Source organism: Silene latifolia, chromosome 5 (genome assembly GCF_048544455.1).
Source record: "Silene latifolia isolate original U9 population chromosome 5, ASM4854445v1, whole genome shotgun sequence".
Taxonomy (NCBI): domain Eukaryota; kingdom Viridiplantae; phylum Streptophyta; class Magnoliopsida; order Caryophyllales; family Caryophyllaceae; genus Silene; species Silene latifolia.
In genome coordinates, this window is record NC_133530.1 from 28,732,326 (window position 1) to 28,801,821 (window position 69,496).

A 69,496-nucleotide genomic window follows, 5' to 3' on the forward strand; every position below is an offset into this window, starting at 1 on the left:
ACTCATAGTTTTTCTTCTTATTCTTCTTCAAGTTGTTCAACAATGGCAATTAGGTTTAGTGTAATTTGATTGATTTTGAAAGGGGTTTGATTAATTTGATGGGATCATGGAAAATTAAAGATTACTCAGATGAAGAAATCATGGAATCTTAATTAGTTATCAATCAATTTCCTCAAATTCTTGAATCACATTATATTGTTCAATTGAAAATGCGAGAAATTGAGGAAATTGATTAATTAAATTAGCTGTAATTTAGAAAAGAGGGAATTTTGAAATGTGGAGGATATATTTGAGCGAAAGGAATTGCAAATCAGATAAAACTATGAAAGAAAGAAATTAAGAAAGGAGATAGAGAAAGATAACGGAGAAAAGTGTGTGTAAGTGTGTAACGAAGCCCAAAACAGAATGCGAAATGCAGACACATAAACATAATAATAAACACAAAGCTTGTTATTATTGTTCTGATTAAAGGGGAAAGAATGGGGTTAATGAGGAAGATGAAGACTGATAAATGGAGAAATAATGAGGTAATGAAGGAGGAAGATGAAGATTCATACTTACCTACTACACCAAGTTAAAAAAAACACCAATTCTATTTATAGAGAAGAGGTATAATTGTTGGTTTTATTGATAGTTAAAATAGGGTTTAGAGTATTTTGAGAAGCAACTCGATAGTTCAGAGTATTCTCATTAAATAAACCTATAATTTGAGTGTGGTAGTTGATTATTGCATAATGTATAGTGTTCAGATTTAATTTTGCATTTAGGGTTTAGGGTTTCGTCAAGAGCAAAATTTTGGTCTAAAAGTATGGTTTTTTTTATTATCCCTTTCTTTGTGTATCTTATATTGAAAGTGTAGTAATTGATTATTACATAATCGAGAATATTAAATTGAAATTGAATTATAGAGGGCGTTATGTTTATGTGGACATTGATGATACTGATAGATGCTTACTCATAGATGTTATCAATAACTTATATGATGAGGTAGTGAAATTGAAGGTTCCTCTGCCTAATCATCCTACTCTTGCTTATAGTTTCAAATGAAATCCATAGAGTTGTTGTGTGATAAAGATCTCATAGAAATGTTCAGTAGGTTTGAGGTGATTGATATATGGATTGGATGTGGTACAACACCTTCTACTGTGTTACAATTGGCTAGAAATCTTAGGGAAGTCCAAGAGAAAGAGAAACAAATTGTTGAAATTGAGGAGATGTGGCCAAGTAATCATGGTGGTGTGGTGAAGAAATTAGATGTTTGGAGGAAGATGATGAGGTATGATGTTGCTGAACCTGTAATACCTAGCCAAAACTCCAGAATATATCCAAGAAGATCAACAAGGAATAGTGGAGAGCATGTCATGTCATCATTGAGGACTGTGATGAGTGTTGAGTTATTGCACAATGTGACCAATCCAGGGGCGGATCCAGGATTCAAATGTACGGTGGGCTAGAAAATTTACTCATTGATATTTGTTTTCTTCTAAAATGCCAGAGAAGACATGGAATTGATAATTACACTCGTTGTCGCTCTACCCTATACTTGCTATATTTTAGCGTCATTTTTCGTGATTTTTTAATAAAGAATAATTTTAAATTATGAATTATGAGATTTTATCGACATTATAGTACTTTAATATTTGTGCAATAAATAAGTTTATATAAAACTATTTTGAATAATTTTGCCGATGAACCATTAAAGATATATTCTATCGAGATTGTATTTTATATATACTGTTTGTGATATTTAAGCCAAGTCGGTATATAATCAATCTTTTGGGGAATAACACTATCACCTGAGTAATAAGCCTTGTATTTTTTAGATTTCTACATGGTATCCTTCGTTTTCTACAAACATCAATGATACCCTGAGTTTTTCAATTTGTTCATAAAATACTCAAACTAATAAATTTTTTAGTTTTTGTAACCGTTAAATTAAATAAATAAAATATGTGTAAGATTTACCAAACGCTATTTATGATAAAGGTTTGATAAAGGATCCTGCTCATTCATGTACATGATTTACTCAATCATGTACATAAATGACTATTTTACCCCTCCCATTTTACACTATTTTCAATTTTAATTTACTTAGCCTTTCAATTTTCCCCCACCAACAACCACCACCCCCTCCCCTGCTTGTCGGCTGCCAGTCTCGCCGGTCGGACCCCCATCGCTCCACCCACCCAGATCCCACCGTTCCTTTCCCACGACCCCACCGTCCCAGGCTCGCCCCACCCACCCATTCTACCGCCTCTCTCGCGTCCCTGCACAGCCAACAACCACCGTCTCCCTGGCCGCCCTTACACTTCAACCACCATACGAACCTCCCACCCTCCCCTCTCCTCCCCTACCATCCAACAACCCTTTCCAATAACTCTATAACCCTAATTTCAATAAACTCTAATTATTTCATCAACACTTTAACACTTGTTTGATTGAATTGAAAAAATTGATGCGTAATTAACGAAGTAATAGTTCTTGATCGATGTGAGAATAATGATTAATGATTTAACGATCTTTACTAATTTGGTACAAATTATATTAATTTTTGGAAGGAAGAGAGAAAGGGAGAATTAATTTTTTGTTTGAAGTAGAAGGACAATGAATGGAAAAATTATGACAAAAAGTACATGATTGAGTAAAACTCGTACATGAATGAGCAATGACGTTGATAAATTATCTCCAAAAAAAATCAATAAAAAGTGCAAAAAACCGAACATCTAGAAAAGGCATATTAGAGCATTTTGGATATTTTAAAAAGTTTTCATAAAGTTTTAGGGTATTGGATTTTCAAAAGATGAGGGGTACAAAAAAAATACGAGGGTACAACGTAGAAACATCCATTGCTAAATTATAGCGTCATGAGGAAGAGAACGAGATAGAGAAAAGGAAAAAGAAAAAAAGGGATAAAAAAGAATAAATGTGCACCCAAGATAAGTTTTTGCATGTGCTGCAGCAAGAAATAATACATGAGAAATGAAATAAGATAAGTAGTACGTACAAACAAAGTCTCTTTCACTAGGTTTCGAACTTGCGGACTAAAAATTAAATGGACAAGTATTCTACTACTAGAACAAGTGTATTTCCCTGCTTGTATTCTACACGTTATTATATTTATTTCTTTTGCAGAAAACAGGTTGGGCTCAAGCCCATATAGCCTTTGGGCTAGATCCGCCCCTGGACCAATCATAATGTATCACCTTCCCCTAATGAGGTGATATCACACATCTCAATGATCAGAAGGAGTCCCAGATTAAGATTAACACAAGGTAGTGTCATTGAAAATATAGTCACTCAAAAAACTGTCACACCTAAAACTGTCACTAAAAAAAATCATCAGTCACAAACAAGAAATCAAAAGCCACTGAAAAACAAATTCTGGAGGAACAACCACTATTTAAACTATCCAAATCAACTTCTAAACTGAAAGGTATATTTGTGCCTACAGTCCGTTTTTCTTAAGACCATTACTTTTGGTCTGAAATAAGACGGGTAACATGTCATCATTTTACAATAAAATGTTGTTATTTTTTGATAACATGTTACCATTATTGTTCACATCATTTTCAGGGTAAAAAATGACACTTCTAGTCATAACATTTTGTGAATTAATTGGTTACATTTTCTTAAAAAATGGCAACATTTTATCCGTCTGACAAATAAGACAAAAAGTGTCGGTCTGAAACAAGAATTTGTGTTGTGCCTAAGGTTAGAAGTACTGTAAGCCAAGTTGTTCCCGTAACAAAACAACAGTAAAAATATAACAGTAACAAGGTTACAGTAATGTAACACTAATACTTTAAATAGAATTTTTTAATAACTAAAAAAATATTCAACTTTTTGTAACAGAGTTGCATACTTTTTTGAGATATCTTCCTTTTCGGAATGACATTCTTTCTCAGACTTCAGCACCATCTTTGGTTGTCGCTTTTCTGTTTTTGTCCTTTTAACCGTCGTTTTATGTAATATCCCGGAAATAATAATAATAATAATAATAATAATAAAATAATACTCCCTCCAATTTGCTATTTTCTTCCCCTTTGATATGGGTACAAGGATTAAGGGTACGAGTATATATTATTAATTAACCCTTATGATATTTTTTTTATCCGTTAAATACAAAAATATAGTTAATATCGGAACCACGTATGTATGAGAGACGGACCAAAACGGATAACTATGCTACGTGTCTAACAAAAGCAGAGGGTTTGCATACTCATCAATTCCTGCATTTACGTGCACCTTTGCATGCAATTTTTTGATAAGATTGCCATGTATCTTATTGGCTAAGCTTGGACCTTCTATAAATAGCAAGCCATACGTGAAAATTTTAGAAAGCAAGTTTGGTTTACGTCATACATAAAAATAAAGACACAAGTATAAAAGTAAGAAGTGTTTTATAATATTTCGTAATACAACTTACTCCATATATAAGAATAAGGTATGATTTCGGGACCCTTCGTCGTAGAAATAAGTAATAATATTGTGATTATTGTATAGTATTATCGACCGTATAATGTTATATTATCATTAGGTTACTCACATGTTATATTAATTACCGTCTTATGAATGTATGCTGTGATAAAAGTGTTGTCGTTATAATGTACTATTGGTCAATTGTAGCATTCGGGATACGATTATTGGATTGAGACGACATTATTTTGTCCTATGTACATGGAAGGAGGGGGAGGGGGAAGTATGACCCCATATGAACGATGAGAGGAGAGGGAAGTATGACCCCATATGAACGATGAGGGGAGGGGGAAGCATGACCCCATATGAACGTTAATTATGTTATCCGGCAATGGCCGAGATGGGTCTCAGACCCGAATTTCTTATTTTATGTACATGGAGGTGGGCTTGGCCCGGAGGAGTTTCTGCTCCGTAATGTCTCTCCTTTCAATAATAGTAGACCGGTATAAGAGTGGAATAAGATCTTACATGTTGAAATGACAGGTTATGCATGTCTATTTTATGATTCAATTGTACCCATGTGACCTATCACGCAGCCTTGTAAGACATTATTAAAATATTAAAATGAAGGTAAGTAGGGCCGGTGGAGGTGACCGGAGTCATACTCAGCCTGTGGTTGGCTGATTCCGTTACTTTCATTCTTTTTCAGGTACAAGTGTCGGGGAATGACAAGTGTGAGGAATTTCAGATAGGATCAATGAACCAATAGAATGAATATGTAAAAGAGTTATTAGTTTTTATCTTTAACAGATGTATTTATCTTTATTTTTTTTGTATAAGCCTTGTATTCTCCGAAGGGGGAATACGGCGGTGACGCCCTTGTAATTCCGCTGCTGTCTTTTATTAATAAGAAGAGTTATTTTGAGCAGCCTGTCTGCTTTTCGGGGGCGTTACATTTTAGATTCGACACTTAACTCATCCGACACCTCATAATCCCCATGTGTTTCTTTGTTTCTGTCACCTTCTTTTTTGCCACTGCCTTTGTTGGTACCCTTTTTGCAGTCATTTTCTTGCTCACTTTCTTGCTAATTGCCTTTTTTTGTTGTTTCTGTCATTGCCTCCTTTGGCTCTGAAATATTCGTTACTAGCTACTTCTTTGTCAATTCAACCTTCTTTACAGGTGTTGTTGTTACCTTCTTTTTAGGCGTCCTTGCCTTCCCTACCTGTTGTTGATCACTTTTTTTCTTTTCAATTTGTTTTGTTGGTGTCTTCTCCGTGGGCACCTTCTTTTCCACTGCTTTCACAAGTGACACGTCCTTTGTTACAGTAACAACTTTTGGCAACTTTGTTGATTTTGCCATTATTGCCTTCTCGGTCTGCACCTTTAGTGGTTTCGGCAACATTTGCAACTTTCTTGTTGGCTCCTTTGCTACCTTCTCTGATGGCTCCTTTGCTGCCTTCTCGGTTGGCTCTTTTGTTGCCTTCTTGGTTGATACTTTTGACGCTTTGGGCGACATTGACAATTTTAGCATTGGCTCCTTTGGTGCCTTCTTTGTTGGCTCCTTCAGTGCCTTCTCCGTTGGCGCCTTCGGTGCCTTTTTGTTGCCGTTTGTGGTGCATTTTTAGCTTGTTGTGTTGGCGCCTTTGTTGCCTTCTCAATTTGTTCTGCAGGTGGTTTAGGTGCCTTCTCCGTTGGCACCTTTTTCGTAGGCACTTTAGTTATTTTCAATGACACCTTCTTCGTAGAAGTATGCGTTGCCTTAGGTACCTTAGATGCCTTTTCAGTAGGCACTTTGTTTGTAGGGGTCTGTGTTGCCTGACGAGCATTCTCAATAGAAGCTTTCACTACCTTCTTTGTTGTCGACTTTGACAACTTCTCTGTTTGTACCTTCTTGGTTGGTGTCTTCTCTGACGGTCCCTTCTTATGTTGGGGTTGGTGTCCTTTACAGTTAGTGCAAGGACTTATAAATCTCTAAAAGGATCAAAGGGTATACTTTTGTATCATAATCAGTTGGTCCACGTTTATCAATAACGGTTGGCTTGCTAGATAAGTTTGACGTTATTGTCATACAGATGACGGTGATCAACTGGTCCCTAAAAGTCACACCTATAGGATACGTTTGAGAGATGTGACGGTATGAAAATACAGTCATGTAGATGCCAAATTTGACTAACCAGTTAGTCTGAGTTATTTGACTAATAATTAGTCAAAAATGTGATGTTGAGATATTTTATTTAATACGGATTAAATAATAATGGCTAAGGCGAATTAAGCAGTTAATTCGTAAATTGAATATAAGCGATTTATATTTAATTAAATGTATATTGAATATAATTATACAATATCGTTTTTGTCGGACATGTATTAATGTTTCAACTAATCCGTATTATTAGTTGATGCTTTAATAACCGATAACCGATGACGATTTATAACAAAACCGCGTCATATACATTTTAGCGATTTGCGAACCAGACCATGAGCCAAAAACTAAAAGGAAGTGGAAGCCCACTTCCCTAGGTAGTCCATGGCCGGCCGAATGAGAGGAAACAAAAAGGAGACCCTCTCCTCACTTGTAACCTAATTGTCATTTGCAAAAAGAAATTAGGGTTTTGAGAAAATTGCCTCTCAAAATTCGGATCTCTCATCCAACAAAACCTCACAAAACAATCCTCTCAATATTGCAAGGCAATTAGAGGATTCATTCTAGCACAAGGGCATTTCTCGGACAATCTTGGGTGCAACAATTAGGAGGAGATCTACTTTGATCTCTCATTGCCGAATTGCACTAGGGAGGAGGTTATTACTTAATCTTTATCGTTTCATTATGTTTTTCGTTTATGACTATTAATCACGTATAAAATTTGCGTTATAATCCTTCAATTTATGGGTTTTATACGGATATTACCCCACAAGTGGTATCAGAGCGAGGCCACGTAAATTTTTCTATGTGATTTTCATCAAACGTTTTTTTTGAATCGATGTATTATTGATTAATTTTCATTCGGCACAATTTTTTTTGCCCTCGGCAATTTTTTTTAAATTGCTGCGTTTTTTTTGTTTTGTGCTTTGGGAACCGTGTCTTGTATACACGGTGTTGGTTGTTCTTTGTTTTCATTTTGATCTTTGCATATTGTATTGTAATGGATATTCATTGCAATGTGTAAAAGATCTATCAAAGTGATTGCATAAAATTTCGTGTGGCACAAATTTTTGTCTCGAAAAATTTTTGAAAACCGTGTGGCCTTATGTCACGGCCTGTTTTCTGTTTTTGCTTTAATTTGCGTGCCACACATTTTGTTAGATCGTTCGATCTCTTGTTTTCAATCGTTCTTCACATGTTGTAATTTTAACCGATAATTATTGCAATATGTTGAAGATGTAACAATTGTAGTTTGATTTCTATACGGATTAGATTAAAATTGCAATTGTGTTTTATCAAACCGTTTTGTTTTGATCTCTTGTTGCTCACGATTTTGAGCCGCACAATTTTTTTTGGCTTTTTGATGCTCTCGGCAATTTCAGCATTTAAAAAAAAAAAAAAAAAAAAAATTTCTGGGTCTTATTCACGCCAAATGATGACGAAAAAAAAAAAAAAATTGTTTTGTTTTTTTTTTCGGCCTTTTATTGCATAAAACGGTTTTATGCTCTCGCTTGATAGTGAAACGGTTCACCCACGTAAAATTAAGTTACTTTAAAACGATTTATAGTAACGGATTATCTCGGATTAAAATTAACTTGACTAAAGCGGTTTTGTCATATAATTTTAATTGTCTTTGGTGGTTTGGATAATTTTAACATAATTACGGAATTATGTCACGAATAAATTTAAATTTTAGTTGATGCATTTTAATTATCGTTAATTTGATTTTTTGAATGCTTTTAATTACGTATTTATTTATTTTTGCAAACGGTTGTAACTTAGTGTGGCCTTAGTAGAACGTGTTACCGTAATGATGGAACACGGTCTTGGTTGTATTTTGAGATCTCGTATCTCCCTTTATTTCTTTTAATTACAGTTTTTATTTAGAATGTAAATAGGTTTATATTTTGTAAATTTTAATTGTAATTTTGAGAAGACTAAAGATGGAGATCGGATGCTCACTCCCGCTACATGGACAAAGATGGAACATCAAGACAAGCTTTTCGGGTCCAACGGTGGATTCCAAAGTTGTATTATGTTCTTTTTACTAAGATAGGCCACACTAGGAATTTTTATTTACGTATTGCATTCATTTATTTATTTTATCGTAACGATAGTATGCATCATATTCCGCCTAAAAACCAAACCACCTAATATGTGCATGAAAACTGACACATATAGAGGTCACGAGTTAGTTTTCTTTGACATTCTCATGTCACACGATTTTTCAAGCCATCACCTAAATTAATTCATTCACGCAGACGCTAGTTATTCGTTCACTTATAATGAATTAAAATTAAGTTGATGGGATCTTCCTCGTATAAACAAAATTTGAGAACGGTCTTTATAGGTCAAACTCCAATGAATCCCTTCTTCGTCGGTAGGCATAATATGACCCCTTCTACGTCGGGTAAGTTGGAACCGATTGACTTATTTTATGGTGGACTACAGATAGGATTTCCAGAAATCTATCGACCAAGAGTTTTTACGGAAGAACTAGCTAAACGGTTGGCTTATCAATTTACGGAAATTGAGTCTTGGGATCACTTGTATTATTCTTGAGGGAGATCAATTATACAAGTGCAATGAGTCTACACGATTAAAATAAATTTTAATAGACTTAAATCACCTCGATGAGTTGCTTATTTCGTTTTGGTTTTTCTTTCTTTTTCAGTGTAGATCACGTTCACATAAGCGCTAATAACAATATGGTTGGTCACTTGAACGACCCAATGCCAAGTGCCACATTGGACCGTGAGTCCTGGCTTCGGATCTTCATGAATCGGATGAATCGGTCAACTCGATCAAGAATGATGGATCAAACTTCGCGGATGGGAGGCAAAGCATTACGGAATCTTTGCCGCCGCCGACGGAAGCTCAAATTTCCGCTTGAGCCCATGCCGTCAAACCCGGGTCCCACGGCGCAGCTAACGAGATCGCTACATATAACGATTTCGTCATGGAAGCGGGTGCGATTAAAAACGTACTCATTTTTGCAATGGAATCCAATTTGCAGAAACGCTTCATAGCCCAAGGTGCAAACAAGATTTTCACCACGCTCACCAAGGAATTCTCGAAAGCACCGAGAATCGTGACCTATGAGCATACCACTCGCTTCTTTGATGCGAGACTCCAGAAGGGCCAACCAGTTAGCCCACACATTCTCAGCATGATTGAGAATGTCGAGAAGCTGGAGACGCTTGATTGTAAGATCAGCGAGAACATTGTTATTGACCGCATGCTTCACTCACTCCACGATGGTTTTTCGCAATTTAGAGCGAATTATTATATGAATGATTTGAAGAAAAGTCCCCATGAACTGCACTCCCTTCTCGTACAGACCGAGAAGGACATGAAGTTCAGTGGGAGCATGAAACAGGATGTTCTCGTTGTGTCAAACAAGGGCAAGGGTAAGGGCAAAGTTCAGCCGGGGCCTAGCGAAGAGGCAAACCGAAGTTTAAGAAGTCGGGTTCAGGTAAGAGTGGGCTTGGTGAGTCGAGCACCTCATCGGGCGCGACAAAGAGCAAGAATGAAAACATGGAATGCCATCATTGCCACAAGATCGGGCATTAGAGGCGTACATGTCTGTTTATCATGAGGACTTAAAGGCGGGTCGTGTTAAACTTTGTTGGTATGTCTTCTCTCTCTTCTACTTTTATTCATATGATTGAGATTAACCACGCAAGTTACGGAACTTGGGTACTAGATACTGGTTGTGGTTCTCATCTCTGTAATCATGTGCAGGGGCTCCGAAACATCGAACCCCTCGTAAAGGGTGAGGTGGACTGCGTGTCGGGAATGGAGCACGAGTGGTCGCCGTCTCAAGGGGAACATATGTGATCCACTTCCTAGCGGATTTTGAGTTATTTTTATATAATGCTATTATGTACCCAGTCTTTCCAAAAACATTATTTCGGTTTCGCACTTGACAAACTTGGATTTTCATTTGTAATTGAGAATAATACTTGCATTTTCTCTTTACACGATATGATTTATGGCAAGGCAGTCTCCATGAACGGAATTTATGTTTTAGATCAGACCACCGAAATATTACACGTAATGAATAAAAAGTTAAAGGTTGGTGACAAAGATCAAACGTATCTATGGCATTGCCGTATGGGACACATTAATGAGAACGCGTAAAACGACTCATTAAAAATGGAGCTATCTCGGCCTTTGATTTTCAATCATTTGGCACGTGTGAATCATGTCTAATCGGTAAGATGACTCGGATTTCCTTCAAAGGTGTTGAAATGCGCGCTGCTGACCTATTAGGACTCATACACACGGATGTATGTGGTCCTATGTCAATCACCGCACGAGAAGGATATAGGTATTTCATCACTTTCACGGACGATTTAAGTAGATATGGCTATGTCTACTTAATGAAGCACAAAAGTGAATCCTTTGAGAAATTCAAGGAATACCGAAATAGGGTACAGAACCTATTAGGTAGAAAGATTAAAACACTGCGTTCGGATCGTGGTGGCGAGTATCTTTCTCACGAGTTTGATCAACACCTAAAGGACTGTGGGATTGCCCTACAGTTAACTCCACCTGGAACACCTCAATTGAATGGTGTGTCCGAACGGAGAAATCGAACACTACTTGATATGGTTCGATCCATGATGAGTCACACCGTGTTGCCTGACTCATTGTGGGGTTATGCTCTTCTGTCAGCTGCTCTAATACTTAACCGAAGTCCGTCTAAATTTGTTGTGGGACTCCATATGAACTATGGTAGGGAACGGTCCCTAACTTGTCCTTTATACGGGTTTGGGGCTGCGAGGCTTATGTCAAGTGGAGACACGAGGATAAGCTCGGCCCACGATCGGTCAAGACATACTTTATAGGTTATCCTAAAGGAACACTTGGTCATTACTTCTATTCGCCAACCGAACAACGTGTTTTTGTTGCGGCTAGTGCGACATTCTTAGAGAAGGAATTTCTCGAGAATGCAAAGAGTGATAGAACCTTCGACTTGTCGGAGATTCCAGAACCAAATACCGAGCAACTATTGGAGGAACCTATTCCTTCAATCCCTGCATGTGAATATTCCGAGGAACCTAGGAGGTCGGGAAGAGTCTCTATTCCTCCAGACAGATACATTGGTATGGTCGAGGAACATGACATAGATGACGTTCTACTCCTAACGAGTAGTGAACCCGCAACCTATAAAGGTGCCATGACTAGTTCCGACTCAAAGCTATGGCTTGAGGCCATGCAATCCGAGATGGACTCTATGTATGAGAACAACGTATGGGATCTTATTGACTTACCTGCTAAGGTTCGTCCCCTTCAATGCAAATGGCTTTACAAGATAAAGCATTCTGTGGAAGGTCAACAAGATATCTATAAAGCACGACTAGTTGCTAAAGGTTTCACCCAAGTGCCAGGTTTGCACTACGATGAAATTTTCGCACCCGTAGTGATCGCCGCTTTTCATGACTATGAAATTTGGCAAATGGATGTGAAAACCGCCTTCTTAAACGGCTTTTTGGAGGAAGAGTTGTACATGGTACAACCCGAAGGTTTCATCGATCCTCAACATCCTAAGAAAGTATGCAAGCTTAAGCGTTCCATATATGGACTTAAGCAAGCATCTCGGAGTTGGAATCATCGCTTCGACCAAGTGATTAAAGAAAATGGATTTACTCGATCGGTCGAGGAACCATGCCTTTATATCAAGTCGAGTGGGAGTAAGATTGTCTTCCTAATATTGTATGTCGATGACATACTCCTGATTGGGAATGACATACCTCTCTTAACTTCGGTGAAAGTATGGTTGAAAAACCATTTCCAGATGAAAGATCTGGGTGAGGCACAAAGAATTCTAGGCATCCGTATCTATCGAGATAGATCACGACGGATGTTATCTCTCAGTCAGGAGTCTTACATAGACAAAGTCCTAGAGAGATTCAGCATGACTAACTCCAAGAAAGGGTTTCTTCATATGGCTCCAGGGGTGCATTTGAGCAAGTCTCAGGCACCAGAGACACCGGAAGAGAAAGAGCGCATGACACGGATTCCTTATGCTTCGGCTATAGGATCAATCATGTATGCCATGACATGCACACGTCCGGACGTGGCATATGCATTGAGTATGACAAGTCGATTCCAACAGCATCCAGGTGAATCACATTGGCTGGCTGTCAAGAACATTCTTAAGTACCTACGGAGGACTAAAGATTGGGCATTGACTTATGGAGGCGAACAAAAGCTATGCGCAAACGATTCTGCAGATTCTAGCTTCCAAACGGATCGTGATGACTCGAAATCTCAGTCTGGATTCGTTTTTACTCTTAATGGCGCCGCAGATCGGTGGAAGAGTTCCAAACAAAGTTACAAACAGATTCTACGACCGGAGTCCGAGTACTATGCCGCGTCCTGAAGCTACAAAGGAAGCGATATGGATGCGTCAATTCTTACATGGACTATCCGTAGTGCCTAGTTCGAATGACCCGATAACCATCTATTGCGACAATAGTGGTGCCATCTTCCAAGCTAAGGAGCCAAAGTCTAGCAACAAGTCTAGACATGTACAACGGAAAGCTCATCTAATCCGAGATTACGTGGAGCAAAAGGAAGTAGTGATAGAAAAGATTGCTACAGATGACAACATAGCAGATCCTCTCACTAAACCATTACGACAAGATAAGCATGAAGGGCATGTTAATTCCATGGGAATTAAACGTGTTCCTAAGTTGTAGTACTCTTTTATGGATTAGATTCATCCTCTTTTGTACTCCATACGACATCATCGTTTTGATATTTTATATATTTTGTTTTTCATGTGGTTTTGTACGACATTTTTGAACACCACAAAGTGAACTGAACAAACATTATATTTTATGGTCCTTAATTACCCACGTGAGCTGATAACTCAAGGTAATTATTTTGTGACGTTGGTTGATGGTGGGTTCAACGAGCCATAAGTCAACAAAGTTGTGACCAATCACGGAGGCGATTTATACGGATATCTCGTAGGACACAATTGTGACATCAACGTGGAGTCCTAAATGTTTTACAACATTCGGTGCCCGGTCGTGGATAGGACCTCCATGGTGATCCTAATAGTCGATTCTTTTGACTATCGACTGTCTCTTGAGACTAAGGCAGATTTTGGGTGACTTTGGTTTCTTTCTCACGGTCATCCGTAACAGGGGGCCAAGTACATTGTTTCTGGGTCATTTCATGATGTGCTTAGATCGGAAGGAGTTCGAGTTGAAGGAAATATTCAGCCTTTATCGTGCTCGATATTTCTCGGGGCCACTCGAGGAGTCAGAATCGAAATGCATGGCCATGCTCGGATACGGATTCGTTTTATCAGTTAAGTTACTCTCTAGTCGGGGAAACCACTCTAGATACAGATCGATTGTAAAATACGACCTTTGCGGATCCGGATCTGCAAATTGTTTTACATTGAGTGGGAGAAATTTTAAATGAATATGAGAATCGGTTATCGCACATACACTTGTACGGACAAGTGGGAGTTTGTTGAGCCGTGTCCTCCGTTAGTGCGGATAACGTCATTGCACATACACTTGTACGGACAAGTGGGAGCTTGTTGGGTTGGTGTCCTTTACGATTAGTGCAAGGACTTATAAATCTCTAAAAGGATCAAAGGGTATACTTTTGTATCATAATCCGTTGGTCCACGTTTATCAATAACGGTTGGCTTGCTAGATAAGTTTGACGTTATTGTCATACAGATGGCGGTGATCAACTGGTCCCTAAAAGTCACACCTATAGGATACGTTTGAGAGATGTGACGGTATGAAAATACAGTCATGTAGATGCCAAATTTGACTAACCAGTTAGTCTGAGTTATTTGACTAATAATTAGTCAAAAATGTGATGTTGAGATATTTTATTTAATACGGATTAAATAATAATGGCTAAGGCGAATTAAGCAGTTAATTCGTAAATTGAATATAAGCGATTTATATTTAATTAAATGTATATTGAATATAATTATACAATATCGTTTTTGTCGGACATGTATTAATGTTTCAACTAATCCGTATTATTAGTTGATGCTTTAATAACCGATAACCGATGACGATTTATAACAAAACCGCGTCATATACATTTTAGCGATTTGCGAACCAGACCATGAGCCAAAAACTAAAAGGAAGTGGAAGCCCACTTCCCTAGGTAGTCCATGGCCGGCCGAATGAGAGGAAACAAAAAGGAGACCCTCTCCTCACTTGTAACCTAATTGTCATTTGCAAAAAGAAATTAGGGTTTTGAGAAAATTGCCTCTCAAAATTCGGATCTCTCATCCAACAAAACCTCACAAAACAATCCTCTCAATATTGCAAGGCAATTAGAGGATTCATTCTAGCACAAGGGCATTTCTCGGACAATCTTGGGTGCAACAATTAGGAGGAGATCTACTTTGATCTCTCATTGCCGAATTGCACTAGGACCGGAGGTTATTACTTAATCTTTATCGTTTCATTATGTTTTTCGTTTATGACTATTAATCACGTATAAAATTTGCGTTATAATCCTTCAATTTATGGGTTTTATACGGATATTACCCCACATCTTAGTCTTCTTTGTAATAACTGACTCCTCGGGCAACTCTCCTTTCTTGACATTATTTTTTCAAAATTTAAAATTAAAATAACAGTAACAACTATAATAGCGAAAAGGGATAATGTTGGTTAAGTCTGAGAAAGAATGTCAACAAGAAAAAGAAGATAGCTAAAAAAAAATACAACTCTGTTATAGTAACGTCAAATACTTTTTGGATATCAAAAAATTATGTTTAAAGTACTAATATTACAGTAACACTGTAACAGTAACATTGTTATTCTCTTTAAGCTATGCTGATAATATAGAGTTTTACGATAACCTTGTTATTGTTACATTGTTACTGCTGTTTAGTTAAGAAATATCGTTACTCGATTTACAAAAACATTGTTATTCTTTTTAAGCTATGGTGCTAACACAGTTTCAGAAAGAATGATTAAAATACTCAGTTTCTTAATATTATTACTAACCAAAAGTTTTGGCGAAAACTAAAGACAGAACTCAATAGCAAGCAAAACAAAAACGAACATTAATTACTCATTTTCTAAAAAATCATTAACCCTAATGTTTAGGCGAGAACTAGAACATGAGGTCGGAATACTTTCAACAATGGAAGACTAAACTCGTTTCTAGAGTGGCCGAAAATGTCAAATAAAGTCATTTCTAGAATGGATGAATGTCAAAGGTTGCCTGATGTTTAATACTTCCTCCGTTCGGTTGAATTTCATACGTTTCCGTTATCAACTGTATAAAATTTAACCAAATGGTCCGGAATGGAGGGAGTGTGTGTTTCCAGCTCCAAGGGTAATTATTTTCCTTGCAGATTTATATGCGCTAGCTGTTGATATTTATTTTTGGCCTATTGATACATACGGACCAACGAAGTACTTTTTTTTTGGTACATTTAGCTTCAATCTGAATGCATGGATATCAATTTGTTAATCATGTCTAGGTATTGCTTCTTGTAAAAAGCCTTCATCAAGCTATTTGACTTCTTAATGCGGCCGTCACAAAAATCAATAACTTTTAATTCGTACAACGGTGTGGTTGACAATCTCTTCGATGATGAACGGAGAGAAATCGGCTTTGTGATTCGATAAGACTTACCTGAGATCTGAAAGTGATGAAACTGTCTTACCCGATCATGACCTGTAACTAAAATTGATCCAACCTGACCCCGACCCGATTCGTTGATTGACTAAATGAGAATGTTGACCTACTTGGGGTGACCTGACCCAAAACCACTTGACTTGTAAATGACCCAATCCAAAATGATACGAAGTGAACTACAATTATATGAAACGGTTCATTGGTTGCTGCAACTAGGGGTGTTAACGAGACGAGCCGAGCCCGAGCTTGGGCTTGGGCTTGCTCGGCTTCTTCTCAAGAACCAAAACTCGAGCTCAAGCCGCGATTTGAGTTTACCCTAACTTGAAAAAAATGTGCTCGTTATCAAGCTCGCGAGCTCGAGCTCAAATCGAGCCTATATAATTGTTAATTTTTTGATTTTTTTCTTCCGATATTTTCAATAACAAGGCTAGAAGCGTATGTAAAAATATTTGGCAAATCAGTGAGACGTTTGATATGTGTGAATACAAAAATATAATCATGATAAAATATCTTTATAAAATTTAAGCAATATCTTATCTAATCACACAAGTTCGAGCCGCTCACAAGCCTTTCGAGTCGAACCAACGTTTGCTCGACTTGACTCGTTAAACTCTCGAGCAGAGCCCGAGCCGAACTTTGACCGAGCCGATCTCGCATTGCTCGTGAGTTGTGTCGTCTCATTATTACCCCTAGTTGTAACGTGCAAGTAGGGATGACAATGGGTAGGATATGGATGGGGTGGAGCCATATCCATATCCATTTAATTTATGGCCATCCATATCCCACTCTCATCTATTTAATATTTTTCATCCATCCATATCCATATCCACCGGGTTAAGCGGGTGGAACGGGTACCCGTTGGATATTTTCACAGCTTATAAAATTTAAAGATAATATATCGTAAAAAAATTGTGGCGATAAAATTAAAAGGCATACATAATTCAAGTGACAATATGTGTTAGCAAATAGCAACCCAGTATATATCCAACAACAAAGTATCTTTGCAAAACAAGTGACCATCCAAATACGCCACGCCAACTACAAAGAAACCACCGCCAACGCATTATACTATTGATTAAACTAACAAAAGTAAGTTATTTTGATTAGTGAAAATAACAATATCCACATAAAAACAAGTTTTACTTTTCCTAAATAACAGTATGATATTAAAATTAAGTAAAATTTATGATAAAAAAAATATACTTTTGAAGGGAAATCATTAATTACCTAAATAATTATTAACTTAATAAAAAACTAATTATAAATATTAATTTCGGATATCCACAGGGTGGTTTAGCGGGTGAGAGACGATAATCCATATCCCACCCTAAATTCACCCATATCCATATCCTACCCTAAATTCGAAAAAAATTCGTCATCCATATCCCACCCATTTAATTTCGGGTGGATGGATATGCACAGGGTAAGGGTGAGACTGTCATCCCTACTTGCAAGTTACAATGCTCCATAATAAATAATTAATTTTAAGACAATTTTTGTTTATCACATTAATACTACTTAAAGTGTTTTAATATTGACTCGACCCAAAATAACCCATACCCGAAAACTACCTGATTCGAAAGAGCTCAAACTCTGAATGAACCGACAACTTAATATCAGAAACTAACTCGAAACCTAAAATAACCCGACCCAATCTAAAATGGGTGACTAATCCGAATTAACCCGACTCAAATAACCATTTGTGATTTGCCACCTCTAGTCCGACGTTTGTGCTTGAGAGGGGAAAAGAGACGTACCAACATCAAAACCGCGCTAAAACATTTAAACGCTCCTCACAATTCTCAATTCCATAAGAAAAATACCCAAATTCCTGAAATCAATCAACCCTAATTTCGTCTCACTCTCTTTTCAATTTCAATTAAAGTTAATTAAACTTGTTTATAATAATAGAGATGAATGTGACCGTTGCAAAGAAGAAGGCATCTGCGAATGTGAAAGCTAAGGTAATTTCGTCTCTTTTTCGTATTCTTCCTTTTCGTTTTAATTTTCAATTAAGGTTGTAAAATTGTAAAGATTTCTGGGTTTAATCTGATCTTTGAGCTTAATTCGTGGTGGGTATCTTTTGAATTTGATTTCTGGGTTGATGTTGTTATTTTATTAGGAAATATTTGATCTTTTTGATGAGTTGTTGCGGATTTAGGGTTTTATTGATTGATGTGATTGAATTTGGTGGTAGCCTATTGATTTGATGTAAGAAGGTGAATTTATTATAATACTAATAAATCTTGATCCATCCAGATGAATGTGAAGGTTGTTCGGAAACCCCTTGGGGATCTGACCAACACAGTAAGGCCACGCGCTCTTGAAAAGCCGTCTAAGAAGAATTCTGTACGAGAGAATTACGATTGGGTCAAGGAGGAAGGATTCCTTCACAATCATGATAAATGTATCGAGTGTGCCAATGCGACTATGTTCAAGGACATACTTCCACAATGTTGTTCCCCGCCTGTCAAGTTGATTCGTATGGAACTTGACGAGTTTCTGACTCCTGTAAAACTTGTCGAGTTTGACATTGACTTATTTGCGGGATGTTCATGTTCCCCGGCAAGGCCTCCAACACCTGGGTCTCCACTTTTGGATATAGACCCATATTGGTTTACAGTTTGGGATGATATGCCACCTTTCGAGCTGCAAAAGGATTTGTAGTTGTTTGTTTATCAGTCCTAGACCAATCCAAGATCCTCTGCTGCCCAGGTACATGTTATCAGAAAAGATTTGATCGATCTTTGCGTCAGTTTGGCTGCTGTGTTTAATTTGCCGTTGTTTTAATTGCTAATTTTGTCATATTGTCTTGTACAAGTCATCTTTTGGTATTTTAAATTCAATTGTACGAGTATCATTCAAGAATGGTTACGGACTTATTGAGTATTGAACTTAGAATTTATTTTTGATTTTGACACAAAAACGAGATGAATTAGTGAGATTTAACAAGTTGGACCTAAAATTAAGAAATAACATGTTTTACATAAGATGGAAATGAAAGAAATTACTAAAGACGCTCAAATAAAGAAATGTAAGGAAATGATGAATGTAACCTCGAGAAAGAAAAATGAAATTGTTAAAGCCCCTGGTCCGTCAGCGACAACAATAATGCAACCGTTAGATTCGTTTGCATGCAGTCAAATTTAATGTTTGACGAACAATACGATGTAGTTTATTTGATTTTTTCGCATGTTGATTAATATACATACTCCTACTCACTCAGCTACTCTACTTGTTAATAATATACTAGTATGATGAATTGTGTTAGTTGATGAAGACGACAACGAGAATCCTTGGTTTCGGAACATACAAATCTGGTTTAATGGAAGTATAGAGACTTTATAGGATTTAGAAGAGTCATTTTAGTTTCTTTACATGTTATTTTACTGTCAACAGCCTGTGGATAACAACCCCTAGGATGTGATTATAGAATTGGCATCTAAATAATGTGGTATGGCAATCTGAAAATTGTTAATTTAACAACCCTGATACCATATGAGCTGACCTGGTCAGCTTTAATCAATAGAAAGACTCTTTAATCAAAGTCCATGCGACATAGGCGTGGCAAATGGGTCAACTGGGTTGGCTTCGGGCCAGCTATTTCGAGTTTTTAAGAACTCGGGTCAAATTAGATCCAGTTGGGTCAGTTCAGGTCCAGTCAAATTCGGGCATGTTATATTGTTATTATCGAGTTATTAAGGGATAATGACAAATTGACAATGTAGAACTAAGTCGTGTCAATTAGGGGTACGACGGGTGAAGCTTGGGTGTGGAGTTGAGTGTCCGACACGTTTTGGCACGTGTCCCATGAGTGTCGGTGTCGGATAGGGGTACACTGGTTAAGAGGAGTGTCCGTGCTATCTAGGGTTTAACCAGCAGACATGATATTTTTGGGAGTAGTTAGTCTTTTATAAGACCATTTTAGGTCAATATTAACAAGAGAAGCTGAATGCCCCTCTGAAACCTGCTCTTGTAAGCGTCCTCGGACTGCAGCATTACTTCCTTCTCGTTTGACAGATCCTTTTTGCGGCTGAAGCCATCTGCAGGCGAGTTTCACATACTTCACCTAATGCACCCCTACGCGTGGCAGAAGACTTGCTATCTCGAAATCTAGAGGATATGTAGAATTAAGACAATTATACTTTCTTGTTTTGCCGTGGTTAGTTGGTTGTCATGAGTTACATCACCACTGTGTTTATCTGGTAGAATGCATACCCATTGAAGTGCTGAATATTGATTATAAACGTAACATAGAGTGCTCCTTTTCCTTTGTCTCTAGATTTGATGTTGCCAGACATATTTTTTGTTCATTCAGCATTTGTATCAATGCTACCCCATATCTTCAGATGGCAGCTCATGAAACCATTTCTTTTTATCAGTATGTGAATAGCGGGAGAGGGAAGCACGATCTGGATTCTTGAGCAGAACATCTATGTCTGGTCATTCAAGAGTTCCGCTTTAAATTGATCGAACAGAGGCATGTGGTTATCGAGCCCTTTCTTCCACATTGATCAACCAGCCCGCAGATCAAAGCTGCCTAACGCAGATCGTTTGAGGTCATGCTTTCTGTTAATGCTTTGCAAGGCCTAGGACAGTTTTATTTTTATTTTATTTTTTTACAGATTCTTGATTCTTCTAGTGAAAGTCATCCTCAGGCTCTGCAAAATGATGGTTCGAAAGGTGGTCTAATAATCAATATGTTATATGTAACATCTACATATCTTTTACTGGTATGCAAATAATGGACATGATTTCCATCGTCAGAGTTCTATTCCTGATTCATTACCTTATGAGTTCACTGGTTTACGGGACTAAATTTTCGGGATTTCTGGGATGTTTAAGCAGAAAAACTCGCCATTGCGATTTGCGGGTAACGGCTGCAGTGTGCAAAACATCATCGGCAACGCAGTAAACCTGTCTGAGAAGAACAGTCCTGATGCTCTGTGATTGGGATAGACTTTCCCAAGTGTCCTGCCTTTTCACACCTGAGCACTGTGCAATAGAATCCCCCATCTCTATCTAGTTTGAATGGAACAGTAGAGAGATGGCTATTTAGTGTATCTTCAAAGCAAAATCATTATTCTTTGCAGCAAAGACACCTTTGTAAGAGTTTATATGGCTTCCAGATTCCATCTTATTATAGCAACCTCCTATGTTTACATTGCAGAATATTCTTTTCCAATAATCTATTGACCAAATTCCAGTATTTTTTGGTTCTAGATTTATGATTGGAATAAAGCAAAATGACTTACTAACATGAATGTTTTTTTTATTGTGAAGCCTCGACGTAATTTTCATCTTGGGTCATTTGTTACTACCCCGCAATTTGCGGGAGCCCTTGAGATACTGCGTTAATATTACTTAACTCTGAAGGTGCCTTTAATGTGTTACACAAGCAAGGTCTTCACAAGAACATTTTCTCAATAATAAAATAAAAAATCCCTTGTCAAATTACAAATGAATTAAAGAAAGGAATTTCTTTAAGTTGAGGCCATCCTTGATAAAAGAATTCCAAAACCCAAAAACAATGTAGCAAAGCAACGTAGGGTTTAGGACTTCCATTGTCGGATTTTTAATTCCCACCCAATATTTATATTATAAATGTTCAAATCTGCTATTGCTTATTTTCTCCCAATCTCCCTTAATAATGCATGGAAAACCATTTTTTATATTTTCGACCTTAATAACTATCTTCATATCGTTAATCTTTCCTTGTTCGGTTTCTAGCACATTTACGATTACAAATTTTTGCCCATTCACAATATGGCCCGGTACGTTATCCGGGGCAGGCACACCACCTCTGTCCACCACCGGGTTCAAGTTAGATTCAGGTGAGAGCGTGAGAATAGAGACGGCTGCAGGGTGGTCAGGGCGGATATGGGCGCGTACAGGATGCAATTTTGACCAGAATGGTATGGGGAAGTGTCTGACTGGTGACTGTGGGGGTAAATTGGAGTGTCACGGTAGTGGAGCGACTCCGCCAGCTTCTCTCTTTGAGATTACGTTTGGTCAAGGCGATGGTAAAGATTTCTATGATGTTAGCCTTGTAGATGGATACAATCTGCCGCTTGTTGCTTGGCCTACTGGTGCTACTGGTTGCAATGCCACCGGCTGTGTTTCTGACATCAACATGGGTAATTGACAGCCAAACTTGTTCGTCAAATTACGATCATATATTTTCAAACAGAAGTTTCGGGTAACACTGATCTAGACTAAAACATGTTTTAGTTTTAAGGTTTTTGGTTGAGTCTCAAACGAAACACACTAAAGAAGTTAATTCTGTAAACCTCCTGCAGTCCGACTGTAGAACCATTTGCTGTCGAAGTTTTGCCTGAAGCTCCTAGTCACGTTACAAATGCTTTTGTTCGTTATCTTTGTTAACATCTTGATGATTTTCCCCTGAAAATGTTTCCAACAGGATGCCCGAAAGAGCTACAGGTGATCAGCGGGGAAGGAGCAGAACAACAAGGAGTTGTAGCCTGCAAAAGTGCCTGTGAGGTATTTGGTCTAGATCAGTATTGCTGCAGTGGACACTTTGCAAATCCAACTACCTGCAAACCATCTTACTACTCGTCTGTCTTTAAGAGAGCCTGCCCAAGGGCATACAGTTACGCCTTTGATGATGGTACAAGCACATTCACATGCAAGGCTTATAACTATGCTATAGTTTTCTGTCCTAGATCTTCAGTCGGGTAATGCCTGTTTCAACTCTGGTTTTAGACATTTATATCGTTCATGTCGTTTATTTCCCAGCATACTATAAGTAGGCCTAATTGTCGGAAGGGTTTTCCCTAATATTTGATGCAGGCCAAAGAAACCCCCCAACAGGGGCACATCAAGCACACCACCAAGCACCACATTTTCACCTCCAACTGACGGATATGGCTCACAACCAAGTGGTGGATATGGCTCACCACCAACTGGCGGATATGGCTCGGTACCAAGTGGGGGATATGGCTCACCACCAAGTGGGGTGTTTGATTCACCACCGAGTTTCAGTGATGGTTCACCTCCAGGTGGTGGGTCAAGTACTGAACCAAGTTTCTTTAATAAATCCCCACCACTCCGAAAGCACAGTTATGAGGCATCTGAGGGGGATGCCTCCTCGTCAGTCACTGTCCTACCTCACCCTGCTTTGATTCTTCTAACTTTCGGATTACTGATGATGCGCTGAAAACAGTTCTGAACTCCACAGTCCACTGAAGACAAACCCAGATGGAGTTGAGTTGGCAACTGAGGCCAGATAAATCACTGAAGACATTCCAATGAGGAAATAGATTGCATCTCAGAAAATAACGCACATTGCTCTCTTCATCGTTCAGAAAGACAAAACAGAGTGGCTGTATATAATCTCACTCATTAGAGACCTCGAATGATGTCCACAATTACTGAGTTCCCCTCAATATCATATGTATCAAATTACCAGAATTACTGAGTTCAGATACGAAGTATTGCGTATCAAAGAGCCCTACGGCCCCTACACAGATACACCAATATGAGGAAATAGACAGTATGGATAACACAGCCTTACACATTTACTGAGAACAGATTATGTGACAGTAGGACAGCACGAAACTATTTCAATTCATTTTATAATATTGTAATTTTTACCATTTCCTAAAAGATTCTCCGTACATGCTGTGAACTGATTCTACATGATTAGTCTATTAATTAAGAATACATCATCCAAGAAGGGGTAAGAAACTAAGAAAGTATCAGCATCAATCTAAGAAAGGATGATCAATAAAATAGGACAGGTATATTTTTATTTCCTAGAGCCAAAAAAGAAACAATCAAAGCCTAGCAAAGATAGGCTTAAGAACAAGCAAGTGCCTTTACATAGGCGCAAAGGTTAGAGAAAACATAGATAAAAAGGGTTGGTGTAACTTGTTAGAAAATGCGTATCTTACGAACAGAAAACTCTGTATAGTAGCAAACAAAGATAAGCAATAAAACAAATTTTTATACCTTACAGAAAACATGGCTCCTATCATTTTGTTGGCTGCTGGAGCAATATTCATGCTAGGCATGAGTGTGATGACCTTATCCATCACCTCTACTCTCTGTCAGCCGAAACGTACTATGACTGATCCATATGAAGGAGAAGATGGCCAAGCCTTCTTCCAAATAGTTTATGGCACAGATTCTTGGTGATTTCCTTAGAAAATGGAACTGTATCTTCTTCAGCCTTTGTGGAACAGCAGCCACTTTTACACTACATATCATCAAGTTTGAACAAAAAGAAACTCATATTTTGTGGGGAAATCCATGGCTTCCTAGTTTAACATGAACAATGAACATCATGTGTACAGAGTGCAGAGAAGGTGTATTCCTGAATTTTAATGGTTTGAGGTTTTGGATGTTTGTTTGATAAATGTACTCGGCATGCTATTACCTGTAAGGTTGTAATGCATGAAAGTGTACAATCAATTTGGATCACAAATTTTTAACATCATTTCCATGTACTGCATACTAGTATACTACTTTGAATGACGAAATGGAATCGGCCAAACATCTTAACTAATTAAAATTTATAAACGACACAGCATTATAATTAAGATTATCTATAAACTTATCAGCACGAAATGCATCCATGATTTCAGAAACTCCAAATGTGGATCTCTGTCAGACCAACTCTTACTCATCTGGTCTGTTTTTTCACAGGAATTTATTATTCCAACAATGCAAAGAACGAGGGTGCGAAACATCCTGACAGCTACTGCTATAAGATGAGCCTGACAATTGCAAGTTTGCAACCCTTGACATTTAAGGCATATCAATGCTACGGAACCATATAATGTGAGGCATTTACTAAGATGCACTTTTCAAAGCTCCTGCCAGAATGCCAGGCTGGATAATTTGATCACCACTTCCGACAAACAAACTTACAGATTCAATGGGCCATATCTTCATATCTTCTAAGCTATGTCTTCAGCAAATATAATGTCGAAGAGGAATTTTACTGCAAGGCACGATAAAAGATAGCATAAGAATTTCACTTTCAACAAGATGCTCAATGATACGGCTGTGTACTTGTGTGGATGTTGAAAACCATGTACTATCCACTTCTTTTTAGAAGTACTGATATGTATAGAAGTTGTACCATTATGTTTAGGAAGAGGAGGCAAACAAAACAGCAATGTCCAATTATTTTTAGAAGTTGGTACAGATATTTTTCCTAATTGAAACGTTACAAAATGCCGATTGAAATATGCTTTCAGTCCCCAGGTAATGATCAGTCAGATTTCAATTGCGATGAGAGATGCAGAAAAGTGGCAAAGTTAAAAAGAAAGCTCCAAGCGGAAAAAGTTAATAGGTTTATAGACGCCAATTGTTGCCCAGAAAGGAGGTTAAGAGTACTCAAGACTAAAGATTCCAGAACAAGAGTAAATTAGAATGCAATGCCAGCATTTGGTAGGTACTAGTTGCCCTAACAAGAGCGGGAATAAAAAGAGTACTCCACATATACTCACACGAAAGATACTGCGTATGAACTATGACAATTGCCAGAGAAACAAATTTACCTTCATCTTTTGGGATATTTGGCTGATCAACCAGAAGCTGGCGCAATGCTCCAAGATCGGTAGCACTGTAAGATAGCAAACCTTAGCATTCACAACTCACAAGAAAAACGGGGTAGAGTCGGAAGATATATCGTTTACCTGGGCTTTGAAGCAACATTCATGAGGGTAGAAATCACTGATGATTTAAGACGGTACCTGTGCAGCAAAAGAAAAAAATAGAACAATGATGAGACCATTAATCTTGATGCGATGGCAGAAACTGAAGGAGAAAAGCACGAATGATGCAGTAGTAATCACGAAAGCATACTCAGAGCTGTGCATCTCCTGCAGAGTAGCAAGCCCCTCCAAGCAATCTGAAACACTTGGTTTAACACCTATTCTTTGCTGCAGTTGTTTGGTGGATAAACGATGAGATCCTCCTCGCATTTGTTGCTTACTGTCTCTGACCATCTTCTCAAGAAACAGGACGATTCCATGAAACTCCTCCCTACATTTTCAATGTTTGAATGATTTTATTCTGCTACTATACTATCCTTTGTAGGTCTAATTGGAACCTATTTCACTCCGACTTTAAAAATTACCTTGCATACACGTGCCCGATACTTGACACTCCAGTCTCCAACTATTACACTAACTTGCACACTTTTCTTTACACCAAAAAAAACATGACATTTTTTCATAAAATAGTCTGACACTTGGACACAAGAAGATATAGGGCTTTTCTAACGAGTCTGAGAAACATAGGAGGCCATAGCCATTAGTGCTAAGGCAGACAAAAATCAATCCCCACACACCATATGGAGGAATGGAATCCTAAACTAAGCTAGGCGACTATATGAGACATTGGGGCAACGGTAAATTAACAATGGTATACTCCTCATTTGATCTCCATTCCTACTTTACATATTTGAAGCACTGAGCCACTGACCCTAAAGAACAGATCTTTAGCCTGCCTTCACGGCATTAACCACAATTATTATCACAGGCTACACTTAAAAATAGATGAATAATCAAATATACAACCATCTGTTACTATCAAAACTCAATTTTCAAAACCCAACTCTTTCAATAAACAGGTTAGCATTACACATCAAGTGCACTAATCTTTGAAATTAATCACCCACTACCACAAAACGTACTCAGTATAATTTAATCCACTTATCGTACAAAATAAATAGCTAAAAGCAGTTCCCTTCTCACTGATTTTTTTGGTGTCCAAAAGTAAAAGTAAAAGTAAATAAATGATGAGGACAAAGGGAACTAATACAACATCAAACCTCTTCGAACCAGCACACAACAAATACTACAAATGATAAGCTGATGAAATGCCCAAATCAAACTCACATGGTCTTTTGAATTGATACTGAAATGTTCTCTAAAGACTCCATTTGTTTGCGCAAAACCGCATCCTCGATCCCCTCAACACCTCTCAAGCAACCATAATACTTCCTATCTCCAAGTACCTAATGAAAATTCGCAACAATACAAGAAAATTACGCCTTAACAGAGACGAAAGACACAATCACACTGCAAGAAAAAGACTAAAAACCTCGAGTCTTCGGATGATAGCAGAAGCATTGGAAAATTGGGAGATAAAACGACTTTGCAGGTCATCCCAACGGCTCATTTCCTCTCGCACTTTACTGAACTTGGACTGGAATTTTTTCACTATTCCTTCCATCGAACTTGTAACAACCCGGATTTTCAAATACTTCAAATAAATAGCCTAAATGATTAACAATATACAAATATAAATGAATAAAAATACGTCAAGGTGGCGAAAACACCAGACCAATCCGATTATCAAGCTAATATGAATCAAATCACCCAAGACTATAACTTGAAAATCATCAAACAAGAAAAAAAATTGACGCACAATTACCTATTAACAACACATGCAGGTTTTAATCAAAACAGGGTGAAAATTGCATATAGTTAGCATTAAGATAGAAAAAGCAGTAAATTTGATTGTCCTTATTGCTGAAATTCGTTCTCTAAATTAACACATTCCTAATGCTGTTCGTCAATTAGGATTATAATTGCTAGGGTGTAAGAAATTACCTGGGGAGCTTGGATGAAGGGGAGGAATAAGCTTGATGTTGTTGCTAGCTATGGCTGCGTGTGTTGGGACATGTTGGGAGTAGACCGTGTAAATGGGTCATTCAGGTCGGGTGTCGGGTCGGGTTACTTCATAGTTCATGCTGAATCATTTTCGAGTCAATAATTTACTGGTACCTTTGGACAGGACCATTTTTTGGCCGGTCATCTCAGGTCAAGTCGTTGTGAATCGTTTTGGCCTTTTGGGTTATTCAGGATTTCAGCCTTTCCGGACATGGTTTTGCCTTATAACTAAGTCACTCGTGTCATTTTGGGTTTATATGGTAATTCGGATTTATCAGATCAAGTTCAAGTCACACTTTTCGTGTTATTTTTGAGTCAGCCTTATCTGTTGAGTCAATTTTGCCATAATTTGTTTGGAGTATGTAATTTGTTACATTGGCTAATAAGCCTGACAAAGTTAACTCAATACGAGTGAGTGTAAACCTGACAACTAGTCAATCGGTTCGGACTCGGATCAGGCAGTTTGCATTGGGTCCATTCGGATTTGCAAAAATTCTGGTCAGTTATTTTCAAGTTATTTTGGATAATGCTCCGTTTACAATAATAAACATCTGGTCGGGTCATATTTAATTTGGTCAATTCGAATTACGGCCAAGCCTAGGTCATCAATTCGGGTGTCGGATCGAGCACATGTCGGTTCATCTTGCCCGGGTTAGTTTTCCTAAGTCTATGAGTGACATAATTCAATAAGGTATACCCGGGATTCAAAAGGTCATTCAAACGGAAATTGATTGGAATTCTACTAAACTCAATATGTAACCATCCGGTTTGAAAATTAATCGAAAGTGATTCAATGTAACTAAATTGAAAATATTCTTCATATTACGGAGTATGTATTAATCATTTTTTAAGTTTAATTTCAACTCACTTTATGTACGTTCATTTTAGGTTATACGGCTACATATTTAGTTGTTTTTAGTTCATCTCAGATTTCTAGACCCTCTAAATTTAGTTCAACTCATGTATAAATTTTGTTCAGTGTAAAGAGAGTTATTCCAAAAAAAATGGTCTTTGTAAATTTAAGCCGAGTTAAATGTCTTACTCAATTTTTTTCCGAAAATGAACATGATACATAAGAGAAAAGCAAAATGCCTAAAAACTAATAATAGAGAGGTGTAAATCTATTAAAGTAGAAAATTATTTGATCCATTTTAATTTGTAAGACGAATATATCACTGTTAGACTCTTAGGGAAGACCTAAATATTAAACTTCAGAAATTCTTATTTCAGACCGTCGTATCCGTCTGAAATTGTCAGACGGATATCATTTTCTCTCACAAAAAACCCATTTAGAGTGTGAGTGGGAAAACACATGGGGTCTTTCTATCCACCCACCACCTAGGTTGCACCAAAACGGACACGGACACGGACACGGACACGACACGGACACGTGATACGGCATCCCATGAAATTCAGGTCACGGGACACGTTATTTAAATTTAATAAAATATATATATTTTGTAGTTATATATGTGTGATTTTATTTTTGAAAAAGTATTTGATATTAAATTTAAATAAATGAAGGTAAAATTTGACGTTAAATATAACTTAATCTCATTTCTAAAACCAAAAACTAATTTATAATCAATCTATTTTGACATCTCATTACTTGTCTAAAGAACATCATCTGCCCACCAAATTCAACCATATAATAATTCACGCCATTTACCTTAAATTCAACTTTCCGTTTGAAGGTGTGTCCAAATACCATGGACACGGCTCAAAATATCATGGACACGCGTCGGACACGTGCCTAAATAAAAGATGAAAGTTAGACACGGCTTTACAGATGTCCGACACGTTTTGACGTGTGTCCGACGAGTGTCGTGTCCGACACGGAAACACCGATTATGAGGAGTGTCCGTACAACCTAGCCCACCACTCTCCAAAACTTGGTTGAGTTTTCCAAAAAGGTCCTAGGCCTCTAATTGGGTTGGAGGTTAGGCACAAATTTTGTCATACTCATAGAGTCATACTCCCAAGTCCCAAAGATATATCAGGAGGTTCTTTCTATCCACCCACCACTCTCCAAAACTCATCTCTTTCACTTCCCTCCCCTCTCCTCTCCTCTCCTCAATAGGTCAAAACCAAGAACCCATAGAAAACCATAGCAACAACATCCATGGGTGAACAAGGTAATAAACAACAAGGTTTAGTAATGCAAACAACCCAAAAAGATCAAAACCCAATTGTTCTATTTCAAACTAAATTTGGACAAGTTAAAACTGAAATTCAGACATGGTTATCCAAACAACCTATTGCTATTGAAGCTGCTGCTGTTTCTGCTTTTGGTGCTGCACAAGGTGCTGCAATTGGTGCTGTTATGGGTACTCTTAATCAAGATGTGTCCCCTACCTTGCCTGTTCCTCCTAATTCTCTTGACCCTAAGGCCATGGCTACCTTTCAACAAGCCCAGGTCGACTCTTTTGTCTTTTTACTCCCTCCGTCTTATTCACTTGTTTACCTTTTTTTATTCTCTGTGACTGGTATTTTAATCAAAGGCTGTGGCTAGCTTTCAACAAATACAATTTGTCTGTTTATTTGCTTAGTTTGAGGTTTTTTGTGTAGGGTTTGGTTCAATTTTATATGGGTATTTTGTTAAATGACTCATGTTTAGGCTCTTATGATTGACTGGTGTTTTTTGTGTTTTCTGGATGCTAAATTACTTGTTTGAGGTTTTTGGTGGAGATTTTGGTTCATGTTTATGTCGGTATTTTGTTAAAGGGCTCATTTTGTGCTCTTTGTTTTTCTGGTTGTTGAGTAAAGACTTCAACTTTATAGACAAATGTGTGTGAATAGATGTTAGAGGGATCATTTTCGTATTTGATTAAGGTTTCTTTCTGTTGTGAAGTATGAGTCCTTTTCATATTGGGTAATTCGGAGACAATCTTTTTGTGTTGCTAACACAAAGGTAAGGCTGCGTACATCCGAACACAAGACAATCTTTTTCTGTTGTGAAGTTTGAGTCCTTTTTGTGAACAGCAATGTCTAGTGTGTTTATCTTCATTTTTTGGTGTTGGGATTTGCGTGACCAACAAATGAGCATTGCAGAACTGGTTGCGGTCTGTTGTGCCAGTAAGTTTTGATATTTAGTGCCTCGTGTGCCTTGCGCTTCTTTAAATTAAGGAAGCAAGTCAAGCAATGCACTGAGCGTTGGTTGGGAGTTACAATTTGGGGTATTAGGGTTCATTAATGTGTATTCCAATGCGTCGGGGGCTCTTGAGACTAATGAATCTGACAAATTATGGAATACTAATTCGTGGATATGTGAAAGTTATAATCTTGGATGAATCCAAAGACTGAACATGTGTATGGTGATTTGTACTCAGAGCGGATACTGACAATTTGTATGCTTATATGCGCGAACTCCACACTTCTGCAGTATGGAGTAATATTAATGTTATGCAAAGGGAGATTGGAAGTTTTAAGATTTAACTATACTCACCTGGTGAAATTTTGATAGTTCTAAACTGGGTTATTCAGTCTCGGGAAGGTGTATTGGAAACTTGGAATGTTACTGTTTTTTGTTTTGGTTCCATTTTCCCTCTTGGATAGTAGAAGGTATATTTGAGATATTTTAAGAAAACGACTTCCAAAGTAATCTAATTGGGAAAAAAAGTGAAGTGTTTTTCAATTGTAAATCACATATAGAGAGATTAATTTTGGAGATGACAGATGGCTTTTGAGTTTATAAAATTGTTGTTACTTGTTAGTTCTCCACTTCTCTCCCGGATATTAGAGACTAATATTACCTTTTGGTGTCTAAAATATGGTAGAGGTACTTGCAATGTGATGATTTGGCTGGGTCCTGGGAAAGTGATTGGAACTTGTTTTGCTGGATTCAACCATCATGTCTGATACCATAGTCCCAATTTGAAAGGAGTTCACTAATCTCAGTGAATTTGGATTTAGGTGAAATTTTACTTGTATCTTTGATTTTGTAATTGTTTTGTCTTGGTTTACAGGCCCGGCTTCTATGATGACTTATTATCTAATATTGTTATTAGAGGTATCACTTAAGAGTTAAAAAAACTACTGGCTGCCATTTTTTTTAAGAAATTGTGTATCTTGATGAGCTAAGTTAATGTATTTGCTTGCTGTTAACTATTTCTTTTTAAGAAACTACTGGCTTTAGGTGCCAAACTTAACCAAAATATTCCTTGCTTCTAGGCTCTTTCTGGGGGTCCTTTGATTCAAGCCCGCAACTTTGCTGTTATGACTAGTGTTAACCTTGGTATTGCTACTGTCTTGAGGAGAGTGAAAGGGAAAGAGGATGTTCAATCCAGGTAACCTCTCTATCAAGGCATTCTAATTGAAATTGTTTTGTGTAGTTCTTACCATGTTTCCAGTGCCGGTCCTTCTAATCTTCTATTGCATGCATGTTCCTTTAGCTTTGCATGTGTTAAACGGATGTGTATTGATGCGTAAACCTGGTTTTGTTCCCTTTATATTCCAGTTAATCAGACTCGACGACACGGTGTCAGCTGCGACATAGCGTTGAGTGACGGATACTCTGATTTATAAATTGAGCGGCACGTGCATACAGTCAAACAAGTGTCTTGACCAATTACTAGACACAGACGCGATACGCTCTCTAAATTACTTAATTGGGCCATCCTCTAATCATTAACCAAAAAAGAAGAGAAGAAATCTTATTATCATCTTTGTATTAATTGGGCACTTGACTACATTGTGTTTCCGTCCTTATTCTTCTTCAAAGAGTTTTATATTAGTCGTTTCTCATTCTCTTTTTGCTTTAATTTGACACCCTTGAATTCAATAGAATGATATCAGTCAAGTGTCATGATTTTAGCGGATTGGACACGCCTTATATGTCGTATCAGACTTAATAACGTGTCAGATCTAGAATTTCAGGAACTGTTCGTGTGTTGGATTTGTAGTTATTTACCGGGTTTATTTTTCATGTAGCTTCTTGTTATGTTTAATGTGATTGTTTGATTTCCCGACATGAAATGCTCTCAATTTCAGCATGATAGCAGCATTTGGCTCAGGGGCCGCGTTTTCTTTGGTTAGTGGCATGGCCGGCCCAAATCAGATTCAAAATATGCTTTCATCCGGGATTTTCTTTGCTCTTGCTCAAGGAGGAATTTACAAGGTTCGTAAATTGTCTTATCCATGTGATTTTGTTAGACCTCTGTAAGAGCTTTATCTATGTTATTGGGGAAGGAAGACTTCTGGGTCTTGGCTTTCAAAATTTCATGGAAGATGGTCTGTCATATCAAACAAGGGGGAACATGTGTTGATGGTTCCTTTCTAACAACTATCTCCTTTTCGTGGCTTATGTGCACCCTGTTGTGATTCAGTGAGAAACCTCTATGCGAATCTTGTCTGAGATTTTTTTTTGTGGACGTTGCAGCTGGGAGAAAAGTTTTCCAAACCACCTGTCGAGGATACATCCTATTTAAAAACAAAAGACTTGTTGATGAACCTTGGCCTCGAAAAATACGAAAAGAACTTTAAGAGAGGCCTGCTGAATGATCAAACATTGCCATTACTCACTGATAGGCAAGTAGTCATGGTTCCTCTCTTATTTTCTTCTTTTCCCTTTGTCTGATTTTAATTTTGCTTTTAATGTACTGCGTTTTTTTCACGAGTTTCATCACTAACTGTTTCCCAATGCCTCAAGGACTTGCATAATTTGTGTGTGTGTGGGTGGGTGGTGGTAAGGCACAAATCGGTTGGAAATTAGGTATCACTATAAGTACAAAATAAACAAAACATGAGATAGTGTCCGTCAGTTGAGTAATTAATCATGCAGGAACCGCTGACAAGCTTTTTAAGTATTTTTTGTGTAACACTTTCTTCTCTTTCTCTAATGAGCTTTTCATTCTCTACAGTGCTCTTAAAGATGTAAACATCCCTCCTGGACCGAGGCTTCTCATTCTCAGCCATGTTAAAAGGTTTGGTTTCAATTCATATACACGATTTTGGATAACAATATTTAATGTAGAATGCTCATTACTTTAATCTCTCTTAATGCGCAGTGATGCAGAGTATAGTCAGAAGCAACGCAAGTAGTAAAAACTCTGTTGTCGAACTAGCTAAGCGGCCTAAGCCTTATTGATCGTTAAGAGACTTGTAGAGCATGAAAATGCGAGTTTTGAAGTTTTCTTTATTGAATGTGAGAACAATGTAGCCTGCCTTCCATTTCTTGAATCATGAATGTCATAAACTAGGGTTTTGACAATATTAATCCTGCTTCTGTAACAAATGCAAGTGTGGCCAAGATGTAGAGTTTGTATGTTGCGCGACCATAATCACATTTACTCCAGATATGGGTTACATATCTTGCCGCAATATGTGGAATGTGTAGGAGCTAGAATCTCGCCGCAATTGGTGGAGCGGTCCTTTGCATGTGAGCAAGAGCATCAACTGCAGTGCTCCTGTGGCTTTCCCCCCAAAGGCACTGCGGAATTGAACTCTTATTGCATTTCTTCCATTCGAACTCCAACAGTATCTACATCTACATATGTCACAATCATCTAAGTTTAACATGATGTGATCAAACCGCTAACTCAATAAATAACCAGTGGTTGATGGGGGGGTTCACAGAATTCTCACCAACAAATTGACTTAAAGGCTTTCACATTGTTTTAAATTTCGGTCAACTGCCAGCTATGGTTATTGCATAATGATTCAATTAACATTAAATAACACTATCTCCGTCCAATCATTTGTTTACAATTGATTAAAGTACCCCTCATAATGAATAAAAAAAAGGTAAACAAACGATTGAGATGGAAAGAGTAGGAACTATAAGGTTTCAGTGGACAGTCTGTAATATCTGTTGTTCTGCTGTTTATCAGAGTCAAGGAAATGCAGTAACATGCTTTTAATTTTTAAAAAATGGGACAGATGTTAAAAAAACTAAGACTTGGTATAAGCAGAGTTTCTTATGGGTATCACCTTGAAAGGTCAATGAAAATGAAGCCTCATTTGATCAAACTGAAGAAGAGGAGGCTGTGAGGACCTTCAAAAGACAACCGTGAAACTTACGCTGAATATACACAATTACTAGTGGTTCAAACAGCACCAGTTTCTGAATATTTTGGGAGGATGAATGGTCATGCTTACGGTATTACAAATGGCGAAGGACCTGAAATTTTTGAGAGTCGATCAGGATATGCTAACGTTAAAGAGAATGGACAGTTTCATATCAATTCAGCAAAGAAAGGTATGCTTTTCTGACGACCTGTTTATTTATTGTGTTCCTATGTAATGTTTGAAGAGATGCAAGAGAATGTACTGCATATCATAATACTGCAACAGGTATATTCGAGGTCAGTTAACATGAATCGTCATATTTGAAATGTCAATGTGTGAAAGGGGAAAATGGAAAAATTGTATGCAAAAGTTAAAGGGAAAAAATAGTCATACGAAACATTAGGAAAATATGACTTTTTTTTGTCATGTCTGAAGTGAGCTCTTGGTGCCATTGAGCAGCAAAACTGCAAGAGGTAATAGGCCTAACAGCGGATTGTGTTGATGACTTGGTTGCAGGCGGCATTGTTCAGCAGGATGGGTATGATGAAATTACTGTATCTTCAGTCCCTGACAGCACTTCAGGATATGAAGGAATGACGGGAATGAGCTCAAACGAATTCCACCTTTTTGATGAGAGCTTGCGCAGTGTCGCGTTCATAGCATCTGACAGATATCATGATGAACAGAACACAGTGAACAAATATCTTATTGAAGATGTTAACAGGGTGTTAACGAAGCAAGAGTTACATGATTTATACTGTCCTACTTGCAATTTTTATTTTACCAGAAGGGCTCTACCAAGAAAGGCCATTTCTCCTGATTATGAAGAGGTTAAAGGTATCAACATCCAACCCTACTTAATCGCAATATGGTTCATATTTTCATGGTACTACATGTTTATTATGTTAAAAAACCATCTCAACCAAAAGCTTAAGCTGAGGGTTGGGACTTAACATATTATACTTCTGAAAATCCATTCTTACTGATCTTGAAATCGGGTAATTTCTTCTTAAGCTGAATGCTTCTAAAAACATGTCTCCTGGTAATGCAGAAACCTGCAGGTTCATAAATTCAAGTTCTCTCTCATGAACCGTCAATGGAAAGATTTGGTCTTGCAGAAAACTGTTCAAAGTTTTTTTTTTTTTTTTAAAAAAAAGTTTGAGCGACCAATAAACAGACGGGCTCCCTGTACCTATCGCAATCAACATGGCTACACAACACAAGCACAAATAACGTGGATACCTGAATGTACCCTGACCTCTTATATTTCTATTATTATATACATCCTGATCAATAAAAACTGTATAATGGATAGCAGTATAGTACATTGTGGGGTCTTCCTTAGCATTACACATAGATGATTGATATATCTGATATAGTCATATAATACCTTTTATTTTTAAATAATAATCGGAACTCGTCTCATTAGGGAAGGATTCAAACAGCAAAAAAAAACTAAAATATGAATTCTTCCTCATAAGTCACAATTGTGAAAATAACTTTCCTGCCAGCTCCATTATAGAAAGTATCAAATATGAAAACCGGCTGACATTTGTATCAGTGGAAGTAAACCTAGTGAATCAACAACTGTATAATGAATAATATTAATGCAGGTGAAGTGAGGGTGCCAATGTTAGACAATCAAGAGCCTCTTCTCGGACACCAACGTGAAGACTCCAAGGTGGAAGTAATTAAAGCCGTAGTATATGGTGGTCTACTCGAATCAATCGCCAGCCTAAGTATTATAGTCTCTGCAGCTGGTGGAGATGCTACCACATGTCAGTTTTCCTCTAAATTGCTAATGTTTGGTATTTTATACATATTCAGAAATTTCTAACATCTTGGATTCTTCGGGTTTAAATCATCTCGTCTTTTGTTACAGTAAATATTGTAGCTTTGGGACTGGCAAATGTGTTTGGGGGACTTCTCGTTCTTGCTAACAGTGTAAGTGATCAAGACGTATATGATTCCATCGATTTTAGGCTAGATTTGTCTCACCACAAGTACACAAAAAAAAATTTGTACGATTGTCTATGGGTCTGACCGTAACTTTATGAATAAATCCGGTGTCTGTAATCTGTGTACTCTGCATCATGCAGCTGATGACACTGAAAGAACTGACGGGGCGACATTATGAAGATCAACTAGGGCAGCCAGGGCACTTCCTGATGCATGCAACAATTGCAGTCATATCCTACCTTGTCTTCGGCTTAATATCTCCTCTCATCTATGGATTTTCTTTCTACAAGAGCGATAATAAATACCTGAAGCTCGCAGCGCTAGCAGCCTCTTCATTCGTCTGCATTACAGTACTTTCTACTGGAAAAGCATATGCTCAGAGGCCTCCAAAAGCATACTTAAAGACAGTGTTCTATTACATAAGTCTCACGGTCACAGTCTCAGGAATCGCTTATGTTGCAGGTAACCTAATTAGCATATTATTGAAGAACCTCCTTGTGTTTGAGCCAGCGACTTCTATGAGTATGCTCGTCCTTGAAGCAAGAGTGGTGCAGGGGCCATGGTCATGTTATTGATGCCAGTCCTCTACTCTGAAACAAAGATTGAAACAGTTGGTATTGAAATTTAGTTATTCTTTGTACTTGTAGCAGGATCTCCTGTTGTTTCCTTGAGTACTTGTTGATGCTTTGAATTTAAAATTTTGGTACTCTGAAACAAAGATTGAAACAGTTGGTATTGAAATTTAGTTATTCTTTGTACTTGTAGCAGGATCTCCTGTTGTTTCCTTGAGTACTTGTTGATGCTTTGAATTTAAAATTTTGGTTACTTGTGTATATTCTAGAAGCTCATTTCGGTATTTTTCGTAGTTATTTAGATCATGTCTTCACTGAAGATTATAGAAAAATGATACTCCATCCGCTCAGGTCATTTGTTTACCTATTCTCTTTCGACGGTCTCGTTCATTTGTATGTTCTTGGACTGGACAAGATTCTTTCTGTGAAAGACGCCCAACTGTTAACCAGTAATGATAAATTTATGTTCATAATTTTAGTTGGAAACGTTAGCGAGCACAAATTCTCTCGTCATCCGAAAATGACACTGATAATTTTACTCCAGGAATTCTGAGTTTTCGAGAGTGGGGTTGGGGCGCTAGGCAGGGGCACTCGGCCATGAACGATGAAAATTCCCGAATCTTTTTACCTCAACTGTATTACTTGTTCTTCCCTACAAAGGCTCCGACTCTGCACACTTTTGCTTTTTACCTTACTGTAATACCTGTTCCTCCCTAACTACAAAGGCTCGGCCAATGACCCACAAACACACTTTCGTGAAGATGAATAGAAAAGAAAGTAAAAGACAAAGAACAATGGGTCTCCAAACTATGTGCATACACCAACCATCATTGTTACAAGCTTATTATAATGCACATTATCTAAAAGAAAATCCGCACCTTAATCACGACGCTATGCTTTAATAATGCTGAAAGCAACGGCTTTCTGGTAGACAATTATTGCTGACAGCTCTTTTAGACAATGACCATACTTTCTTAAACAAACAGCAATCGCACTCAGATCTAGAAACAACACTGATGTTGGTTTTTCACGCCTGGTCACACAAGATTCTTGGAGCAATAATACAACATTTTACGTGATTGAAAGCTGCATCCGCTTCAGGTGAAGCGCGATGAAAACAGATCTACATAACAAATAGTCTCAGGGAACAAGTTCAAAGTGACATCAGAATTCCCGATACAACTAACAGCCTGCTTGCAGCAACGAATACAGAGAAGAAACAAAATTAACATGTTCAAAACAAGAAATAAAAAAGAATGGAGGTAGTAAAAACAAGGCATTTTGACAAAATTTACAGGAGAAAAAGTAGGAAGATGGGATCAGAAGAAAACAAAGGGGGAAAAAAAGATCCTATAGAAACTACTGCACATTCTATTACCACATTCAAAAGCAGAGGGAAACCATGCAACCCGCTGCCAGTTTAGACAATCTTCAGTTGCTGATATTCTTCTCAGATCTGACGACTGGGAGGTCGACCTATAAGCCTGCATTGTTCAGGGAGCACGGAAGTAATGACTTGTCCATGTACTGGGAATAGTTCACCATCAATCCCACATCCGTCGTGAGAATGCTTTCCTGGCTTGATTTTCACAGATTTCACCTGCATACAAATTGGAGAATTACTAACCAGAAAGAAAGGGAAGAGGGGAGATTGAAGATGTAGCATACAGAAATGCACCCACTCGGCCACACCACAATAATCTTTTACCTGCCTAATATATAGAAATTTATTCACGGTAACAAGTGGATTCTACAACCACATTCAATGCGAACTATTGAAGGGTATTTCGCACCATATGCAAACAGTTGACACCCACTCCTATAGTAAAAGTCATAATACAGCAGACACATGATGCCTTAACTACACACAAGGAATGAGACAAACATATGCTCGACACCCTGAATTGCCCTCTCAAGATCTCATGTATCATGTAAGTACACGCGTCTAATTAGGTTCACACTGAAAGAACACTAATCATTTACAAGAAAAGCTTAAAGTAAATATTTGGATTCAAAGAACTATGTACCTTCACATACTCAACATATGGCAGGGACAAGTGTCGACCAAATTGTAGGCGTAAGAAAAATTTAATAAGCCTGAGCCGTCCAGTTCCATGTACCAACAATAGATCTAGAGAATTATCATCAAATTCAGCATTTGGTGCCACCACCTGAGAACTCAAACTTTGAACTGTTTTGCATGAATGGTTGCAGACTAAGACGCCAAGAAACGGTCCCTTCTTATACACCCAATCTTCTTCAAACCTAGGAGAAACTTCTGTCCTTGGATTTTCGTCTTCATTCGGGTGAGGACCAGGCAATTCAATGCGATTTTCATCATCCCAGTTAGGCTCACTATCCCACTTGGGCCCAGAATCCCAGATTGGGCCTGGGTCTGACATAGTAGAGGAGATATCTTCTTTATCATTTGGACCAGTATTTCCCCAAGAGGACCTAGTTGCATCATGTGTGGTTGTCAGTCCAGTCCAGCCCTTGTCATTCCTCGACTTGGACCTAGTCCTAGGCCAGTTTGGAGTGGTTGATAATGGAAGTTGGGGGTGAATTACCTCAGGTTCACCCTCATCATTTCTCTTCCCAGATGACATCCTTTTTGTTTTTGCATCTAGGCCGCGTACATAATCGGATGGTTCATCATTGACATGAGTGCTACCACCCGTTGTATCCATGTCCACGCCTGACATCCTATTAGGGCTCATTATTGAATCGATACTAGATAAACTGGAAGCTCGAGGAAGACGATCTCCACTCGGTTTTCGCATAATGTCTGTGTAAAGGTCAGACATATCAATTACTTCCTGATCAGCTAAAAAGTTCACATCATCGCCTGCCCCAGTTGATGCTGGAAGGTATTGCACTTCAAAGTTGTACTTCGGTAGACACAAAAATTTAAGAACACCAGCAACAAAATAACGCAATGGACCAAAGCGCTTCTGATATTTCTCAGAAAGCTCCAGCACTGCAAAAAAAAAAAGGCAGTTGATTTTATTAAAATGAGTACATAAAAAAGGCCTGTCTAAGAAATCATCAAAGCCACTTTTTCAGTAGAATATGAACACCGCCTCCTAAAGGACACGTGAAAAATCACATACATCAAGTAAGCAACACAAATTAACGCAGCAATAAAATATGCAGCAGCAAACCAAGCAGTGAGAATATCAATACAGAAGCAGGCAAGTATCTAATTCATAATATTAAACTGCAGTATCGGAAGCGATTGCTCAACAGGCTACAAAGTAGCGTACTATGATGCGGCATATCGAGATTTGACCTCGTATCTATCAGGCATATTGGCCATATCAGCCACATTTAGTGATTCTGGCAGCCTTTTACATATCAGATTATCATAATATAAAGTCAATTATAGCAGTCCTTTATATATCGGAATATTTGGCCAATATGTAGCACCATGGTCCTAGACTCCTATCACAACTGGATTATGAACAAACCACATCACAACAAAAAGAGAGATCGGATAGAAAGGCAGGCTTAAGGACAAAAAGAACGGGAAAAAGAAGAAATGAAAAGAGTAAATAAGCTAGCATTTTATCAAAGACATGATGCATTCCCCAGGTAATAACACTATCTATACATATAGGAGAACATATAAACACACCCAAATCTAAAAATGGAAGATATTATAGTGTACAACTGAGGCAATCACATAAAGTTCGCAACTCAAGGGTATCTCCAGCACAATGAGAACCACAAAACTCACAAGTATGAAAAATTACCATCACTAACGAAACCAAAGTATGAGACTGTCATTCCAAAGTGAACTACTCCTGTCTGTATCCACTCAACTGCGAACACATCTGTTGCTGTAAGGCCTCCCTGAAACAGCAAAAATATATGACATGAGAGACTCGCCCACGGAAATGATAGTAACCTAATGGAACAAGGGGAAAATATCTACAGCTAATAAAGAACTAAGCGTAGCATTTTATTTAATCCAAATCCACTGAGAACTCAATTACATAGATGATACAAATGGTGCAATACGACACCTTGCTCATGGTAAAGCAGCTTGAGCCAAATATATGTACTTTATGAATAGATTATTACAGAATAGTCACCGCAGCTACATTGTAACAGAATAAAGAAATAGTTTTTCTCTGATCAAGACAGAGTTCAGACATGTGAATTCCTAACAGCTCTCAAATGCAAGATAAAAGTTACTCCATGACCTAAGTAATCAGTACCAAAATACCCATGGCATGAGAGAATTATTAGTTTCTTAGGTAATCAATCACCTGCCCGTCACCTTCTAATTCTAAAGCAAAGTCTGGTATTTGATACTCTTAACATTATGACACTAACATGATGACCTTAGGAACAAGGTGAAAATAAGACAGCCAAATAGCCTACAGCCGCGATGAGAGGTAAACTACTGTAGGTCATCTGTAAGCAAGGTACACCATACATGCACTTGCAGACTTAAAGAGCCAACAACCTTTATTAGCACAAAGGAAGCGGTGCCAACTCCTACTTTCGATGTCTTTGACACATTATAAGAGCGAACCAGCAATCAGGTGCTGACACCACAAAGGGACCTTGACATCCCATGAAATCAGACATATCTAAACATTAGGTCGTAAACTTTACAGAGCGAGTGTAAAAGTTATACGCAATCAGTAGGGAAATAGTCTAGCCTAGACATTGGAACCAAAATGTAGTGCCAGAACTCTTGATCAAAAGGCTAGCAACTAATGGAGCTTCGTGTGAAGCTACAACATACCTTAACAATGGAAATTGCAGCACAAACCGGATCCCTAACCCCTAAAACAGTCCAAACGAGAGAATTATCAGATCCAGCAGGGATAATTCCAATAGGGATAGAAATTGCCTCTTTCTGATTATCCCTACACATCAGACCATTCAGAACCTGCAAATCAATGACACTGAAAGATTCAAACTCCTTGTGTTCTGAAGAGTGCATCATATGTATGTTATTTGTTATTCAAGAATCACGCTGAACATCTCCATGCTATTACAAAAATGATTTTCTGAAAAAGTCAGAGAAGACCTCAATGTCACAACTTATCAGAAATGGGAATAATGTAAAAAAGCATACCTCATTCACAATTCCATCACCTCCTACACATACGATTCCTGCAATGTAAAATTGAATATCGGGATTAGGAAAGGAAGCTTTCCCCAAAAAGTGCAACAAAAAACCCCATAATGGCCAATTCAACAAATGTTTAATGATAGCTGCCAAAAAAAAAAAAAAAAAAAACAAATGTTTAATGATAAAATTACCATCAGGGCATGTGCTAAAGTCAACAGTGGAGGCCAATTTCCTAGCGTGTCCAGCACAGGTTGTTTTGACCACTTCCAGCTTAAAACCCGCAAGCTGAAACAATAACATACATAGCAAATCAAGCACTTGACATATGAAGCACGTCTTCAGAGATTTGTCCAACAAATTTCAAGCACTCCCACCACCAGCAGCACCGTCAACCGAAATAAATAAATATATGTGTGTGTGTGAAGTTTTCACCTTTAAAGCCCACAATCTAACCCTCATGATTCATATTTCATAACTACAGCCTATAAATACGTCTATTTAGCAATAAAAAAAGTGAAAAAAAATATGAAACCCCTATATCAGTTATCAGTAAACATTCAATAACAAGACTAGTACTTCCCAAAATGCGTTGTAACGAGTATAATAGCATTCACCTGTTTTATGATTTGTCATCACTAAATAAAATATGCCCAATTTTTTTATTCATTAAACAGAAAGATTCACATGTCTATATAGCAAACATTTATCATACCTTAAAAATGGGTTCCACCATCCCATGATATACTTTGCTTGACCGGCCACGTCCTGACCTTGGGTTTAATATCACTAGCATTTTGGGTGGGCTTTTACATCTTACATGTGCTTCAAAAGGAAAATCAGTAGATACAAAATCCGAAGGTTGTTTCTTTGATGATACAAGTGGATGAGGCAGACAATTAATATAACATTGTTGATCCGCAAACGCGTTAACCCATTGAAGGGCCTCATCTGCATTAGTAGCCAAGAAGCGGAAATCCTTCCGATGTCTTCGAGGTTTCATTACGCAAGAAGGAACAAATGCACGGTTCTTTATTGGATAGGAGTGCACAGTGAAATGTCTAAGGCCAGCATTATATGACAGCTGCATGGAAGAAAGTAATGAACAGTGAAAACTGAGAAAAGATCATGAGTTTCAACATAACAACATCAATTACATGATCTATAAAGGTTCATCACAGCTCACCGAGATAACATCTTCAAGATACAACATATTAGATCCCCAAACCAACGCCTTGCTAGTAAGTTTGGCATCAAGTGCTTCATGTTTTGTGGTTTCTGTCGAAGTCTGTTCATCAGTATTTCTCTTAGTCTTTCGCTTATCCAAAACCAGCTTTCCAGTAAATACTTCATATCCTAACAAGTCGGATTGCTCATCTCCTATGTCAATCCTATGCTCGTCCCTCTTTGCTGTTTGTGGGTCATCGCCTGTAGGAACACCTTGAGTACTGCGTGAAGCTTTCCCTTTACTACGCTTTTCCGGAAAAACAACTGGGGAGCAGTGCTGCCCAGTAGCTATTTGGGAACAAAAACCCAATCTACGAGCAGACTGCTGGGGAGTCAATCTTAATGAAGGGCTCTTTGAAAGAACCCCAGTGTTCTGCATTGTTCTCCTAAAAGAGAATATTTTATAAACATAGAATGTTGTCAAAAATCAAAACTTTCAGATTTGATTGTTCATCGGTCACATCACGGACATCCGTCCAAGCAATACAGGTCTTGTTATTTTGCAGCTGGTATAAAACTGCAAAGATACACATTGAATATGAGAGAAACATATATATGAATCAAATATGGGAAATGAGGAAGATGGCTTGAGCAAGGACGTGTGAATAGAGTCATGAAACTTCTGCTAAGTTACAGCATACTCTTTGGTCAGTTACCACTTACCAGCAATATTTTACATATGACGGGCTATAAAATTCAAATGCAACAGCAAAATTATAGCACGGAAATTTCTTACAATTTACAAGTACATTGTTAAAGGCTTAGACCTAGTAGAATTTTCAAAAATCGGCCAACTCATAAAAGCATAAACAATTTAAGGAGGATACAACAAATTATTGGCCATTGGAGGTCAAGTGGGATCTTTTCAATCAAAACTTGCTTAAATTGAGTTTATAGTACTAAGCATAGTTTTATAGGGTGTGGAGCACACCGAAGTGCAATGGCAGACTGAAGGCAATCGTTGCATACACACAAGTGCACTGTTTTTTTTTTTACAAAAAAGTTAAAATGTTCGAAATAAAATATTGTGCAACAATAGATTATTTTGGATCATAAAGACAACTTAAATGTAAAGAAGTAAGAGCTAGAGTATGCAGTGCTAGTGCGCCTCGCTAGTTGTGCCTTATCTAAAAGGCGCACCAAAGTGTTTTGGCTAGTGTCCTGCCAAACCTTCCCAATCAAGCTTTTCTAAACTAAGATACTTGGACTATCAAACAGTCCCTTCACTGGAACTGAAAGCTGATCCAGCTTTGCACAAACGTATAGATTCATATACACTAATGGGACTGTCCAGTGATCAAAGACACGGAGAGCAAACGCACATATCATCCAGATACACGAAAATGGCGAACAAATCAGAGGAAAACTATAGCCATACGCCCATACTTCCAGAACCAGCTGAAACCAACTGAAGCATAAGCATGATTAAGGGCATTACTAGTACTTCTGCAATAGCATCGATTCGACTCGTAAACTATTGTTTACATTTCCGACAATAATTCAAACAGATATAGTGATATACAGATATTCATCAACAAATTATATGATCATACTAAACTCAAATTTCAGCTCACTCCAAAACCCATCACTCAAAACCTAAAAATAACTAAAATTAAACAGTAAAAAAACAAACTTTCGTCGAAAAACCCTATGCCCACAAAATATAACACCCCAAAATCAAATAATCAAAAATTCAACAAACCCAATAAAAATTACACAATCAAATCAATAATTCAGTACATAAACTAATAAACAACAGATACCCAATTACCAAAATGTATAAAAATACATGAAATTCAACTAATAACAACAAAAGGGATACAATAGGATCAAGATCTTTTACCTGAAATTGTGTCAGATCAAAAAAGTTGAGTTCTTTATAACTATCCCAAAATTTTAGATCAAAAAATGTCAATGAAGCACAAAATTTGGTGAAGAAAACAGTCAGATTGATATAAATGTGAGTAGAAAATTGAGGAGAGAGAAAAAGAAAAAAAGAAAAAGAAAAAGGAAGTAGGTGATTTGGTTAGGGTTGAAGTGTATGAGTTATTGAGAGAGAAAGGGAATTTTGAGGAGAGGATAATATGAACCAAGGTGGGAATTATGCTTTTTTTTTTATTAATTTAATAATGTTTGAGATGAATGAATTGGTGAAGTGTGAAAGTAGTGGAGTCCTTAGCTAGTCATCATGTTTTGTTGTGTACTTGTATTTAATCTTTTTATTTTAAATCAGGATGTCTATCGTTGATAATAGTCTATCCTCTCTAATCATCTTGTTAGGGCATTAGCAATAAGGGGTTTATAGAGAGTTTTGTCCATTATTTTAGAGGTTTGTGGACAAATCTCTCTATTATTGGACAAAGTTAAGAAGGTTCATCCATTGGAATAGTTACTGATGGGGCATATTCTGCACCCGCTGACCAGTCAACATATTGAGCAAGGTCAAAGATATCCACAGCAAGTCAACGGCTTAGACAGCCTAACCGACGCAGCCTGTCTCTTGGGTCCCACTGGGCAACAAGCCACCGAGGCACACACCCGCGAACTCATATCCAAGACCCCGGCGGTGAGTCAACGGGCCCGCCGCCGCCATCGGTCCCTCGGCCGAGGGGTAGATCAGTCTTTCCACCTGCAGCCACTTGGCCACTTGGCCACTACATGACAAAAGGTGAAAGTCTATAAATGCTCCTCAGCTCTCATTGAGGAGGAGATCCACAATTTAACCTAAAATACACTATTCATCTGGTAATATCTCCTTTATCTCGCTACAACACGTACTTCGCCAAGTAACAACAACTTATCCCTTTAAGTTTACTGACTTGAGCGTCGGAGTGAGTTCGCTCCGTCCAAAGCCGAGCCCTCAGTTTGTTCATTGTTTCAGGAGACCGCAAGGAGGATTCAACCAAAGACGTCATTCTACAAGCACGGGTGGTAACAAATAATCGCTTCCGGAATTACAAGGAACAATTGGCGCCGTCTGTGGGGAAAGATACTAGAAGCTAGTCACATTCATTCCCAAAAAAAAAAAAAAAAAAAAAAAACAAAAACTCACCCAAAAAGCTAAGAAGATGTCAAAACAACAAGAGGTATTCAGAATCGACGAAACCGACTCGCAAGACGATACCGTCCACAATTTGGGAGTTCGCAGCAGCCCTCCACCGCCGGGTAATTCAACCGGAGTACGGGATGCCGATAATACCAGATACGCCGCTGCCCGCCAACCAGGTCACCATCATGGGACATGTGGTTGACGCAGCGAAACTAAAGCTACTCTTGGACCTAATTGGTAGTACGCCGGCTCACACTGTCACACCGACAAGAGCGGCGGAACCCGTCCGGAGACCAGGGCCTTAATGTGACTCCGAGAGACTTGAATGGAGCACCGGAAGAAGCCGGCCCCGTCAAGACGCCGGAGGAGCCCAAAGTGCTAGTGGTAGACCTAAGTCCTTCCGGACCGCGGGAGGAGGACGGCGTCGCCGCAGCACCGACGAGGCCTGCCTCAGAGGAGTGAGAGAAGTCCGACTCGCCAGAGTCGAAGAAGAAACCCGACTCACCAGAGTCGGAGAAGAAGCCATTCCCGCCACGGGGAGAGGAGCCGGACTAGGAATGCGAGGAGCCGATCGCCGCGTGTCGTTCGACACGTGGTCAGACAGCCCCTCAATGCCTACGTCCTTGAAACCGCCGTGCCAACCAAGCTAAAGTTGCCGGCGTTCACATACAAAGGGGATAGCGACCCCACCGACCATGCCGAGGCCTTTGAGTCGTACATGTCGGTGTGGGAGCAACCCGACGAAGTCTGGTGCCGAGTCTTCCCAACAACCTTGCATGGGATGGCTCAGAGTTGGTACAAGGGGTTGCCCGACGGCTCGGTATACTGTTACGCCGTCCTAAGGGACGCCTTTTTAGCCCAGTACTCTTGCAATAAAAGGAGGGCCGTGGAGACATCGGACCTCCTGACTATCAAGCAGGAGGGAGGCGAGTCTCTCCGAAGCTATGTAAAGAGGTTCGACGCCAGGGTTCAGCAGATTCGTGAGCCGAACAAAAAGGGCGACCTTCGCGGCGATGAAAGGCCTCCCCGGGGAGACTTAAAAACGAGCTCATCAAGTGCGGCGGCTTGGGCTTAGACGCCGCTAGGAAGATGGCCGATCAGGCCATCAAGGTGGAAGACTATCACAAGACCTGGGTAGGCCACGCCGAGGCCGGGCACTCGAGAAGAAGAGCCACCGGGAGGACAACCCGGATGAAAGACGCCGGGTGACAATAATAGGTCACGGCCGATAGATCCGCCAGAAGCGTAACTCGGCGGGCGCGGGGAGTTCAGGATCGTACTACCGAAACGGTTCAATGGCCACACCCCCCGGTCGTACCGCCGCCGAGGTCTTCGCCCGAGCAAGAACGAGGGCCGAAGTGGGAAAGGCCCCCAAGCCGAAGGGGGACGGTGACACGAGCGATCGTGAATATCACGGCCACACCGGCCACCTTATCGACAAATCGCCGCATCCGAAGAATGCCATTGAAGAGCTAATCCAGGAAGGGGAGCCTCGCAAGTATGTTGCCAAAGGCCAAAAGACCGAGGCCGGCGGTTCAAATAAGAAATCCGTCTTTGAACGGATAGGAGTGATCCATGTTGTCATCGGGGACAACGAGAACGGTGGGTCCGCTCATGGGCACAAACGGCACCGAACGAGCCGTATCGTGCCATCAACTTTGTGCCCAAAACAGCGGTCCCCGCTTCCAACATCCCCGACATGACTATTAGGAAGAAGGACTATGAGGGAGTCATCGCCCTTCACAAACGACCCACTTGTAGTCCACTTGGACATATCCAACCACCTGGTCAAGAGGTGCCCGATTGACACAGGCGCCTACACGAACATCATGTTCATGGAGTGCTTTCTCAACCTCGGTCTAAAGGTTGGAGACTTGAGCCCCGCACCAATCCGTTGTACGATTTTTCCGGGGCGCCTGGTACCCCGGGGTTGATCGGGCCGGTGATGTTCGGCGAAGGGAATGCGGCGAAGAATGTCCTATCCGAGTTCGTAGTCATTGATGGCTCGTCCGCCACAACGTCCTCATAGGCCGCGTCACTCGAGCGAGGCCGATGCAAGAATGTCAATCCGGCCCCGACGCCGATGTATGTCTCGGACCGGGGGAAGCGCATAAGCTCGTCTCCAAGGACGAGAAGGACGAGGTGGTCAACACCCGGATATCCGCCGAGGGTGCAACATGCGGTCCTCAAAGTGGCAAAGAGGTCGGGGAAGGGGAAGAGCCCATCCTTGCAGCAGAGGGCGACCCGATGAATACCGACGTCGGCATGGTTGAAGGAACCCCGACCGACCAAGAAGAACCGCATCCCGGCGTATGGGAAATAACATCGACGGGTCCCCCCCCCGAACGGCTCGGGAGCGGCATTCTTATCACCAGCCCCAAACGGGGACGTGTTTGAGCACGCCGTGAAACTTACCCTCTCGACCTCAAACAACGAATCCGAATACGAGGCGGTGATAAATGGAGTCGAGTTAGCTAGGACTGCCGGGGTGGAGCACGTCGTGGTGAAAACATGCTCACTATTGGTGGCCAGCCAAATCAGAGGAGAGTGTGAGGCTCGAGACGACGGGATGGTAAGATACCTGGAAAGGGTAAAAGCCGACACCGCCAAATTGAAGTCCTTCCAGATACAGTACATTCCCAGGTCCGACGCTCTCTCAAGACACACCGGCTGACCGACATGGAGGGTGTGCCTCTGATGAGCCATTGGAACACTGACAATCTCAGGAAATATTTTGTGTAGCGGCGGAGGTGTCCAAAACAATTGTTGGCACCCCAACGCATGTTTACATCTAATGAAAAAATCACCCAATTTTTCCATCAAAGTGTTTATCCCCCGTGATCATATCGAGGTAGACGCCACGGCCCAAGCCGGCAAATCACCCCAAGAACGCATTTGTCGCGCCAGTAACCCCTAGTCGCCTCGGCCCACCGAAGACCTGGCAGGGGACACAACTGTCGATACGCCAAAGAACGTTGTCGCGCCGTAACCCCTAGTCGCCTCGGCCCACCGAAGGCCTGGCAGGGGACACAACGGTCGATACGCCAAAGAACGCTGTCGCGCCGTAACCCCTAGTCGCCTCGGTCAACCGAAGGCCTGGCAGGGGACACAACGGTCGATACGCCAATATACGCTGTCGCGCCGTAACTCCTAGTCGCCTCGGTCAACCGAAGGCCTGGCAGGGGACACAACGGTCGACACGCTAACATGTTCACAACGGCGGTTGGGAAGCACAAATCCGACGCCTCGGCTAGACCGAGAGTGAAAGAGGAAGCGACCAACACGCTAACATGTTCGAGAAAAAGACGCTAAACGCAGTTGAGATACGCATTCTAGCTGCCTCGGCTAAGCCGAAGGTAAAAATGAAAAAGCGCTCAATTAATAACGCAAGAAGACAAGAAAAGACCTCGGCCAAGCCAGAGGCAAAACAAGCAAACTTTTATTAAAGATAACAGGTTACAAGTAAGGAGAATACAGACGACGGCCGTCCCCATAGGGATAAGCCAAAACGCAACCTACCAAAGTTTTACATAAACAAGGAAAAGAAAAGCAAAAGGTTACAGACATGATCATTTGAGGCGCCAAAAGATGGCAGGGAGGAAAGGCTCAATAGTTAGCCCCGAACACTACGCCTATCCGAGATACCGGGTGAGTCCGGTGACGACCGCTCGTCTCCCTATGCTAGTTTTTCGCCCTCCGACGCAGCGCGGAAGATCATCGCAGCGAAGATCATCTTCGGTGGCCGGCCCAGAGGAGGGCTCGTCATTCTCACGTGCCTTTAGCCTCTCAGCCTCCTCTTCGGCCTCTTTCACCTTTGCATCGTAGGCCGCCTTGGCCTCGGCTATCTGAGCCGTCTTCGCCGCCTCTGCCTTTTCCGCGACCGCTTTTCCGCGGCCGGCCATCTCATCCGAAGTCGTTCACGGGAAGGAGCCTTCAGAATGAGCTTCTTGATTGCCTCCCTAGTCGCTTCCTCGCCTCGATCCGGAATTGAGCGCACATGTTAGGGATGATCTCGGTTTGAAGCATCTCAATATCTTTCTCCCTTTGGGCAAGGATATCCCTTGTATCCCTATGTGCCTCCGACTGGGACAAATACAGATCTTTCCATTCGTCCCTCTTGGCAACAACGGCGTCGTAGCCACCCTTATACCTGTCCCGCTCCTCCAAAGAATCGGGCGGAGGTGGCATCGCGGCCTCAACTTTGGCCCTCTCGGCCGATCGCTTCTCGCCTTCCTCCGCACGCTTCCGAGCAAAGAAGGAGGTCAAGCTTAGCCTTCCCGGCTTCTCCTTTGCAGCGGAAAGATCAAGTTTAAGCCGTTCGATCAAGGGCCCGACTTGGGCCACGACCTTTCTTGCTCCATAATGTGGGAGCAGGCTAGTTGAGTCCACTTCGCCAACCTCTTGTATATTCTTGTACCCTCTGCCACAAGCTCGGCGGGGGAACCTTCTGGATTACGGAGTCAACGGTGACATTCCTATCACCCGCCTTCTCATTCGCTTCTCTAATTGCCGTTCGGTAAGAACGGCGGCCGCCGACGGCGGATCTACAAAAAATTCACACAACGCATCCATGTCAACATTCATTGACACATCGAGAGTCGTCATCGGGAATGCATAATGAACCGGCTAAGTCCGAACCACAAAGTTAGGTCCGTACCCGGTCGGACCCTCTTAGATGGAGGACCGGGTGAATCTTTCTTTTCCCAAGAACGGTAGAAGCAGCGGTGGCTCTTTTCTCTTCTTCGGAGGAGGAGGGCCCTTCGCAACGGTCACCACCTCCTCGGAGACATCGATGACCTCCACATGCTTCTTCCGGGGCCGTTGGGGTTGAAGAGGGAGTTGGGATTGACGCGTCGCCAACCCGGACGCGCCTTTGGTTTTCTCTTCGGCACGCCTCCGAGAACCCGTGCTTGAGCCGCCGCCGGATCCAAAGTGCCTTTTCACCGCTTGTCCATAAGTTCGTTGGGAGCCGTCTACGATCACGCGCGTCACCGAGGGTGCCGCTCAACGACGTTCCCGTCCTTATCAAGCCCTAACCTCTTCAAGGTCCTCTCGGCAGATCTGGCCAAACCGGTCCAAGAAGAAACCAGACAAGAACTACATAAAAGAAGTAAAACAAAGCTCTAAAAACAGGAGCATAACAGTAAAGATGGGCCTCACACCGACCCTACTCACCCTGGTTGAGGGCAGGTATGAGGCCGACGCGGCAACGCACTCATCCTCGAAGAATAATCCGAGTCGGGGGCACCCATCCCTTCTCAAAGATCAAACAGTGCATCGCCCGCTCCTCATCCGCACCAAGAGGAACCCTACTGGCATCCATCTTGAGCTTACTCGGGAGACCCATTTTTCACGCTCCTCTTACTCTCGCACCGCAAGTTGACTTGGTCTTTGGAAGGACCGGGGCGGCGGATAGTCATCCGGCACTTCGACATACACCCACCGCCCTTCCGGTCCTTGCGGAAGAAAGCTTATCAACGAGAGAGGACGCCCGACTCCATCTCGCACGCCGTACCACCCCACCTTACCGGAGTCGATGCCCGAAGATGATGAAGCCGGCGGAATAAGTTAACTGTAGGTACCTCCCCCTTAAAAAGACAGAGCCACACGAAGCCAACTATCGTCCTAATGGCCAACGGATGCAGTTGAGCCACGGCGACGTTCATAGCTTTGATGATGGCCGTGACGTATTTATTCAAAGGAAACCGGAGCCCATACACCAGGTGCCTGATATATACGCCGATATGACCGGAGGAGGGCACAGACCCTTTGACCCTCCCCGGGGATAACAATTTTGTACCCCTCACCGAAGTAGAAATGACCCTCGAAAAGAGTTCCACCGAACAATCGCGCGAATTTCTTGGTCCGGCACGGTCGGGGACTAGTCATGCAGGCCTCACCGTGATCCAGGATATGCGGCCTCTCTTCACCAGAAGGAATCCTTTCCTCACAGTCATCATCAACATCATCATCCTCCCAACCCTCCAAAGCTTTTGGATCGACTTCGGGAGACGGAGACCTAGGGCCCCCAGACCTTATCGGGATGGCGTCTAGCATCTCCTCCTCATCAAGACGCGACGGGGAACACCCCGTTGCAGGCTTACTAGGTCCGGCACCAGCAGAAGACATGTTTACAACAAAACTTACAAGTTAAAGAGAGAAATTTGTTTGTTTACCTTGAAGAAAAATGCTATGCCGGAGTAATGATTCCGAAAGCTAGAGAGAAGTTTCGTCAAAGAGGGCTAGAAAGAAGAAAAATTTGGAGAAAGTGAAATTGGTGCCCAATTTCAGGGATTAACTGCCCTATTTATAGGGGAAGGCCCATGAAGAAGGACCAATCAGGGCACAACCCATGAAACGCCAAACCAATCAAGAAACGGACACGTGTCGACATGCAACCACGGAATGTCAATCGTTGCAACAGTTGAACGTCAATCAATGCAACAGTGACCAAGCGTCTTCAACACGCCCCTTCAAATCTCTCTGCCTATTCATCTTCCTCAACAAATTCCTAAGTATCCGTTTCTCCGCCGGCCACATGATCAACCAAGCCAGAAAGCACCGGCCAGGGGGCAATCAGAAACAACCGGCACTCTCCACCGTGGTCTCAGCCAGCGTCATTGCCTTTTCCACATCGGATGTCCATTACACAACCATGTGGAGGGGGGATATGGTACGGCCATAATACGACCATGCCGGGGAAGAAGAAGCCGGGGCAGAAATTTTCACTTGCGCAGAATATACACTCAACATACATCGGAGCCCATACCACGGCATAGACTACGCTGGGGGCAAATTGATGGGGCATATTCTGCACCCGCTGACCAGTCAACATATTGAGCAAGGTCAAAGATATCCACAGCAAGTCAACGGCTTAGACAGCCTAACCGACGCAGCCTGTCTCTTGGGTCCCGGCTAGGGCAACAAGCCAGCCGAGGCACACATCCGCGAACTCATATCCAAGACCTCTCGGCGGTGAGTCAACAGGGCCCGCCGGCCTGCCATCGGTCCCTCGGCCGAGGGGTAGATCAGTCTTTCCACCTGCTAGCCACTTGGCCACTTGGCCACTACATGACAAAAAGGTGAAAGTCTATAAATACTCCTCAACTCTCATTGAGGAGGAGATCCACAATTTAACCTAAAATACATTATTCATCTGGTAATATCTCCTTTATCTCTCTACAACACGTACTTCGCCAAGTAACAACAACTTATCCCTTTAAGTTTACTGACTTGAGCGTCGGAGTGAGTTCGCTCCGTCCAAAGCCGAGCCCTCAGTTTGTTCATTGTTTCAGGAGACCGCAAGGAGGATTCAACCAAAGACGTCATTCTACAAGCACGGGTGGTAACAAATAACTGCTCTGGAATTACACCCGGAACAGTTACAATATTGCATGTAGGTTTGTTGATAGTAAGTGGGTCCTTATGTGTACTAATTTATTGTTATGTATATATTTTCTTTGTTTGTGGGCCCATAATATGAACCCTCACATTTTTGGTCTATTGTTATGAAGAGGTTTATTGTTAGAAAAGTTTGTATGTTGGATGATTTGGCATGAGATAAACCTCAAAAGAGGTTTGTCTATTGCTAATGCTCTTATAGCGGTTTTTGAAGTGTAAACGAGTGATCAAGAAGCTTGTGCTGTTCGATAGAAACTTTATGATTAAGGGATGAGATGAACAACCATTACATCAAATTTACTTGATTAACATTCTAAATTTTACTATCATTAAAGATTTTAAGGGGGTGTTTGGTTGGGGGGTTTGGAATGGAATGGAATAGATTCTACTCATTCCAGTGTTTGGTTGAAGCATTTTGGAATGGAGTTAGAATCCTGATGGATTCTAATTCCACACCAACCCCATGGAATCCCATACCCACCTCCTTCCCATGGATTCTAACTCCATTCCTTTGTTTTTATTTTTCTAATGAACCAAACATGATTTGTAAGGTATGGAATTAGAACCTCATACTGCTATGGTTTCTCATTCGAATCCATTCCATTCCTAAGTATTGAACCAAACGACCCCTAAACTCCCACTAACGGTTGCTTTGATGTATTAGTGTTATGAAAAGCAGTTATATCTTAATATAAGTACATCTAAGTGAAAGTATGTTAAGAAAGTTTGCTTGAAATGTTTATATAAGACGCCCTTATAAAAAGAAGTTGTGTTATATCATGCATTATTCATAGAATGTATAATTAAGTATATTTAGTTATTGTAATGGACTTCCTTTTAAAGTAATGGGTTAGGTTTCTTGGTGATCATTTAGGCTTTATACTTACCACACTAACGCTATTATGAGAGAGGTCTCTCACTAACATAACGAGAGACCGTCTCTTTTAAAAATTTGTGATCCATCAAAACCTCAATACTCAAACTATGGTAATTGACATGTATTTGACAAAATCTACCCTAATTGATTCGTAAAAGGACCTTTAATAAAGATTTATATCTAATATATCTATAGGGAATACGTTAGTCGTTATTTTGTGTAGAATCGTTATATATATTATAATATAGTAAGCGTAACTAATAGAGTACTGTATTAAATACGTTAGTCGTTATTTTGTGTAGAATCGTTATATATATGTTATATATATTATAATATAGTAAGCGTAACTAATAGAGTATCATATCAAATCGTTAATCAATTTGTAAAGATCTCGATTAATTTAATCACACAAGTATATCCCCTTACACCCTATTTGGTTAACATATATTAGTGAAATTAGTAAATTTCAGCTAAAAAAGTATATTGACCAATTAATCTACTAATTTCATATGTGTGTTAAACGACATATTCTGATAACATATTGGTCGGAATCTACTATATTTGAATATGCTGTTATTAGCAATATATTCAATTTATACATGAAAATAACCTAATTGTCTCATAAACTATTAATTACAAAACACTCTTTCTTAATTTTGCTAATCTAATTTGATAGTCAAATCCGTTACTAAAATCTATTAACCGTATTTTACTAACGTTATCGGCTATTATGGATCCGCTAAAATGAAATTTAAATCAAAGTATCGGTAAATAAATGACCGAGACGGAAAAATATGAAGGACCAAATTAGTGAGAAATGTCGGGAGTTTTGGTAATCACTAATACTAGAACCCAGTCAACTAATAATCACAATTAATCCCTCCTCGTCTTCTAACATTCACTTGACTCCACTCACCTCTACGCTGCTCATTCATTCATCTGATTTTCTCCCATTAATTTTTAAGGTATGGATCACTAAAATTACACATTTTTTTTAAGTTTTTTTTGTTCTTGGTATCATCTAAGATGCCTGATTTAACAATGATGTTCATGTATATATGCCCAATTTGCAATCTTTTTTAGCTGGGTTTTGTGTGATTAGCCCTAAGTTGTTATTGGTCATTTCTCCTTTCTTTGCTTTCGTGTAGCTCTGTGGTTTTAAATGATTTATATTGGCCGACCCCAAATCATTTTAGGACTAAGGCTCTTATGCTGTTGGTGGTGCTATTGTTTATTGCATCAGAGTTTTTGTTCAGATTTCTTCTTGGGTTTTCAATTTCTGCGGTAATAATAGCTAATTGAATTATGTTTCCTAGTTAAAAGTTGGGAACTTTGATTCAAATAGATTGCTTGCCTTCCATTTCTCACGTATTTCGTGGCATTTGGAGTAAATTAATCATCTAATAAATGATTTGGTATCTGGGTTTGGTCTTACTTTTCTGTTGATTTATAGTGATATTGAGTGAATAAAACTAGTTTTTTTTTTTGCTAGACTTGTAATCATCTTGTTTTCCATGGATTTGATTTTGATAGAGACCGAGTTGGCATTAAAAATAACATCTTATTGTATTGAAAGTATTTCAGAACTAGCATTGTGAACTTCCAATCTACTAGTTAATGTTTTTTTCATTGTATTCCATTGTCCTGGTCATTTTGTTTACCTTCGCTTTTGGAGCAAAAACCATGGGAGAGTAGGGAAATACTGTATTTTGGCTTGGTTTTCTGATGACAAGCAGTTTAGGATGCTAGATTGTATTTTTATTTTAATGGACACTCAGGAAATGGTCAATATATACATTAAATTAAAAGCAAAATGACTGTAGGTAAACAGATGACCTATATACTTGATGAACAGAATAGGTAAAAATTGCCGATTTCTAGAGAAGGAAACATGTGATGTCTTCTAGAGAAAGCACTATATGTGATGTGGATGAGGTCGAGGATATGATGAATATACAATGGTGGTGCAAAATTGAGATGTCTAGGGGTTGTACACTTGCATTTGTCACTTAAATGTTACTCCCTCCGTCCCGGTCATTTGTTGTCTTTTGGTTTTGGCACAAAGACCAAGGAAAGGGGGAAGGGTCAATTACTAAATGACATGTGGAATAAATTGAATGTAAATGACCAAATTACTCATCAAATTCATTCTTAAAATAGAAAGGACAACAAATGACTGAGACACCCCAAAATGGAAAAGGACAACAAATGACCGGGACAGAGGGAGTATTTAGAGATTTCTATAATGAAACTTCTTCACAAAAAATAGTTTACACTGCATTTAGGATGTCCTGTCTCTATATCTTGATTCTATTGGATTATATGTTCTTGATGCTTAATTACATATTGTCTGTTTTATTTTTTGCTCCACAGGTGCCTGAGTATCAGAAATTGCGAGATGAGACAATAGTAAACCTCTTGATAGTTGGCCACTCCCAAAATACGAACCCTCTAAAACCTCTAGAATTTTGAAATTATCCATCATTTACTATGGCAGACCACGATCACCACCAGCACCACCACCACCAACATCGACCTCACCGCTTATCTGTTCCACCACGTGGCTCCGTGCTCTCCACAACACGCCACCCTCTTGCATATCCTTTAACCCCAACTCCCACCCCTTCCAAACAACGGCACTCTCTATCGACGTCCACCAATAAGTCTTCTATCTCATTCTTATTCCTCCTCCTATTCTCCTTGCGGTCGCTTTACTCTGTCCTCCCTTTCCTTCGTTCCTCACCTTCTTTCTCTCTCTTTCCTTTCTCTTTCCTAGTTTGCCTTCTCTCCTTTCTTCTCACTCTCTTCTTCTCCCTTCTATCCAAACAACCTCGCATTGCAATCATATCTCTCTCCTCCCTTTCTCGGCCTCAGATCAAGCATCTTCTCTTTAAATCCCTTTGTCTCGCTATTGTGTTTCTTCTCCGGTTCCAGGCCCTGCGGTATTGTGGCACTGCTGCTATGATCTTGGCTGAAGTATCTGGGAATATAGCCTTCAGGTTCTGGAAGGATCAGGATAGGGATCGTGATGGACATTTTAAGGTTCGTGGGTTCGTCTTTTTGTTTCTAGGGTTATTCCTCTTGTCAGTGAGTTGGGATCGTATGAATTGTTTCCCACTGTCACGTAGTAACCTAGACAAGTTCTGGAGTTCGTCAATGGTGGTGGCTGATGGAAATTGTTTGAGAATTGGGCCTATGCTGCTTCCTTTTTTGTCTGGTTTTTTGGGTTGTTATGAGAGGGAATTGAGGAATTCCGGGGCTATTAGGTTATTAGGTAGAAAACGGGTTCAGGTGATTTCATTATTTTTCACCACAGCTATGCTTTTCATTCCTGCTGTCATCAATATGCTTATCTTTGAAGTTGAAGGTGGCAGTGTTTCTGTGATGAATCTCAGCTGGTCACTAGGGAACACAGTCTTATTTGGCGTTCTTCTGAATGAGTGGAATAGTGATGAGAAGTTAGTGAATCCCAAAGACTCTGAAAAGGAGTTCCTGATTACTTTTGTGTGTACTCTTGTCTTGGAGCTCATTTACTTCCCAGAGCTTTCACTCTGGGGATTGTTAATATGTGGTCTTTTGATCTGGGTTGCTATTCGGCAATTGAGCGGGGCTTTTGCAAAATATGTGGAGCTAGGAGCTGAATCTTCTGAAACATTTTCTGTGATGGTAATGAGGCCTATCCGCCATGTTTTGAGTGAACGTAAATCTCGTAAAATTGCACTTTTCCTCATGATCAATACTGGGTACATGGTCGTGGAATTTGTAGCAGGGTTCATGAGCAATAGCCTTGGGTTGATATCTGATGCGTGTCACATGTTGTTTGACTGTGCTGCACTAGCAATTGGGCTTTATGCCTCCTATATCTCACGTCTGCCTGCCAATAGCCAGTTTAACTATGGACGTGGAAGGTTCGAGGTGCTTTCAGGGTATGTAAATGCTGTTTTCCTGGTTCTGGTTGGAGCTCTAATTGTTCTGGAATCACTGGAGAGAATTCTGGATCCGCAAGAGATATCAACAACTAGTTTGTTGACTGTTTCCATCGGAGGGCTTCTTGTAAATGTTGTTGGTTTAATATTTTTTCACGAGGAGCATCATCATGCCCATGGTGGGGCTTGCTCTCATTCCCATTCTCATTCACATACTCCGAGTCATCACGAGAGTATAAATCACGTTAAGCAGCATGATAATATCTTAGTTTCCGAGGCAAAAAAATTTCCTGTTACAGGGGAGAGCCATGGTTCTCATCTTACGGTGTGTGAAGGTCATCACCATAAACCCAGCCAGAGTCATGGGCATCTTGACCAGAGGCACAGTCATGGGCACCCTGTCCATGATCATGAACATCATGATCATCACAGTCACAGCCATGGGGACAAGGAACACAATCATGTCCATGAACAGCATGACCACGGTTGCAATCATGAGCACCATGAACATGATCATGGTCGTCATCAACATGATCATGGACACCATGATCACAGTGAAGTGCACAATGACCATACTCATTCGGATAAACACAATCATGAAGGTGGTCATTCTGATGAACATCATTCCTGCGGTCACAGTCACCATTTAGATTCCAAGGTCACAGCCTCACATGAAAAGAAGCATCATCACAAACATATCGATCACAACATGGAAGGCATCTTCTTACATGTCCTAGCAGATACACTAGGAAGTGTGGGAGTAGTAATATCAACACTACTAATTAAGTATAAGGGATGGCTTGTTGCAGATCCGGCTTGCTCCATATTCATATCCGTCTTAATAGTGGCATCAGTAATTCCGCTGTTAAGGAACTCTGCAGAAGTTCTGCTGCAGAGGGTTCCAAGAGCTCATGAACAGGAACTGAAAGCTGCTGTGAATGATGTTATGAGGATGAAAGGTGTTTGCGGCGTTCAAAATCTTCACGTGTGGAGCTTGACTAATACCGATATTGTTGCCACTTTACATCTCCGGATCACATCAGAAATTGACAAAGCCGCAGCAAAAGATCGTGTCTCACATATTTTTCGTGATGCCGGGGTCAAAGATCTTACTCTTCAGGTAGAATGTGTCAAGGATTTGTAGTTGTAGATAACATTAACATACAGTAAATGTTTAAAATTTTGGTAATTTTTTCTAGCGATTTATTGTTTCTAGAATAAAATGCCCTTCTGCAATTATTTTCTTTGGCTCATACGTTCTGTTTCAATGGCGTTGGTCGTTCTGATCTCCCCCTCCCCGCCCTGAATCTCCTTGTCGGAAAAGTGTACAATATCTCAACTTTAGAGTTGTTCATTATCCAAAGTTCAAATAAGCTGGTCCAATCCGTCCCAATCCAGCTAGCCTGCTCACGTGTGCCGTAAAATCCAAGTTGAGCCTGACCGTTTCTGACCCAAACCGACATTCTATCACCCACATACTCAATTTCTCCACTAATATGTAACTTAGCAGAGTACTGAGTAACTACAGACGTAAACATTGACCGAAGTCGTTTCTTGGGCTCTGGCATTCAAAGCTTAATCCTGAATTCAATTCGCAAAACTGGTCAAGATAATGTGCAGGACATACTTTGCAGTTCACTCTTCCATAACGTTCCATGAATCTGCACATAGTACGCAAAGTCAATCAATATAGTAGTATCTACTCAATTTATACAACCTTTTTGCTCATTGACTTTGTAAGTTGGTATTATACTCCGTATATTTCTATTATTATAAATACTCAATCAAGGCCTCCTACAATCTAAACACAGTATAGTTTGCTAGCCGTAAAACATGGAGGGCTCTTCGATTAAGCTTGCTTTTCTACTATTTATTGTAGCTACTGCATCAGGTTGGTACCTTGCCTTTCTTTCCCACTTCTCAGTTTACTGCTGTTGTTTCTGCAGGAAACGGTCTCATTGTATAAAACCGTTCAAAAGTTAGCACGCCTGCATGCAAATATGCAATAGTATTGTGGCTTAACTAACAGTTCACGTTGCCATGTGCATTTTTTTCGTTTTTATTTAGCATAGTTTTGTATAAACTGTCTCAACAAAATCGTGTCAAAAGTTATCTTGTGAGTTTCAGGAGTAGCACGACTACCTGCAATAGTATTGTGGCTTAACGGTTCATGCATGTTAGCCAAATACGTTTTTTTTGGTAGGGCTACTATGTTATTTATGTAACTAAAAATTCGCAACTTCCTATGTAGTTCTTGTTCCATTAGAGGCAGAAGCGAGATGCAAGGAACACAAGCGGCCACGCAGCCACCATCACCCACACCCACACCCACACCCACACCCATACCCACCAACGCTTCCCCCATCACCACCTCCCATGCCATTGTCCCCTGCGCCAACACCAGCACCTTCAGGAATACCGCCTTATCAAATCCATGGTTGTGGTTATCCCTGCAGCGACTCCAATGATTGTGATTGGCCTTGTACCATGTGTTGTTACCAGAACCAAACTTGTTGTAATGATGAGTCCTTGCCTCTGCCACCATCTCCACCAGCTCCACCGATGCAAGCGCCTGCACCAGCACCTATTGTTGCAGACGCGCCTGATGTTGAATCAACATACCCGCCATATCAAATACACGGATGTGGTTATCCCTGCAGCGATTCCAATGACTGTGATTGGCCTTGTACCATGTGTTGTGCCAACCAGACGTGCTGTTATGACGAGCTCATGCCTCTGCCACCATCTCCACTGCCATTCCCACTGCCTCCACCGCAAGTCATACATGGCCCTGCACAAGCACCTAATTTAGCAGGCACGCCTGATTATATTGATCCGTCAACATACCCACCATATCAAACACACGGATGTGGTTATCCCTGCAGCGACTCCAATGATTGTGATTGGCCTTGTACCATGTGTTGTTCCCATAACCAAACTTGTTGTAATGATGAGTCCATACCTCCACCGCAAGTCATACAAGGCCCTGCATCAGCACCTATTGTTGCAGACGCACCAGAAGATGTTCCATCAACATACCCACCATATCAAATGCACGGATGTGGTTATCCTTGCAACGACTCCAACGACTGTGATTGGCCTTGTACCATGTGTTGTTACCACTCTGAACGGAACCAAACTTGTTGTTAAGAGAAGCCTTTTCCTTAATAAACTAAATGCCAATTGTTATGCGCGGAAGCGTGTTGAGACGATATAATAACAATAGCAAAATAAAGAACACAAGAATTTACGTGGTTCACTATCAATATGATAGCTACGTCCACAAGGGCCAGGGAAATATTTCACTATGTAGGGAGAGAATTACAGATTACAAAGACGAGCCTTCAAACTTGCCTCACCAAGTTTTCTACCTTTCTCTCTTAATTAACCTAGAATATAGTCGGGTCTTTATATAGTATTATTCCACCCAAAACTATATACCTAAACTAATTAGAATACTAAACAAACTAAATACCTTAGCCAAATACAATGACTAATGACGGCAAAGACATAAACAATTTGGAAAGTAAAAAAAAACCCCACTAACTTAAGGAAAGATAGAAGGCATCAGTTGACTTTCCAAATCCAAGTTGGCACCCAACGAACTCTACTGCAAATCAGTGAACTACGCGACTCGCAAGTAAAACGCACGCATTGTCCATCCGTTAGAGTTCTTTGTCTTTTGCTTAGTTTATTTTTACTCCATCTTTTAATCTCACTCTCACATACCCAATAACCGAACACGACTCGGACGAGTCATATTCTAACAATCTCCACCTTGACTCGGACAGTCGGATCTACGAACAACTTCCAGTCAACTGAGCCCTCCACCATAGTTACACTATGATTGCCGATATCAGTCTCAAACCATGAGACACCGTGCTAGCTCCACCTTAGCCAAGATAAGCTATACTATAGCCAGAACCTGACCCACGCCGGAGTCAAATGCCTACGCCGAGGCATGGACGCCCCCGTCGGGGCTCCTTACCTGTGCTCGCGCCGGAGCACTCACACCCTCACCAGGGTGATCCCACGCCCTCACCGGGACGCGCTAGCTAACTGGTGACTCCCCATAAAATCACCTCTCGACCCAACATCTTCTGGCTTAGACTTGTTGCTCGAGAAAAAATAGCTATCTTTTAGTATACAAGGCTCGAAATTTCCAAACCTTATCATACTACTCCGCAACTGAAAGACTCTTTGTTGTTCTTCTTGACGATCTATTTTATCAACCCGGCCTTTAGTAGTATCCCCTAACTCCACCTTCCCGTTGACACAATCATCCTCAACAAAAGATGAACTCTTCAATTCGATTGTTGAACTTCTTCTTGTTGATCCTGATCCATCGACCACTAGAGCCTCGGCAAGCTCCACCTCACCTTCGACATCATCAACTATCAAACCAGAAGCAAGATTCAACCCCTCTAGACCAACATGCCTAGTATGACTCACCTCTACATTACCACAATGTTTAGAAAGTGACATCCCCCTAGTCAATGCCTTACCCTGTAAAAGATACAAGTTACCTGCACTTGACTTCACACCACGAAGCAACTCCCATGGACCCTTGCACACACTCAATACTCCACCTTTTCCTTGAAATCGAAAACCCCTCCTGTCTAACATTCCAAGAGAAATAAGATTACTCTTAAGTTGTGGAACATGCCTTACACCCTTGAGATATCTAACCTTTCCATCATGCGTTAAAAACTTCACGGAGCCTACTCCAATGACCTCACAAACCGCTCCATCACCCATGGTAACGAGTGCTCTATGATGATTATATGTCGAAACATCCCCGTTTAGAACACATGTGAGATGTGCATCCACTATCAAGAACCCATCTATCACCTAGATGCTTCTTTTCTTGGACCACCAATGCTAGATCATCCTCAGAGTCGTAATCACTTTTTGATTGTTGTGCATTTTGCAAAAGAAGCAAAATTTCCCTTCTTTGGCTTAGGACATTCTAACTTCCAATGACCCTTTTCCCCACAATTATGGCAATAATCACTAGAACTTGGTCCCTTTGACTTAGGCCTATAAGACTTCTTCTTTTTCCCTCCGGTCGAACTGTTTCCTTTTCGACTTTAGCAACCAATCCCAAAGCTCGATTATCTACCACAACATTAGTTGCCTTCGGCGTAACTCCCTAGTGTGAAGCGACGACTTCACCTCCTCTAGGGTCAAAGTCTCCTTACCCACCACAAGTGACTCTACAAAGTTCTCATATGATAACGGTAAAGAAACTAACAAAATAAGCGTGACATCCTCATCTTCTATCTTAACATCTAAATTACGTAGATCTAGTAAAATAGAGTTAAGCTTATCTAGATGATCCCGAAGTGACATACCTTCTTGCATTATGAGGCCAAACAAACGTTGTTTCAATAACAATTTATTGGTGAGTGTTTTAGTCATATAAAGACTCTCCAATTTTGCCCACCCTAAGCAGTTGCAGTTTCCTCACCGCAACAACACGTAATAACATCGTCGCGCGGACATAACAAGATTGTAGCATGAGCCCTTTCCTCCATTGTTACCAACTCGGGATCCTCGATCCACCGTGGATCGACGACTCAAGACTCTGCCACCGCCCCTGCGGTAGTCTTTGTCACCTTTGTGGAGAAACCCGGCGTCAACGGTCTCCAGATACACTGCTGCTTAAGCAAAGCTCTCATCTTTATCGCCATAGTCCAAAATTATTCTTTCCGTAAATCGTCGATCTTTGTAGCTAATCTTGTTGTGCCATCATCTCTCCCGGATCAAATAACCTAGCTCAGATGCCAATTGTTATGCGCGGAAGCGTGTTGAGACGATATAATAACAATAGCAAAATAAAGAACACAAGAATTTACGTGGTTCACTATCAATATGATAGCTACGTCCACAAGGGCCAGGGAAATATTTCACTATGTAGGGAGAGAATTACAGATTACAAAGACGAGCCTTCAAACTTGCCTCACCAAGTTTTCTACCTTTCTCTCTTAATTAACCTAGAATATAGTCGGGTCTTTATATAGTATTATTCCACCCAAAACTATATACCTAAACTAATTAGAATACTAAACAAACTAAATACCTTAGCCAAATACAATGACTAATGACGGCAAAGACATAAACAATTTGGAAAGTAAAAAAAAACCCCACTAACTTAAGGAAAGATAGAAGGCATCAGTTGACTTTCCAAATCCAAGTTGGCACCCAACGAACTCTACTGCAAATCAGTGAACTACGCGACTCGCAAGTAAAACGCACGCATTGTCCATCCGTTAGAGTTCTTTGTCTTTTGCTTAGTTTATTTTTACTCCATCTTTTAATCTCACTCTCACATACCCAATAACCGAACACGACTCGGACGAGTCATATTCTAACATAAACATTAGTAAGACCTGCAAATATAAATAAAGTTCGACTAGATTATGCATGGTCGATATTCCTATCATCTTCTTAACCTAAATACTAATGTCCTGCCATTTCGTACCTCCTATCAATCTTTTTCAGTATCAAATTATCTATGATGTTCTTGTACTATACATGTATGTTAGGTTTATACATCTAAAAATGGTTTCGGCACATCAAACCCTTACGACGAGAATGTTAAAGAGGCTCGATACCACACTCGTATACACTATGAATTATGGTCTTCTTCACATGTACACGGTTTATAACTTATGAAGCTTTCATAAAATTATAACCATTTCTGAAACCGTCACGAGCATGAATTATATAGCCTTCACCCTAGGACATGAGATCCCTTCAATGCATAAGAGCAAAGGAATAGTCACATATCTGACAAGAATCATACATTTAAGACGGTCATATCGTTCTTAAGTGTAAACACATGTCAAATATCGCCCCATATAGATAGATAGGCCAAGAATTTGTCATAAACAAGAATTTGTGTAGTTTCAGTTTTTTTTTTTTTTTTTGACATTTTTAAAAACAAAGGTATTGTTCCATACTTCCTTCCATACCAATCCTTGAACCCTCAGCCTATGAAACTGTTATACGAAGGCTCAGCCAACAGGTCCAAGGAAGATTTCAGATGAATTAATATAATGTACCAACATGCTTCTCATCATAGATATGCGTACATTTTCGTACAATCTTTGCGACTACCGAGTTCTTGGATCATCAACCCTATTTGCTTGTAGATCTACTAAGTACTAATATATGCAGGGCCTATAAAATCAAAAGATTTTATGTATGACCGCCTCACCATGGAAGGAAGCTCACTTAAGCTGGTTTTCGTGGTTCCACTAATGGTTTTCGCAATAAGTAAGCGCTCTAATCTTTATTGTGTACGTAGAAGCATCGTAGTTTCAAATCTGTTTCGGCTTTTTGCATCAATGTTGCATTTGTGTCATCTAAACTAAATACAAGTGCTCAAAATCGAAAATGGATTGAATAAGAAGCAATGACGCGCAAGTAATTTAAATTACTCTGTATATGTTTGTAATTTAATATCACAGGTACTGCTTCATTGAAAGTTGAAGCAAACAATAGGCGACAAATGCTTCTACACCGCCATCCTGAACATTGTGTGCCGACAATGCTTCCGCCACCACCAACCACAGCACAAGAGCCAGCTAAACCACCATCAACATCACGAGAGAAAGAAGGGGCTTTGGGGGCAGCACCGGATGGAGAAATACCAGTCGTAGTTCTACCCCCTGGATACAAATGGACTCCTTTTCACGTACATTCGTGTAATACGCCTTGCATGGGACCAAACGACTGTTATTGGCCTTGCATGGCTTGTTGTCCCAATAGCACTTGCTGTGATCTGTAATATCAGGTCAATTGACTTGTAACTTGTATTCAAGCGATTACGAGAAGCTTAATGAATATTATGAGCCTGCTTAACAATAACTTCATGACAATCATTAAAATATATAAAGCCCCTTATCGACGACTATGGGATTCTCTCATGTGCAATTTCCAGCTTTAGTGTTTTATATGGGAGTGTTTGAGGATCACTACTTACGCAATTTGAGGATCGCTTATTACGATCTTATGATTTAAGTAAAGTAACTTGATGATGTTCATGAATTAATTACACTCGTGTTCAAATCACGTCATTACATATTCTTTGAATCACCGGACTTTAATACTACTCAGTTTTTGTCATTAGTAAGAGTCAGAGGTCTCATCATAACAATGTATATAAAACATGTCTGTTGAAATTAACACATACTGAAATTAGCAATTCCGCTATTATTGCAGCTCTCGCTCCGCTGCAACAACGGGTACAAGAATTGTACGAGACCATGAACTATTCAACTCATGTGTTCAATGATTCAAGGCAAATGATCCTAAAATCCATCCACCAGCCTAACGAAAAAAAAAGCTCATCCATGGACAAAAGGATTAAGACGCAAGTGGTAGGGATGGATTTATGGGAAGATGTTCACAGTAAACGAAAAAAAAAAGTTAAATGAATAGAAGGAGAAGGCATCCTAGCTAGGCGTTAGAAAAAAAAAAAAAAATATGGAATATATTTTTTTTTATTTTTTTCAGGTGGCCAGACTATGGAACAGTAAAACAAATTAGAGGCGAACTCACCAAGTCATCTCCTGATTTTATAAGATGATCGACGAAGTCCTCTTTGTTTTGCCAATGCTGCTTCAGATGCAAATTTGACACCGCGTTATTATGCCTCATCCATGACTTGGATGCACAGCAACTATAACTCGTAAGATGCACTCTGCTAAATCAATGGGAGGATCCAAACAATGCATTCAATTTTTATTGAGGATTAAGATAATAAATATTTATAAGAAATTACTGCTTTTTATAGGTAACCTGAAATGTGTCAATAGGTGCATGGGCAGACGACATCAAAGCTGCAATTTGACCTGTACTGTGTATGCATTCATAAGGCATTGGACATAGTAGGTCACCACTCTGCCATGCTTTTGATAACAGTAAACGTCCTTGCAGTTCCATCGCTTTGTGGTACTGGGACGTAGTGACGTACTCTCCTTCAGTCACTTGGAAGGAATTAGAACGAGCAGAGCCTACTGTAAAACCATGCTTCTGTGTTGACATAATCCAGATTACCAGTTTTCCACGATGAAGTCCTATACCCATAACCATAACAAGGATTGCTATCTCATTCTGCCTCGCATACGGATGTTTGTTTTACTTAGCGCGCAGCAGTCTTCTCGGAAGCTTCTTTTTGGGATCTGTAGAATCTGTTCTTCCAGAAAACTTTTTTTTATGCTGCCTCAATTTCTTGTCCAAGGCGAGGCCCCTTCGCTTCATCTTCTCTATCTTTTCTTTTCCTCCTTCTATATCAGCCTGGATAGCTATTTCTCTTTTTTCATCTGAGAGCAGGGCCAATCTTGCAAATTTCTTTGGCCGCACTTTGTCTCCAAGCTTTTCATGGATCTCTTTGTACGCAGGAACAAGACCTCGTCGTATGAAACATCCTTCAATCAGCTGCATTGAATTTAACTGAGGAAGAGAGGGTGCATTTTTCAACTCAAGGTCATAGCAAAAGGGCGAGTCTTTGAGCCACATCCTAAGGGAATGGGCCTTGGCAACAAGAACCCCATCTCTCGTTCTACAAGGCAAAAATGGTGATCCCATCTCCCAGAGGTATGCTTTCAGTGTGCTGTTTAATGAAACCATGTTATACTCGGCCGTTCCTGTTATTATTACAACCGACTTTGAAGACTCCGGTGAACCCTCAAGTGATGCATCCTGCCACAAAAAAGGGATCTCAGATTCTCAGAACAAATATAGCCACGAGAAAGTGAGCATTAGTCTTAGGAAGCGCCAAAAGTAGCAACTCAATTATTTCTAAAAGTGAAGCAAAGAAGTATATTTAGAGCATTAGTGTTCTCAAATCACACTACTGTCAAATACATGTAGATATCACTAGAAAGAAGAAGATAGAAAGAAGTGGCCTGAAGCATTACAACCAGGAACCGATCGTGAAACAGCATAATGTCCATTAGTCAATCTTCAGATCAATATTAAAGGACAAAGAAAGAGAAGAAAACGTGCCTGCATGTGATCAAGCCATAATGTAAGACCCACAAGAGCGGCACCAGCAGACAACTTTCTAAAATCAGCTCCCCAGTCTTTTTCAGCCACCCTACGGCGACACACATTGAAATGTAAATAAATTTAACATCCTTACATGATCAAGACAGCCATATACGAATCTCATTATATAACAACCTTAAAGCAAGGACTGCAAAACGAACCTCACAGCTCTTAGTGTAAAAATCCTAGACCCCCACCCCCACCCAACCCCACATTAAGATCAACATATTACAATTGATTCCAATTTTAACTAATGGAAGTCTTAGTGCGATTAAGACTTTCAATGACGGAGTGACCCGCCTGCTCCAGTGCATAAAGGTGAAGTAATTGAAAGAACTACTTTCTGAGTAAGATGTAGATACATTACAAATTACAACTATAACAAAGCCTTGTTCCTAAGATAATTTCGAGTTGGAACCAACCGTCAGTGTGAGGTGGAAAAATAATAATAATTATTATTATAATACCGAAGAGGAATG

The 69,496-nt window shown here is 40.0% G+C and overlaps 8 protein-coding genes across 15 annotated transcripts in view; 5 read left to right on the forward strand and 3 right to left on the reverse strand.

Annotated features, from left to right (window-relative positions):
• The first annotated feature begins 17,987 nt into the window (after positions 1-17,987).
• On the forward strand, positions 17,988-21,415 carry LOC141657143 (uncharacterized). 5 transcript variants are annotated; one of them, XR_012548668.1, is made up of 4 exons: positions 17,988-18,172; positions 18,468-18,923; positions 20,591-20,941; positions 21,054-21,415. XR_012548668.1 is itself a non-coding variant. In XM_074464282.1 (3 exons), the coding sequence occupies exons 1-2, from the start codon at positions 18,122-18,124 to the stop codon at positions 18,873-18,875; spliced, it is 459 nt and encodes a 152-aa protein (XP_074320383.1). In that variant the 5' UTR covers positions 17,988-18,121; the 3' UTR covers positions 18,876-18,923; positions 20,591-20,982. The 5 variants fall into 5 exon arrangements, 1 of the variants encoding a protein (XP_074320383.1); XR_012548667.1 differs by having other exon boundaries at positions 21,057-21,415; XR_012548669.1 differs by having other exon boundaries at positions 20,591-20,767; positions 21,057-21,415.
• A 247-nt stretch (positions 21,416-21,662) lies between these two features.
• LOC141657141 (pathogenesis-related thaumatin-like protein 3.5) lies at positions 21,663-23,798 on the forward strand. The gene is made up of 3 exons (XM_074464279.1): positions 21,663-22,345; positions 22,630-22,903; positions 23,019-23,798. The coding sequence occupies exons 1-3, from the start codon at positions 21,859-21,861 to the stop codon at positions 23,383-23,385; spliced, it is 1,128 nt and encodes a 375-aa protein (XP_074320380.1). The 5' UTR covers positions 21,663-21,858; the 3' UTR covers positions 23,386-23,798.
• A 150-nt stretch (positions 23,799-23,948) lies between these two features.
• Positions 23,949-27,905, reverse strand: LOC141657142 (uncharacterized protein At5g43822). 2 transcript variants are annotated; one of them, XM_074464281.1, is made up of 8 exons: positions 27,797-27,905; positions 27,285-27,446; positions 27,080-27,198; positions 26,043-26,222; positions 25,874-25,930; positions 25,736-25,800; positions 25,101-25,173; positions 23,949-24,426 (listed from the first exon to the last, which is right to left on the reverse strand). In XM_074464281.1, exons 2-7 carry the CDS (start codon positions 27,414-27,416, stop codon positions 25,130-25,132), a joined length of 597 nt encoding a protein of 198 aa, XP_074320382.1. In that variant the 5' UTR covers positions 27,417-27,446; positions 27,797-27,905; the 3' UTR covers positions 23,949-24,426; positions 25,101-25,129. The 2 variants fall into 2 exon arrangements, with proteins under 2 accessions (XP_074320382.1, XP_074320381.1); XM_074464280.1 differs by having other exon boundaries at positions 27,285-27,461.
• Positions 27,906-29,785: 1,880 nt separating this feature from the next.
• Positions 29,786-34,088, forward strand: LOC141657147 (chloroplastic import inner membrane translocase subunit HP30-2-like). Its single transcript, XM_074464287.1, has 6 exons — positions 29,786-30,272; positions 32,027-32,142; positions 32,846-32,972; positions 33,234-33,382; positions 33,715-33,777; positions 33,862-34,088. The coding sequence occupies exons 1-6, from the start codon at positions 29,979-29,981 to the stop codon at positions 33,893-33,895; spliced, it is 783 nt and encodes a 260-aa protein (XP_074320388.1). The 5' UTR covers positions 29,786-29,978; the 3' UTR covers positions 33,896-34,088.
• A 2,200-nt stretch (positions 34,089-36,288) lies between these two features.
• Positions 36,289-37,519, forward strand: LOC141656038 (membrane protein of ER body-like protein). Its single transcript, XM_074462993.1, has 3 exons — positions 36,289-36,639; positions 36,744-36,805; positions 36,961-37,519. Exons 1-3 carry the CDS (start codon positions 36,456-36,458, stop codon positions 37,393-37,395), a joined length of 681 nt encoding a protein of 226 aa, XP_074319094.1. The 5' UTR covers positions 36,289-36,455; the 3' UTR covers positions 37,396-37,519.
• A 952-nt stretch (positions 37,520-38,471) lies between these two features.
• LOC141657148 (sphingoid long-chain bases kinase 1) lies at positions 38,472-45,870 on the reverse strand. The gene is made up of 9 exons (XM_074464288.1): positions 45,549-45,870; positions 43,665-44,222; positions 43,194-43,562; positions 42,673-42,766; positions 42,485-42,522; positions 42,149-42,295; positions 41,145-41,244; positions 39,420-40,369; positions 38,472-38,992 (listed from the first exon to the last, which is right to left on the reverse strand). The coding sequence occupies exons 2-9, from the start codon at positions 44,082-44,084 to the stop codon at positions 38,843-38,845; spliced, it is 2,268 nt and encodes a 755-aa protein (XP_074320389.1). The 5' UTR covers positions 44,085-44,222; positions 45,549-45,870; the 3' UTR covers positions 38,472-38,842.
• A 10,031-nt stretch (positions 45,871-55,901) lies between these two features.
• LOC141657144 (uncharacterized) lies at positions 55,902-60,202 on the forward strand. Of its 2 annotated transcripts, none has more exons than XM_074464283.1 (2): positions 55,902-55,997; positions 57,406-60,202. In XM_074464283.1, the coding sequence occupies exon 2, from the start codon at positions 57,523-57,525 to the stop codon at positions 60,100-60,102; it is 2,580 nt and encodes an 859-aa protein (XP_074320384.1). In that variant the 5' UTR covers positions 55,902-55,997; positions 57,406-57,522; the 3' UTR covers positions 60,103-60,202. The 2 variants fall into 2 exon arrangements, with proteins under 2 accessions (XP_074320384.1, XP_074320385.1); XM_074464284.1 differs by having other exon boundaries at positions 55,953-57,047; positions 57,260-60,202.
• Positions 60,203-66,379: 6,177 nt separating this feature from the next.
• Positions 66,380-69,496, reverse strand: part of LOC141657149 (pentatricopeptide repeat-containing protein At3g18110, chloroplastic) — a 7,332-nt gene continuing 4,215 nt past the window's right edge. The window contains exons 3-6 of one of the 2 annotated variants that reach the window (XM_074464290.1): positions 68,976-69,066; positions 67,767-68,669; positions 67,527-67,671; positions 66,380-66,747 (exon numbers count right to left, since the gene is read on the reverse strand). In XM_074464290.1, coding sequence (XP_074320391.1) covers positions 68,106-68,669; positions 68,976-69,066 — 655 coding nt within the window. In that variant the 3' untranslated portion in view covers positions 66,380-66,747; positions 67,527-67,671; positions 67,767-68,105. The remainder of the gene's footprint in view (positions 66,748-67,526; positions 67,672-67,766; positions 68,670-68,975; positions 69,067-69,496) is intronic. The other variant, XM_074464289.1, reaches the window with a different exon arrangement.

What these genes read in the sequence shown, in the direction of transcription:
- LOC141657143 (XM_074464282.1), top strand. Translation starts at nt 18,122, where the DNA reads ATGAATGTGACCGTTGCAAAGAAGAAGGCATCTGCGAATGTGAAAGCT. An exon ending in CTGCGAATGTGAAAGCTAAG is followed by an intron (nt 18,173 to 18,467) that starts GTAATTTCGTCT and finishes TGATCCATCCAG; the next exon opens with ATGAATGTGAAGGTTGTTCG.
- LOC141657141 (XM_074464279.1), top strand. Translation starts at nt 21,859, where the DNA reads ATGCATGGAAAACCATTTTTTATATTTTCGACCTTAATAACTATCTTC. An exon ending in TGTTTCTGACATCAACATGG is followed by an intron (nt 22,346 to 22,629) that starts GTAATTGACAGC and finishes TGTTTCCAACAG; the next exon opens with GATGCCCGAAAGAGCTACAG. An exon ending in TGTCCTAGATCTTCAGTCGG is followed by an intron (nt 22,904 to 23,018) that starts GTAATGCCTGTT and finishes TATTTGATGCAG; the next exon opens with GCCAAAGAAACCCCCCAACA.
- LOC141657142 (XM_074464281.1), bottom strand. Translation starts at nt 27,416, where the DNA reads ATGGAAGGAATAGTGAAAAAATTCCAGTCCAAGTTCAGTAAAGTGCGA. An exon ending in CTATCATCCGAAGACTCGAG is followed by an intron (nt 27,199 to 27,284) that starts GTTTTTAGTCTT and finishes AATTTTCATTAG; the next exon opens with GTACTTGGAGATAGGAAGTA. An exon ending in AATGTTGCTTCAAAGCCCAG is followed by an intron (nt 25,801 to 25,873) that starts GTAAACGATATA and finishes GCTATCTTACAG; the next exon opens with TGCTACCGATCTTGGAGCAT.
- LOC141657147 (XM_074464287.1), top strand. Translation starts at nt 29,979, where the DNA reads ATGGGTGAACAAGGTAATAAACAACAAGGTTTAGTAATGCAAACAACC. An exon ending in CTACCTTTCAACAAGCCCAG is followed by an intron (nt 30,273 to 32,026) that starts GTCGACTCTTTT and finishes CCTTGCTTCTAG; the next exon opens with GCTCTTTCTGGGGGTCCTTT. An exon ending in CTCAAGGAGGAATTTACAAG is followed by an intron (nt 32,973 to 33,233) that starts GTTCGTAAATTG and finishes TGGACGTTGCAG; the next exon opens with CTGGGAGAAAAGTTTTCCAA.
- LOC141656038 (XM_074462993.1), top strand. Translation starts at nt 36,456, where the DNA reads ATGAATAATATTAATGCAGGTGAAGTGAGGGTGCCAATGTTAGACAAT. An exon ending in TGGTGGAGATGCTACCACAT is followed by an intron (nt 36,640 to 36,743) that starts GTCAGTTTTCCT and finishes CTTTTGTTACAG; the next exon opens with TAAATATTGTAGCTTTGGGA. An exon ending in TTCTCGTTCTTGCTAACAGT is followed by an intron (nt 36,806 to 36,960) that starts GTAAGTGATCAA and finishes TGCATCATGCAG; the next exon opens with CTGATGACACTGAAAGAACT.
- LOC141657148 (XM_074464288.1), bottom strand. Translation starts at nt 44,084, where the DNA reads ATGCAGAACACTGGGGTTCTTTCAAAGAGCCCTTCATTAAGATTGACT. An exon ending in TGGTGGAACCCATTTTTAAG is followed by an intron (nt 42,767 to 43,193) that starts GTATGATAAATG and finishes TTATTGTTTCAG; the next exon opens with CTTGCGGGTTTTAAGCTGGA. An exon ending in CTTTAGCACATGCCCTGATG is followed by an intron (nt 42,523 to 42,672) that starts GTAATTTTATCA and finishes TTTACATTGCAG; the next exon opens with GAATCGTATGTGTAGGAGGT.
- LOC141657144 (XM_074464283.1), top strand. Translation starts at nt 57,523, where the DNA reads ATGGCAGACCACGATCACCACCAGCACCACCACCACCAACATCGACCT.